Below are 72,089 nucleotides of genomic sequence, written 5' to 3' on the forward strand. Positions count from 1 at the left end.
CACTCCGCTCCCTTAACAGTGTCATCCACAGCGCCCTGCCCCTTTAAAGCTGACCTACAGCAGTGAAGAAAAATGGCTGGGTTGTTATGTAAACCTGATGTAAAACTGTGTGTATGTGGAGACTAAGGGCCTGTGAGCTTCTATTGGCTGAAAAGGGTCATGTGACTGTGTGTATGGCAGTTGGGATATGAGGAGAAAGACCTGCAGGCTTCTATTGGCTAATGTAGGTCATGTGATGTGCCATATTTGCTTTTTTTGGGAATATCTCAGGAACGGTATGTCCTAGAGAGCTGAGACCCGGTCTAAAACCTTCCAGACACCTGTGTGCCAAATTTCGTGATTGTAAATGCAACGTTGCAGATTCCTTAGCCGGATATACATACACTCAGTAATATATATATATATATATATATATATATATATATTACAGACCAAAAGTTTGGACACACCTTCTCATTCAAAGAGTTTTCTTTATTTTCATGACTATGAAGGCATCAAAACTATGAATTAACACATGTGGAATTATATACATAACAAACAAGTGTAAAACAACAGAAAATATGTCATATTCTAGGTTCTTCAAAGTAGCCACCTTTTGCTTTGATTACTGCTTTGCACACTCTTGGCATTCTCTTGATGAGCTTCAAGAGGTAGTCCCCTGAAATGGTCTTCCAACAGTCTTGAAGGAGTTCCCAGAGATGCTTAGCACTTGTTGGCCCTTTTGCCTTCACTCTGCGGTCCAGCTCACCCCAAACCATCTCGATTGGGTTCAGGTCCGGTGACTGTGGAGGCCAGGTCATCTGGCGCAGCACCCCATCACTCTCCTTCATGGTCAAATAGCCCTTACTTTCAAAGTTTTTCCAATTTTTCGGCTGACTGACTGACCTTAATTTCTTCAAGTAATGATGGCCACTCGTTTTTCTTTACTTAGCTGCTTTTTTCTTGCCATAATACAAATTCTAACAGTCTATTCAGTAGGACTATCAGCTGTGTATCCACCTGACTTCTCCTCAACGCAACTGATGGTCCCAACCCCATTTATAAGGCAAGAAATCCCACTTATTAAACCTGACAGGGCACACCTGTGAAGTGAAAACCATTTCAGGGGACTACCTCTTGAAGCTCATGAAGAGAATGCCAAGAGTGTGCAAAGCAGTAATCAAAGCAAAAGGTGGCTACTTTGAAGAACCTAGAATATGACATATGTTCAGTTGTTTCACACTTGTTTGTTATGTATATAATTCCACATGTGTTAATTCATAGTTTTGATGCCTTCAGTGTGAATCTACAATTTTCATAGTCATGAAAATAAAGAAAACTCTTTGAATGAGAAGGTGTGTTCAAACTTTTGGTCTGTACTGTGTATATATATATATATATATATATATATATATATATATATATATATATATATATATATATATATACACACACACACACAAAAATAAGTAGCGGCACACCACTAAATGCACTAAGGGTGGGTAAACAGGTGAATATGTGAGCAGGGTCAAATACATGACTACCATACTTACTATTAAGTGGAGTAGAAGCTCTTAGCACATATAATTGATCGAAAATATATCAGGCTCATCTACCAAATGTCAAGGTGGCTTCTCATCAGATGGGACCTATTCTAACACGGAGTGCCCAGCTCCATTGTAACTCTGATTAAATGCACCAGGCAGGAGGGCGGGGAGTGGTAAGTTCCACAGAAGATGCCTACTCCTCTACTATATATACATAATCAAAAAAAAGAACAGCACCTCCAGAGATAATCGCAGGTGCAAGCTACCATAGCAACTATGTAGAAAAACAAATAAGTAGCCGCACACCACTAAATGCACTAAGGGTGGATAAACAGGTAAATGTGTGAACAGGGTTTGGTAGATGGGCCCGACATATTTTTGATCAATTATATGCTACTACTCCGCTTAATAGTAAGTTTGGTAGTCATGTATTTGACCCTGTTCACACATTCACCTGTTTACCCACCTTTAGTGCATTTAGTGGTGTGCTGCTTCTGTATTGTCATGCATTGGCTGTAAGTTTATTACACACTGTAATACACTTACAGCCTTCCTGCCTGTGAGATCCAGGGGGCTGGATCTCACAGGTTTTCCCGGAAGGCAGCCACGATGCCTAAGGAAGGGGCTGCCTTCCATGCCATCGGGTCCCCGTCACAGCAGCTCGGGGACCCGATGGCTTCTTTCTCCCTGCACGGACATCGCACGTGCCGCGGTCAGCATTGACCGCGGCTGTGCAGGGGTTAATGCGGCGACATCAGTGATTTCACCGATGATGGCGCATGCAGCAGGGGTCCGGCTATCAGTGACTGCCGAGCGCCTGCCACTGATCGGGCGGGCGCAGCTCCTGCACCCGCCCGATCACCATGACGCACATGTACTTTTCTGGTCCTTAAGTCACGGCCAGAGATGATGTACCTGTACGTCATGGGTCCTTAAGGGGTTAAATCAATTACCTCTGGAGGTGCTGTTCCTATTTTTTGATTATGTATATTGTGAGGATTTGCTCTGGTAGGCAGGGTTAGCGGACACAGTACAGAGGCAAAAAAAGTTCGTAAATCAAAATGTCAGTGTTTATTCACACAAAAGGCAAAAGAAAAACTACTTATTACAGTCTTGGTGTTAATTCACACAATGAAAAGTTCATAGCATAGAACAGACACGTCACCTTTCTAGCAGTTCACAGCAGGCTTTAGGAGGCCTATTTCCCAGCGTGCAGCCCTCATGCGGCTCTCAGCCTTCCAGCACAGCACCATGCTTCAGATCCCAAAACAGAGACTCAGATTCTGAGCCCAACTGCCTATTTAAAAGACAGCCAGGTGCTGCTAAAACCTGGACCGGCACATAAACTCCAGTCCGGTATTTGATCTCACCTGGCTGGAAATCAGCCCAGCCGCCCATGTTGGGAGGAAAACACCTGCCTTCCCAAAGAAAACCCCTTGCTATGTCACAATATATAGTAGAGGAGTAGGCATCCTCTGTGGAACTTAGCACTCCCGCCTACCTGCCTGGTGCTTTTAATCAGAGTTACAATGGAGCAGTGTTAGAGTAGGTCCTGTCTGATGAGAAGCCACCTTGACGTTTGGTAGATGGGCCCGACATATTTTTGATCAATTGTATGCGCTAAGTGCTTCTACTCCGCTTAATAGTAAGTATGTTAGTCATGTATTTAACCCTGTTCTCACATTCACCTGTTTACCCACCCTTAGTGCATTTAGTGGTGTGCGGCTACTTATTTGTTTTTCTACATAGTTGCTATGGTAGCTTGCACCTGCGTTTAAATCAATTACCTCTGGAGGTGCTGATCCTTTTTTTGATTATGTGTGTGTATATATATATATATATATATATATATACAGTACAGACGAAAAGTTTGGACACACCTTCTCCTTCAAAGAGTTTTCTTTATTTTCATGACTATGAAGGCATCAAAACTATGAATTAACACATGTGGAATTATATACATAGCAAACAAGTGTGAAACAACTGAAAATATGTCATATTCTAGGTTCTTCAAAGTAGCCACCTTTTGCTTTGATTACTGCTTTGCACACTCTTGGCATTCTCTTGATGAGCTTCAAGAGGTAGTCCCCTGAAATGGTCTTCCAACAGTCTTGAAGGAGTTCCCAGAGATGCTTAGCACTTGTTGGCCCTTTTGCCTTCACTCTGCGGTCCAGCTCACCCCAAACCATCTCGATTGGGTTCAGGTCCGGTGACTGTGGAGGCCAGGTCATCTGGCGCAGCACCCCATCACTCTCCTTCATGGTCAAATAGCCCTTACTTTCAAAGTTTTCCCAATTTTTCGGCTGACTAACTGACCTTCATTTCTTAAAGTAATGATGGCCACTCGTTTTTCTTTACTTAGTTGCTTTTTTCTTGCCATAATACAAATTCTAACAGTCTATTCAGTAGGACTATCAGCTGTGTATCCACCTGACTTCTCCTCAACGCAACTGATGGTCCCAACCCCATTTATAAGGCAAGAAATCCCACTTATTAAACCTGACAGGGCACAGCTGTGAAGTGAAAACCATTTCAGGGGACTACCTCTTGAAGCTCATCAAGAGAATGCCAAGAGTGTGCAAAGCAGTAATCAAAGCTAAAGGTGGCTACTTTGAAGAATCTAGAATATGACATATTTTCAGTTGTTTCACACTTGTTTGCTATATATATAATTCCACATGTGTTAATTCATAGTTTTGATGCCTTCAGTGTGAATCTACAATTTTCATAGTCACGAAAATAAAGAAAACTCTTTGAATGAGAAGGTGTGTCCAAACTTTTGGTCTGTACTGTATGTTTCCATTTATTTAGAAGAAAGTAAAAATAGCCTCTATCACCCTAATATAGTAACCTCTCTCCACATATGTAGCTCAAAGATCACAAAGAAATACATCCCATTATAAGCAAACATTATACACACACCCATTTACCTCATATACAGAAACAGTTACAAGGACACATTAAAGCAGTTATCCGACCCCTGAAAGTCTCCCGCATATGCCCTGGGCCTCCAAACACAATGTACTCACCTTGCTCCCAGGCACCTGCGTCACTTCTGAAGCCCGCACGGTTGCTACTGCATCTCCTGTTGTGTGGATGAAAACATCCGGCGTTGGGGAGATGCATGTTTTCATCCGCGCGACGGGGAGATGCAGAGGAGGCCGCGTGGGCTTCAGAAGCGACGCAGGTGCCGGGGAGCGAGGTGAGTACATTGTGTTTGAGGGGCCCGGGCATATGCGGGGGCATACAGGGGTCAGATAAGCCCTTTAATGTGTCTTGTTTACATCACAAGTGGGTTTCAAGAAGGTACAGTAAGCTAGTGTGACATCACAACTGTGTTTCCATCAGGGAAGCTGCTGTGACATCACACAGGTTTTCAGTCATGTAGTCTACTGTGACATCACATCACAAGTAGGTTTCAGGCAGTGTAGTTGCTGTTACAATAATTCTCTTTTCTAAAGAAGTAAGACAGCACTTGTTCTTAGTTGCAAAAGTGAAATAAAGGCTTAATCCATAAAGGTGTCCAGCAATTTTCAAGCATACAAAGACAGACATGCAGGTATATATACGCACATATGGTATGTGACATGTTAACTGGTAAACAAAGGAAGTGGGTAATGTGTCAAAGATCTTAGATGAACAATATAAACTAACCACAGATAAAATCTCTTCTATCTACACATTCTAAGCAGGTGCCTCCTTTATCGATCAAGCAGCTCACGGTGCATGCATCTTTGCAGCTTCTGGGATGTGTAACGCCCCAGAGGTGCATTACTACTAGAGATGAGCGAATTTCATATTTTGAAATTCGTTCACACTTCGTTTGGTGGTAAAAGTTGAATTGCGTTATGGATTCCGTTACGATAGACCATAACGCAATTCTATGACGGAATGCCCTTAGAGGCATTCCGTTATTCATTCCGTCATAATAGAAGTCTATGGGCTTCAAAACGGATCCGTCCCATTTCCGTTATGCAGCATAAATGGCAGAGCTACAGGTACCTAGAGTGGAACCTTCCTTTCCATTCTAACCCCCCTCTGTGGTGTAGTGGGTGTTTCCCCACTTGCTGCAGGGAGGGAGGAGTACTAGTTAGTTAAGTCAGTCTAGCTTACTCCCAGCTAGGGAAAAAAAATCTAGCTTGCCCCCTGCTAGGGAAAGGCAGCAGGAGCCGGTCCCTGTTGGACGAGCCCTGTCTGGGCCAGCTTGAGCACCTTCAGCTCAGCTGGATAAGGAGGCCAAAGCCTGCAGCCTTGAAGACCAGGAGTGGAGTGTGGCCTGGACAGTTTAGAGACAGACCAGACTACAAGAAGGAAGTTGCAGCCTTCAGCTAAAGCTAAGTTATACAGCTATCCTGTTAGCACAGCAGAGCCATAGAGTAACAGACGTAGCAGAGAGGAGTTTGCCTACCACAGTTAATACCAAAGCCTGCTGGAAGCCAAGACAAAGCCTGTCGTTTGGAGAAACGTTTAATGAAAGTAAAGCTGTTTTCCACTTCATCACAAAGTCTGGACTCAATTTATTCTTCATCCCCTACTACTACTACCCACTTTTCTGCGCTTTGGAAGGCCACGCCTGGGGTTCCAGCGTATCCATGTAGGAGCTCCGTGACATGTGCAACACCATTAAGGGACATTTAGGCCACCCTATACCACTCTGGCATTCCTACACCTGGGTACCATCAACTACTACATCACTACAAGGAGCCCTGTGCCCTTGTTGCTTCACTTTAACTGGCGTCACAACAAATATGTACTTTAAGAAACCACAAGTAGTGCGCCCGACGGACGCTGCAGATGCGACATGGATATTACTGCACATGTTTTTGAAAAGAACTTCAATTTTTTCTTGTAAGCAATCAGATGCATTTATGTGACTTATTATAGTGTTTTTATATATGCTGAGATATGGCCAGTTTCTAATTGTCACCTTTTACACATTGCCTACTTTCTTTGTCTCACAATTATGATGTCATATACACTGACTGACCAAAAAAAAAAATATATAAAATCTAGAGAGACTGCTTCAAAACCTGGCATGCGGTTATGTCTCAGGCAGATATGTAAATGATTATAGGTATGGTCTGATTAGACACTGGGTCTTTCAACAAGAGAGCAGAAAAGTTCTTCTCCTGTTGTCCTATAAAAAGGCTCTCAGAGGCTACTTTTGGGTTTTGTACCTCTTGGTGAAAGATCATTGACTGCTAGACATGAATCTGTGATGCACTAAAATACATTTTGTTGACACAAGGTGAGCAGGTCACTGCTAAGCAATTGGCTGCAGCAGCGTCAATCCAGTTCACATTTACGGACCAGAGCGGAGCAGCGGAGGGCAGAAAGCATAGGATCCGGGAGCCAGCTGCAGGAAACAGGTAATTATGCTTCCCTTCACAGGTTTCTACAGAAGGAAGGGGGGGTTGTCAAGCCCTTAAAGTGCAAAACCCCTGACCGACTCCAGTGCACGACCTTGCAGATTCTGGGCCTTCTAGTTGTTGCTTCTCTCTGTCTGGAGTATTTTAATGTAGCAATGGCTTTCTTGCTGTAAATGTCTTAGAGATGATGGGTTTCTGTGGCTAAGGTCTAGTTTTCAGAGGAGTGGGCACATGTAGCTCCTCTGTTTTCTTCCGCTGGCGCACAGCACTCACACACTGAACTAGGCAGGACCTAAGTCTATCTCCTAGCCTCCTAAAGGCCCTTGGTCAGGATAGTTAACTCTGATGTGTTCAATACAGTAAACCAGAACATTACATTACCATGAGTACAAACTGTTTTGCAGTTACCCTGTTCCGGGGTATTTTCCACTTACTAATAATGCCCCCTTTTATGCCTTTGTAAATAATAATGCACCTCTGAGCCATTATGCCTCCTGTTACTAAAGTGACCCTTTTTATGCGCCCACTCAGTAATAGTGCCCCCTTTTCTACCAGTCTCAGTAGTGTTGCCCCTCTGTTTAATAATGCTCCTGTGTCCACTCAGTAATAGTGCCCACTTTTGTGCCTATTCAGTAATAATGCCCCTTTCAGCCCCTCTCTGTAATGTTGCCTCCTCTCTGTAATATCCCACTCAGGAAGGATACACCCAATTGTTACCCCTACTACAGTATAGTTCTCACCATTAATACTGACCTCTTTGCACCACTGAAAATAAAAAAAGTTTGGACTCATCTAACCTGGTTCCCATGACACCATGACAAGGGACATCTTCATCAGTATCAGTGGTCCAGCACATGTGGTGCTATGGTGTCACTGCATCCCATTGCTTGTGCCAGGCCAGTAGCATCATCAGCATGCATCTCGTGGGCCACGGGTCTAAAATAGCCTGCAGCCTATGAGACTGACAGGGAATGATGGGACAGGAAGCTTGCAGAGTGGGCCCCCAAATGCAATGTGGGATGCCCCCGGCCGGTATATCTTGCCACTACTACTCCAGTTCAATTCTCTTAGCAGGGGGCTTAATTTGCTGTTGTTATGTAGCATCAGACTTATCTTGCCCTGCTTCATCGCTGATTTAGGATGCCATAGGACAGTTAGTTCTTCAGTTAGAACAATCTTCTCATACGAAATTCTAAATAACAGGAATTCCGCTGTTCCATATCTGCAAAATTTCAGAAATTTTTTAATTAACACGGAGCTTTCACAGTGTCTCAGGTAAAAATTTGGACAACGTATTCCACTTTCTGCCTATAAACTGCCATACGTCAGAAGTTTCTATTGGAGGCATACCTTTGACATACACTGCCAACACAATCTCACAGATCTCAAGGAATTGGACAGGCAGAGGGTGCGGTAGGCACATCCCTGGTACGCTTTCATAGTTGCCAGTGTCACATAGCTGTAGAAGTAAATATGTTATATGGTTTCGAATCACATGAGCCGTACAGCATTACTTACTCGCTTATCAGGTTCCCCACCTACTGACTTTAACATCCTGTCTGACATACAAGAGAAGATCAGGACAGAGTCTAATACACATTACCACTATTCTAGCAGAATGAGAAGAATTAAGAAATCAAAAGGTAATAATCATCTCATTTACTCCTAGAATATCAGAAATATGAAACAAATTGTTTGGCTTAATAGAGTACTTGCATATAGATATATATGGATTTTTTTGCCTACTGATCACATCTGAATACTACATTTTTTATTGATGTATGCATTTTAAGTTGCAGTATATTTAGTGTACGTGTTGAATTTTTTTGGTTTTTGTTTTGTTTTAATAGTGAGATTGATGATGTGGCAAAAAGGAGACAAAAACACCATATACTGCATAGAAGGCACAATTCTTTTTTTTACCCTAATGAGAGTCAATTGGCAATATATGCGACTATAAGCCTGTACAGTGGTATATAACCAAGGATTCCACTACAGGGTTACGTCGAGAGCATTTTCTGATGTATACCTCAGAAATACACTGCAAATGCAGTGTACACAGACCCCAGTACGATCACTTTGATGTTCACTATAGCATAATGTTTGCACTCCGATGTACTAAAACCAATGTATCTTTGTAGACCTGTATACATACATTTGTTCTTAGGACTATAAGGCCAATTGGTAATGGACCTGCAAGAATACAAAGTCGATAATGGGCTCGTCAGTGCTATTTTTGCATGTATGTTTTCTTTCCATTGAGTGATTATGAAAAAAAAAAATTCATCCGGACCTGGGTTTAAGGATATGGCCTCATGGTCAGGTTTTGCATGCAGTTTTGGAAGCCAAAATAGGATAGGACAAATACAGCTTTCCTGTCTTGAATTCACTCCTGGTTTTTGGCTTCCAAAACTGCATGACTGTGGCTGTACCCTCACAGAAAACTATTTCAACAAATGCAACAGCTTCACTTTTATGCTATGGCTGAAAATAAGAAGTATTTCTATACTGCATCTTTTTATTTCTCTTTTGGTCCCTCAAGGATTCTGTCACACGGTCAGGTTTTCCTGAATAAAAAATAAATAAAAAAAGTAGTATATGTTTCTGTTACGAAGTTACATAGCTACTTCCACACCTGTGCTTTTCCTTTCCGCTATTGAGATCCATCATAGGAACGTTATTTGGGGACAATAATAGGAAAAGTTCTATATTTTAGCGGAACGGATATACGGAATCGGAATGCATACTGAGTACATTCCGTTTTTTTCCGGAACCATTGAAAATGGTTCCCCATACCGACCGCAAACGGAACCTGCAAAAAACGGAACGCCTGCTTCATTCACAAAGGAGGCGGTGCAGGCAAGTGACGTCAGTGAGTGACGCGCCGGCTGCCCGGCCTGCCTGCCGGCATTATACAGAAGCAATTAGGATATACGGTACTATTAGGAGTGAGGGGGGCATGTTTAATAACTTTTAATTCAATAATACATTTTATATTAGAATACCGGAGCGGTGGGGCGGGGCTATAGTACAGTGACCGCACCGCCCCACCGCTTTTGCCGGCCCCCAGCTCCTCCTCCCAGTCCCTCCCCCGGCCCCCGCTCCGTACATCGCATCGCATCCCCATTTTTGGGGAGGAAAAAGTGCGTCTTATGGGGCGAAAAATACGGTAATAGTGACATAATACTACTAATAATAAATCTAGTAAACTGTGAAAAACTAATATCTAATATAGCAACCCCCCCCCCATTTCCAAAGACCCAACCCTAATATAATTCCCTGATTGAGCATTGTTAGATATCAAAATTGGCTATACAGTGCACAAATGTAGGTTTTTCTTTATCTGAAAAAAGATTAGTTAGAACTTACAATATCTCAATTAGAGATGAGCGGACCATAACGCAATTTTATGACGGAATGCCTTTAGAGGCATTCCGTTATTCATTCCGTCATAATAGAAGTCTATGGGCTGCAAAACGGATCCGTCCCATTTCTGTTATGCAGGGGAGTCCTCTCCTACATAACAGAAATGGGACAGATCCGTTATGCAGCCCATAGACTTCTGTTAGGACGGAATGAATAACGGAATGCCTCTAAAGGCATTCCGTTATGCATTCTGTCATAGAATTGAGTTATGATCCGTGGTAACGGAATCTATAATGCAATTCTGCTTTTACCACCAAGCGAAGCGTGAACGAATTTCATAACATGAAATTCGCTCATCTCTAATCTCAATCTTTTTCTAATATTTTTTCACATACTAAACCCAATAACTGTAACTAAACCCCTAAATACTATGGAGGGAATTTTTCTTTGGATTCCAGTTTTCAAGCATGCAAACGTTACAGATTTTGAACAAAACTTTGAGACTTTTTGCAAATGTCTGCTGCCTCACCATTGGTCAATAGTGCATTCAATGTTTGCCTTCAGTAAAACCCTTTAAGACAGTCCTGCTGAATCTATAAATAGACCCATGCAACTGTATACAGTACCTATACAATTGTATATGTCTCCCATAGACTGCCATAAACAAAAAGGATATCATGTAGCATATATTTTTATTTTTATACCGTTGTATTGAAAGTGATTTCAACTACACTTTTCAATAAAGTTCGGACAGGGGGATCCTGATATTCCCTGTCCAACTCTATATCAAAAAGACACAGGGCTGTTTTGTTTATTGCTAACCTATTAAAGGGGTTGTCTCACCTGAGGTACTGGGGGCATATTGCTAGGATATGCCATCAATATCAGATAGGTGCGGGTTCCACCTCTGGGACCCACTGCTATCTCCTGTCACAGTCCCTCCTGTGAGAGAGGTGAGAAGATCGGATAGACTTGCTGCACGTGAGGCTATCTGACAGGTCTCTCTGTTTTCCTCTATGTATGTTGTTGTTTGGCAGGATCTCACCTCTCCTCGGGTGCCGCTCGTTATCAGTGATGAGGCTCTATTTAGATCCGCCTCACACTGATGACCATGCGGTTGATAGTTTCTGCTTGGAGTTGCTAGTGCTGGTTTGTCTTGAATCTCCTGCTTCTCCATACATCTCTTAGCTAAGTACTTGTTGCCTTCGCTGTTTCTTATTATCTGGTGTGTGTTGTTTCTAGGCCTCAGAGAGATGCAAGTTCCTTCATTCTGGAAGGAACCAGCTGTCTCGTCCCCTGCTACCTATCCTAGGGCTCGTCAGTTTTAGCAGGGCTTTAGGTATCCGGTGTATGAGTATTTCCACCATCAGGATCTGCCCATACTGGCAGGAGTTAGGGAAAGGCCTAGGGATTACTAGGAGGTCACCATCCCGCTTCCTTGGCTTTTGAGGCCTAGATTGTTGTCTATTCGTTGTGGTGTTTATTTGGTGTTTTCCCTTCCCCTTAACCTGTGACATCTCCAGAGTGGAGCTCCCAAATTGAAAGAAAGCACCATGCGCATACACAGCCGCCATTCATAGTGGGAGTGTCAAAAAAAAGGCCAGCGTTGCGCAAGAATGGGGTCCCCAAAATGAATAAGAACACACCACGCAAGCACGGCCATCACTCCATTTCCTTCCATGGAACTGCCAGAAATAGCCAAGCCAGCTCTCAACTATTTTTGGTGCTCCCATTGAAATGAACATAGGGTTGTCGTGCATGCGCGGTGCAATCTTACTCACTTTGGGAACTCTGTTCTAGAGATATGTGTGAGCCACCAATGACTCAGATGAGACAACCCCTTTAAGTATGGTCACATCAACTTCGCTTTTGAGGCTCCTTTAACAACGGTGTTCTATGCCTGCTGCTGTGCCTGCTACCCAGATAGAAAAAGTATATGGACAATAAGGTAAGCAGATAACGTTGGCTCAATGCTGGTAACTGTTGTTGTTTTGTTATTTCTTGTTTGATCCTCAACCTTTTTGTTTTGTCGTCATATAGCTTCAACAAAATACCTTCATATGGTTTTGGTGATTGTAGCCATTGTTCTTAAAGTGATGGAAGTATCTACAATATTATTCATAGGTAATGTGAATCATTTATTTACTACAAAGAAATTATCCCTACTCATAAATTTACATTTATGAACCTCATAAGATGGCGATACCTTATGCTCACTAGAGGAACTCTTTTATTTCATTATAAACCTTGTTGTTATCCTTGCATATTTAATATATGACTTATATTATATATATAAAGATTAAATGCTTTAGAAGAAAAAAAAACAGTACTGGCTCCACAGACATCTGTAAATGGAGAGTTGTCTTCTGCTGGACTTTTGGGGCCCCATTGTTGTATCAGGGTCTCAGCCTAGTAGCAGATCATCTGGTACACTAGTGCAGTGCACCCTGCTTACAGTGCCTTCAGAAAGTATTCTTCCCCTGGTGTTCTCCCTGTTTTGTTGCTGCTTCAGCTCCTTCAAGTTAGATAGGTTGGTGTACAGCAGTCTTCAAGTCATGCCCCAGATTCTCCATTGGATTGGGATCTTTGACTAGGCCATTCCAAGACATTTTTATGTTTTCCTTTAAACCACTCCAGTGTTGCTTTAGCAGTATATTTAGGGCCTGTAACGGAACGCATAGCACCCCGACCGGATACCTCCGTCGATAGATGCTCCTAGTGCTTCCAGAGGACTCCAAGCACTCCACTCGACACCGTCAGCACTGCAGACCCCACGAACCGCCGAAGCTTGGTGGAGGTCTCACCGTCTCCTACCCACCCTGGACCTACGACAAGGCTCCAGGCTCCAGTGGGTGAACCTCTCCTAAATCCAGAGACAGGAACCAGGAGCAAGCTCTTACAAGAGCTTATACTCAGGGGAGTATTATGATATAGCAATCCCCAAGAGTGTTGTTATCCCATCAGTCAAACATGAGCCAAGACTTCATGAAGGTATAAAACAGAAACTTGACTGTACTTCACGTACAGCCTCTTTTATTCACAAACCAAAAACATAGTACTGCCCACAGGGTTTTAAAATACAACCAATCAATATATTACAACACATCCCCACAATGCATCATGGTTTCCTCTTCTCTGTCCTGGAGACAACCGGGGAGTAATCCAATTATCTCTCAGGACAAAGGGAAATTGCCAATACACATGTGGAACAACAGGACAGGAATCCCCACCCAAACACACAAAATCCTCCCTTCTGTCTGTGATATAATTATGGATTAACATAACTATCACAGACAGTAAAAATACAGTTTTTAAACATACTCTATAACTTTAAAACCATACATTCCATCTCCATAAAAATTACATATTTAAACTCAGCATACATCAAATATAACCACTTCCAAAAATCACACAAATCCCTCCAGCGGATCAAAAGTTAAGTGGAAGTCCTTTATGACCGACCGCAAGCACAATTTCCTGCCCAAAACAGTTCCATAGATTTAGGCTGTGCGGTCGGTCAATTTCATGCAGAAAAACGAACGGGACTTAGTCTCTGGAGCTGAAAGTTCAGTATGGAAGAAGGTAAGAGTCAGCAGTGTTCGTGTATTTGCGCATCCGATTTTAGTTCCACAGAATCTTTAGTATACACCGCTGACTGCGTTTGGTCCTATTAACAGTCCAGACATGCGGCATAGTTCTGTTACACTGTTCTTGAAGGGTAATATGTCCCGGGGCCATAGTCGTAGGGCAAGAGGCTGGTAAACAGGCCTCTCCAAAACCCAGTGGCGAGGTTGGTTTCGCCACACATCTCCCCCTCCCAGGGAAGACTAACCAGATACCTGACCTCACGGTCAGTACCTGAGTTAGTCTGGCAGTCCAACCACAACCCAATACTGGACCTTTTGAATCTTGGGGCCTGGCTCTGTTCTGTATGTCCCCAGCTGTTGAGTGGGCATCTGCTACTCCTTGCTTCCTTGTGGTTCTCCAGCTTGGAGCTGTAGGTACTTGGTGGGCAGAGGCTGACTGGGCTCTGCCCAGATGCCAGCTCTTCCGCTGGGGTAGCCTGTGGGAAGTCCGGCTCGGGAGAAGAGGATAGGGGAGGGCAGAGGCCGACTGCGCTCTGCCCAGATGCCAGCTCTTCCGCTGGGGTAGACTTTGGGAAGTCCGGCTCTGGAGTAGAGGATAGGGGAGGGCAGAGGCCAGCGGCGCTCTGCCCTGATGCCAGCGCTTCAGCTGGGGTGCATGGTGCCAACTCCTGCTGGGTAGTAAATGAATGGTTAGGGCAGAGGCCAGCGGCGCTCTGCTCTGATGCCAGCTCTACTGCTGGAGAGGGGTCAGTGGGGTTTAAAGCCTTACCCACTACACTCAGTATTGGGCTGGGAAAGAGCTGTGGAGGGGGGCTATCACTTACCCCCTCCTCTGGATACCCCATCTGCCGCTGGGGAGAGAGACCAACTGTCTCCTCTCCCTGTAGAGTATACTGCCGCTGGGTAGCGAGACTGGCTGTCTCCACTACCAGTGATTCTGGTTGTCGCAGAGATGAGGGACAGACAATCTCCTCTCCCTGTACTCCCAGTGGCAGTTGGGGATCTGGGCCGCCTGCCCAGCCACCCTGTTGGGACGGTGGAGTGACTACGGTCCCATCTCCACCTGCCGACTGGGGTTCCTCCCAGTACCAGTCTATGAAGTCCCCTACTTCCACAGTTGGTGAGGAAGTAGGGGATACCTCAGCTGTGACTTGCCAGGGGTAGGGCTGCAGGTCTGGGCCTGGTATCCAACTGTCTTGTATCTTGCACTGGGCTTGAATGGAGCGAAACAACTGTTGATAATCTTGCTCCAGCTCCCACTCCCTTTGGGCCAGAAAGGTCAGATCTGCCCTCACCCCACTAGTTGTAGGCCAATTGTGCAAGTCCCACCTGTAGTCAGTAATGTCCCAAAATCTAGACTCTTCTGTGCTCCCAAAGTCAATGTCTTCAAAAGACTCCCACAATAACCCAGGGCAATTATATTCCTCACCTTCGGGCTTGGCGTACTCCTCCATCCATGGAGACTGTCGTACTGTGTCCCACCATAGTGCTTGGTAAGCGTCATCCAGCCAGGTTTCCTGCCATACCAGTGTCTCAAGCTCTGACACCCACTCCGTCAATGGTTGCTCTCCCAGTAGTGGTAGTCGCAGCGCCAATCGCATTCGCAATCTCTGCTCCTCACTGGGAAGACTCTCACCCCTCCGACGCTGCACGTCCTCCAGGGCCTGGTGCCATACGCCTTTCCGCTCTGCATCCCTGTAATCCGGGTGATCTTCCTCATGGAATGCTGTGCAGGAACCAACGGCATCCATATTGCTGTAGCCAGGGGCGCTGTACGGATACTAGCGTTGCCCTCAATATACTCCACGAACGATGTCTCCAAGCTGCTTCTCCTCACACTAGGACGGCCATCCCACTGCTTGCCACCAATGTAACGGAACGCCTAGCACCCCGTTCGGGTACCTCTGTCGATAGATGCTCCTAGTACTTCCAGAGGACTCCAAGCCCTCCACTCGACACCGTCAGCACTGCAGACCCCACGAACCGCCGAAGCTTGGTGGAGGTCTCGCCGTCTCCTACCCACCCTGGACCTACGACAAGGCTCCAGGCTCCAGTGGGTGAACCTCTCCTAAATCCAGAGACAGGAACCAGGAGCAAGCTCTTACAAGAGCTTATACTCAGGGGAGTATTATGATATAGAAATCCCCAAGAGTGTTGTTATCCCATGAGCCAAACATGAGCCAAGACTTCATGAAGGTATAAAACAGGAACTTGACTGTACTTCACGTACAGCCTCTTTTATTCACAAACCAAAAACATAGTACTGCCCACAGGGTTTTGAAATACAACCAATCAATATATTACAACACATCCCCACAATGCATCATGGTTTCCTCCTCTCTGTCCTGGAGACAACCGGGGAGTAATCCAATTATCTCTCAGGACAAAGGGAAATCGCCAATACACATGTGGAACAACAGGACAGGAATCCCCACCCAAACACACAAAATCCTCCCTTCTGTCTGTGATATAATTATGGATTAACATAACTATCACAGACAGTAAAAATACAGTTTTTAAACATACTCTATAACTTTAAAACCATACATTCCATCTCCATAAAAATTACATATTTAAACTCAGCATACATCAAATATAACCACTTCCAAAAATCACACAAATCCCTCCAGCGGATCAAAAGTTAAGTGGAAGTCCTTTATGACCGACCGTAAGCACAATTTCCTGCCCAAAACAGTTCCATAGATTTGGGCTGTGCGGTCGGTCAATTTCATGCAGAAAAACGACTAAGTCCCATCTTCGAACGGGACTTAGTCTCTGGAGCTGAAAGTTCAGTATGGAAGAAGGTAAGAGTCAGCAGTGTTCGTGTATTTGCGCATCCGATTTTAGTTCCACAGAATCTTTAGTATACACCGCTGACCGCGTTCGGTCCTATTAACAGTCCAGACATGCGGCATAGTTCTGTTACACTGTTCTTGAAGGGTAATATGTCCCGGGGCCATAGTCGTAGGGCAAGAGGCTGGTAAACAGGCCTCTCCAAAACCCAGTGGCGAGGTTGGTTTCGCCACAGGGCCATTGTCTCATTAACCTGAAGTTGGACCTCAATTCCAGTACAATCTCTGGCAGACTTGAGGTTTTCCTCAAGAACTGCCCTGTACTTACTGCCATCTATCATTCCTTCAACCCTGAACAGGTTTTTCAGTTCCTGCAGATGAAAAGCATCCCAACAGCTTCATGGTGGACAAGGGGTGAAAGGAAGTAATGGATTTGTGCCAAACACAGCGTTTCCCCACTATGGCCAAACATTTCAAATTTAGTCTCATGTAAACCATCTGTTTGGAGAATCTCTAACATAAAGGACCTATTCAAAAACACCACAAATATAATACAAAAGGCATTTTTATTATGTGTCTACAAAAGGACATACAAATCATAATAAGAAAAACAATTATAAAATACAGCAGGTAGATGCAATGACAGTGATATGCCCCATCCAGTTGCAATTATACACATGTGATACTATAATACAGTGCTATATAGTAGTACATTCCCAATATAGATCTGAAAATACTGTATGCAGAGCCGGAGGGGGCAAAGCAAAAAAACAACAACGTACGGTTCTGGGCACCCCAAGAAGAAGCGCGGAGAAACGTAATTTTTTTTTTTTTCGCTTTGCCCCCTCCGGCTCTGCATATGGTATGTTCAGATCTAGATTGTGCTTTATTTATTTCTTTGCCTAGGTATTATCATATGCCTAGGTTATTCCAACATTTTCTGTCACATTCAATTGTTCTGCTCTCTTTTTTGGCAATATTTGTACCCTGTAATAGTCCACCATTTTGCTAGGGTATCTGACCAGCAGTGTCTTGTGGACTCTTTGGCTTTGATCATTGATCCTATACTTACACTAAACAGTAGAGGGAGTATATATGAATGTTGGGAATGTACTACTATATAACACTGTATTATAGTATCACGTGTATAATTGCAGCTGGATGGGGGTTATCACTGTCATTGCATCTACCTGCTGTAATTTATAATTGTTTTTCTTATTATGATTTGTATGTCCTTTTGTAGACACATAATAAAAATGCCTTTTGTATTATATATGTGGTGTTTTTGAATAGGTAATATTTTTTTGGGGTATCTAACAGTCTCTAACATGCTGCTTAATGAATTCCAAACATTTCTTAAGTTTTTCTTTATGCAATGGCTTTGCTGCAGCTAGTAATGGACAAACATCGGCCAGGACGGTTCGCGAACGCGATCAAATTTTCGCGAACCGCAAGTTCGCGGGGGCCCCATTCACTTTAATGGCAGGCAAACCTGAAAAACCTTCAGGTCATATTTGCAGCCACCAAATACTTACTAGAAGTGCACAAATCATCCCACAACATGGACAGTGACATACCAGAGGGAGATCAATGGCAAAAATTCCCACAAAAAATATCTATTTTAATCAGGGGCCATTTTTATGTGTCTTAAAGGGAAGCTCTCAAAAATGTGTCCTGCTGAAGCCTAGAAAATTTTTATTTTAGGCCAGTAGACTACAGGCCCCAAACATTAGGCATTCACCGGACAGAAAACATCAAGTGATTATGTGGCTGGAGGTATATTAGATCGTCATTGGATATCAATTTTACTGCAGGCCAGTACTCTACCGGCCCCAAATATTATGCATTCACCATACAGAAAAGAACAATTGATAATGTGGCTGGAGGTATATTAGACGGTCACCGTATAACAAGTTTACTGTTGGCCAGTTAGATTACAGGCCCCAAAAATGATGCATTCACCGTACATAAAACATCAAGTGATTATGTGGCTGGAGGTATATTAGATGGTCATTGGATATTAATTTTACATCAGGCCAGTGGAGTACAGGCCCCAAAAAATATTAATTCAACGTACAGAAAAGAACAAGTAATTGTGTTGCTGGAGGTATATTAGACGGTCATTGGATGTCAATTTTACAGCAGAGAGTAGGGAGGGTGCTGAAGCGGAAGGCTGAGTGAGCCACTTAACCAACTCTGGTACGTCTTTTGACATAATCGCACGCACCTTCTCCAACTTCCCACTTAGGCCACGGCCTGGTGCACCTTCCGACCCCTACCACCCCTGCGGAATGGCCTGCCTCTTCCTCTGCCTGTCATTTTCAAGCTGACCCTGTGACAAAGTCCCTATAGAAGAGCAGTATTTGTAGAAGCAGGTATATAGAACCCCTTAATGAGTATTTGCTGGAAGCTGGTATATCAAACCCCTTGGTTTTCCCACTTTGCTAAATCAGCTTCACCTGCAGCCAGCTCTGCTGGTACTTCCTGGTTTTCTGCAGCTAAGGCTGGGCGGGCTTAGGCAGCTAGAGTGAAGGCCGGCCACACCTCCTTATGACATCACACTGAGCACTGCTCGTTCATGTGAAGAGTATGACTCATCAGTATGCAGTGTCTGTGAGGGGAATGGTCACTCAGAGCCATGTGAAGTGAGCTCAGTGTACAGTTTTACACATAAAATCTCTGTCTGATCTTTTACAAACCCATTCTGTGCATCAAAAACTATAATTCCATATTATACATTAGCCCAAAAGCTTGACCGACCCCCACCCCCCAGCACTGATGCAGATTTGTTTCCATTACAGCTGTACTCCAGTTGTGTATAAACCTCACACTATGTATCTTTATAGATGCATATACAGCTCTGCTACATCTGACTGTTTATCTCTTCAACCAGCACTGTATCAGAACAGCAGCATATTCAGCTCTACTACATCTGTTTCTCTCTTCAAACAGCACTGTGTCAGAACACCCGCATATTCAGCTCTGCTACATCTGTCCTTTTATCTCTTCAACCAGCACTGTGTCAGAACAGCAGCATATTCAGCTCTACTACATCTGTTTCTCTCTTCAAACAGCACTGTGTCAGAACACCCGCATATTCAGCTCTACTACATCTGTTTCTCTCTTCAAACAGCACTGTGTCAGAACAGCCGCATATTCAGCACTACTACATCTGTTTCTCTCTTCAAACAGCACTGTATCAGAACAGCCGCATATTCAGCTCTACTACATCTGTTTCTCTTTTGCCAGCATTGATGCTGACCTGCCACATATACAGAGCTGCTACATCTGTTTTTCTATTCAACCAGCACTGTGTCAGAACAGCCGCATATTCAGCTCTGCTTCATCTGTTTCTCTTTCACCAGCATTGATTCTAAACCGCCACATACACATCTCTGCTAAATCCGTCTATTTCCTTCACCATTAGTACTGTGACTGAACAGCGCTTATTCAGCTCTGCTACATCTGATTCTATATTTCACCCGCATTGATTCTAAACCGCCACATACACATCTCTGCATATCTGCCCCCATAAGTACCTCCTCCATCCGCCCCCATAAGTGCCTCCTCCATCCGCCCCCATAAGTGCCTCCTCCATCCGCCCCCATAATATAGTTGCCCCCAGTGTACATACATATAATATAGTTGCCCCCAGTGCCCATCGATATAATATAGTTGCCCCCATTGTACATAAAATAAATATAGTTGCCCCCAGTGTCCATAGTTATAATATAGTTGCCCCCAGTGACCATAGCTATAATATAGTTGCCCCCAGTGCCCATCGATATAATATAGTTGCCCCCATTGTACATAAAATAAATATAGTTGCCCCCAGTGTCCATAGTTATAATATAGTTGCCCCCAGTGACCATAGCTATAATATAGTTGCCCCCAGTGCCCATCGATATAATATAGTTGCCCCCATTGTGCATAAAATTGATATAGTTGCCCCCAGTGTGAATAGAGATAATATAGTTGCCCAAAGTTCTATATATAAATATGCCCCCATTGAATTCACTATGAACCCCCTCTATTGCAGAGTTCAATAATCGTTGGTCTATTAGTGGGCCATTAGATATTATACTTACAGTATCCTCCGACGTCCGTCCGCTCACTCCGCTGACTCGCCCGAACTGTTCGGATGGCCGCGCATGCGCAGCTCTATCTAAGACGCGGTGGATATACTGCGCATGCGCGGTTGTGCGCGTTCATGTAATGGAGAGGCCGGCCGAGTATTTCTTTGCCTGTAGTGTGCAGGCGCGGCGAAACGATGCGGCCGGCGAAAAGCCGGCCGTATCCATGGGACACCAGGGTAAACAACAGCTTCTAATAGAAGCTGTTTGCAGAAGATTGAAGCATTTTTTTTAATGACATAGATAGGAATAAATGTTCATTGGGGAAAGTAAATTGGGTTAAACAGATTTAATGAAGTGGGACAACCCCTTTAATCAGTTTTTGGGGCAATAGGTATATTACACCAGTTGCAATTAGTTATTCCAATTGAGTTTGTCCCTCTGTATAGCTGCGGTATCTCAGCAGAACCACACACAACTGCTGCACAATACTAATGCACTATATAGAAATTATATTATAGGTATATCACACCCCTGCCTCAATCAGATTTTTGGGGACAACTGGTATATCATATGCTGCACAATACAAATGCACTATAATATACTTTCTATGTTAGTATATCACACCCTTCAGTATGTCACACCTATCGATAGCACACCTATAACAGTCCTTAAAAGGACTTTTGTGGCCCTATTAGCTAGTATTTGGTGTCCCTAACAGTCTGTCCATGTTCCACACAGCAACCTCTCCCTACACTGGCAAAAGACTGACTGTAAAATGGCGGCCAGATCGGGTTTATTTATAAGGAAGGTTTATGTCCATGTGCTGAAACGTCTCAATTGGCTGTCCTGTCCCACCTGATGAATGTGTCATGGGTCAAAGTTCGGCGCTATGCATAAACTTTTGGCACGTGCGAATATCGCCATATGTTCGCATGTTTGGCAAATCGTGAACGAGCAAAGGTCTCCGCGAAACAACCGCCGGGCGAACCGCAAGGCCATCTTTAGCTGCAGCCACTCTTCAATGGAGTATATGGATTATACTGGTCCTATGGACAGATATTTCCATGTACATTGTGGATCTTTGCAGCTTCTGCAGTATTATCGTTGGTGTTGAATCTCTGACTAATTTCCTCCTTGTCCGGTCTGTGAGCTTTTCTGGGTGGCCTTCTCTTGTCAGGATTGTAGTTTTGCCGGTCTTTCCATTTTGTTTTAGTGGATGTAATGGTGCTCCAAAGGATGTTCAAACTTTGGGTATTTTTTTTATAACTCAACCCTGTTCTATACCTTTCCACAACCTTATCTCAGGTGCCTGCAGACTCAGGGGACTTTCAGAACAGGTGTATTTTTACTCACATCATGGGACATCAAGTGACCGTTTGTTTGCACACAGGACATTATTCTACTAATTATGTGACTTCTGCTGTATATAAAATTTAAGTTAAAATCAATTTTAATTCCAGGTAGTAATTTAGGGGTGTGAATACTTTCTCAAAGCACTGTATCTAATGTTTATAGAGGGATCTGTTATAAGAATTTTTGGTAAAAATATTTCACTGTTTTGAATTTATTGGCTGGTTTTATTGTTTCCCTAGGTGAGGCTAAATTTATACTGTAACAAGTTCAAACTATATTTTCATTAGTTCTCACTAAGGCTATATTAGTAGATTGACAGATGTGCCAGAAGGAAGCTCCCCTGATGACCAGCTCACTGTCAGTGAAACCTTCCAAAAAAGGGCTTTTTCTGATGTTTCCACACCTGTATGTAAATGTGTGGTAAGATGTGCTGGGCATAGTCTACAGATACTCCACACTTCATTTTTTTGCTTCATGGGGTTAGTTGGCCTGTATACAGGGCCGGCGCCACCAGTAAGGCGAACTAGGCAGTCGCCTAGGGCGCCACTTAGCAGGGGGCGCCCGCCGCGGTTTAAAAAAAATAAAAATAAGTTATAACTAACATAACAGTGGCGGCTGGCCGGCGGCGCCCCTCATGCTGCGTCGCCTGAGCGCTCTAAAGAATCCCGGTGGGCCGCGGCGGCGGGCGGCACATGTCAGAGACAGGCAGCGCACACACAGACACAGGCAGCAGGCTGCGCAGCACTGAGCTGAGCCGGCGCCTGCTGACTCCTGACTGAGCGCCGCTGCTTCAGTGAAGCCGTGGGGGTGGGGCGGAGGGGGGTGCATCAGCGCAGCAGACCAGAGAGACAGTCTGTCACTGACAGTGACAGTCTGACACGGTCACCGCTGTCTGTCTCTCTGGTGGTCTGACGTCCTCCTGACTGAGTGACTATTATTCTAAATGCTGCTAGTTTACGCTGGCTTACCTGGCTGCAGTGCAGAGGGTGGGGAGGAGGCGGAGCTCTGCTGACTTTGGAGCTAATGAGTAAGTTGAACTCCCTGACCCCTCCCACCCTTGAGCATGTGATGCAGAGTCAGAGAGAGGGGTGGAGCGAAGGAGGAAGAAGAGAAGGCAGCAAGGCCGCACACTGAGCAGCCCAGCAGCCAAGCAGCCAGCCACGGCCACGGTGGCCACCAGTGGCCCACCACCAGCAATTTGCCTCCCCCGACCCCCAGTGCGGCAGTGCAGTGCCTGTGCCTTCTCCTTCTGGGACAGAACTAGAAGTGGGCTCCTAGCCTCCTACCTGCCTGGATTGGAGTGCAGCCTGCAGGTGCAGCTGCTTTCTTCTTCCCCAGGACCCCAGGGCGACATTGGTGAATGGTGTTTGTCTCCAGTCGCCAGAGACCAGCTCATCTTATTGTCCTGGTGGTAAGTAGTCAGTAGACAATGCAACATGTTTATTATTTACTGTATTTTTTGCCTTTATAAGACGCACTTTTTCCCCCCAAAAGTGGGGTGGAAAATGGCCGTGCGTCTTATAAAGCGGATTAGGGATACTTCGCTGGCCGCTATGCTGCACAGCGCGGCCAGCGAAGTATCAGTGTGGAGGGAGGAGGCGGGGACACTCATGGCGGGGCACGGTGCAGTGACTCTACTCTAATACACCGGGCCCCGCAGCTGTTAAGTACATTCAATCCGAATGGGTCCGCAATTACTGTACTGTACATGCTGTACTAGTACCTTATGTATAGCATTAAGATGGCGCAGACCGGCAGCTCCCTTGGTCATGCGCCGCCCGCCCCAGCTCCCTCCTCATGCGCTGCCTGCCCGTCTGCCTGTTCATTCATAAAGTGAGATAAGCAGGCAGGCGGCGCATGAGGAGGGAGCTGCGGCAGGCGGCGCATGACCGAGGGAGCTGCCGGTCTGCGCCGTCTTAATGCTATACATAAGGTACTACAGTAAGTACAGTACAGTAATTGCGGACCCATTCGGATTGAATGTACTTAACAGCTGCGGGGCCCGGTGTATTAGAGTAGAATCACTGCACCGGGTCCCACCATGAGTGTCTCCGCCTCCTCCCTCCACACTGATGCATCTGATGGGGGATCTGTAGATGACACTTATGGGGATCTGTGGATGACATAAGTGTCATCCACAGACCCCCCCGTAACAGTGCGTCATCCACAGACTTCCCCCCCATAACAGTGCGTCATCCACAGACCCCCCCATAACAGTGCGTCATCCACAGACCCCCCCATAACAGTGCGTCATCCACAGACCCCCCCATAACAGTGCGTCATCCACAGACCCCCCCATAACAGTGCGTCATCCACAGACCCCCTCCATAACAGCGCGTCATCCACAGACCTCCCCCATAACAGTGCGTCATCCACAGACCCCCCCCATAACAGTGCGTCATCCACAGACCCCCCCATAACAGTGCGTCATCCACAGATCCCCCCCATAACAGTGCGTCATCCACAGATCCCCCCATAACAGTGCGTCATCCACAGATCATCTGATAAGGGGGGGCGGCAATTTTTATCTTGCCTAGGGCGGCAAAAATCCTTGCACCGGCCCTGCCTGTATAATTATGTGTGCAGTAAGTGGCTGAAAGACTTCTGTGGGAAGTGAAGACCTTGTAAATGCATGTTAAAGGTAAGTCTACTTTCACACTGGCGTTTTGGTTTCCATTTGTGACATCGGTTCAGGGCTCTCACAAGCGGTCTAAAACGGATCAGTTTTGCCCTAATGCATTCTGAATGGAAAAGGATCCGCTCAGAATGCATCAGTTTGCCTCTGTTCAGTCTCCATTCCGCTTTGGAAGCAGACACGTGCAGCGTACTCAAGTTGTGTGTAATAGGTGTTTCTGGGTGATGTAGTGCAATATACACTAACCTGGTACAGCTGACTCTCTGCAAGGGCAGGTATAGGTAAGGATAGTTCGTGACGCCAGTGCCAAGTAAACGGTGGCACGCCGTTTGCGGATGCAGGAATAAATTGAGGAAACGTAGTCTTAAAACAGAACTCCAACTTTAGTAGTTTTCCAAGCAGAGACAATATAGGAAATGCAGTTCCTAAGCATACAGTTGATTTTGCAATTCGGTCGATGCAGGCAATTCAGTTATAGCAGGGTAATTACAGAGTGTTGAACACAGGACTTGCAGCACAGGAGCTTGCACTCTAATTCTGTCTGATCCTGGAATATAGCATATCTTCACCAAGGCCCATTAACCTAGTTCTGGCTTTATATCCTTGGCTATAGCTTTAATCAGTACCTCCTCTGTCTTTCTGAGTACCTCTTGCTTTCCTGATCTTTGCCTCTGTCTCTCTCAGCTTCTGGAAACTTCCTCAGGTTCTTGATCTAACATATTCCTGTTTCTGCATATGGGAATTCAGGAGGGAATCTTCTCCTGGACAGCAGGCTTCAGGCCTGGACTTGTCTCAGACATTGTCTAATCTCCAACTGTAGATTACAGACACTAGACTCCGTCTGCTTTGCACTTCCCTGTCTGGCCTTATATAAACTAGGGCTCTCTAGCTCCCTCTAGCGACTAGAAGCTGGAATGACACCCCTGCAGGCCTGTACATGCAAGTTTCACAGTAACAGGGAAATACATAACATTAAATTACATGACATTTTATAAAACTGACATATAACAACTTCTCCATAGTTAAGGAGGGACGACAGCACACCAAGTGACACTTTGGTAGTGACGGGTATTACAGTTCCCGTACACTACATACCCCACTGCTTTAAGCTGAGTACGACCTCGTACTCCATCATGGGTCGCCCAACTGGAATCTCTACCTGAAATAGAAAATAGAGACATGCAGGCATACATACATGTAATTCATCTGCATTTACATTTACATCAGGTCCAATTGGCAAAAGTGAAGGGTAGTGACAAGGGGCGTCGTTCTCTTCTCTCAGGATAGTGAATGGAACGGGGGCGCTGACCTGGCACAGCGTAACATTATAACCAGGATAGTCCATGACAATGAATAAGTCCATGATAAAACAGTAGAAAACGGTATAAAAGTTCTTGGAGGCTCAAATAACAAACATGAGTCCGTACCCAGGTTATTTCTCATTAAATCACAGAGGCTCTCATTCGGTGGAGTCCATCTCTGGGCACATTACTTTTAAAAGAGTAAGAATCTCAGAGGCTCAGGTACTTTTGAGTCTGTCTCCGGGCACGGTTCCTTAGTATGAAGTTGCACAACAAACGGACAGCAAAGACAAGTGCTGTAATACCCCTGATCAACCTGAAAAGGGGGTGAAGGGTAAAAGGTGCAACAAAGGAACAGGCACAACTTGGCGTGGGGTAACAAAAGCAGGCAGGAGGTCCTGGAAACAAACGTGGCCTTGCTGACTTTGTAATTTCAGTGGTCAACACTAGGGATCGACCGATTATCGGTTTGGCCGATATTATCGGCCGATATTGAGGATTTTGAACGTTATCGGTATCGGCATCTATTTTGCCGATATACCGATAACGTATGGGGAACACAGAACGCGCTGCTGACAGCGCTCTCTGTGTTCCCTCCGCAGCACAGGGGAGAAGGAAGCAGTGTCTCCTCCCCCTGTGCTGCTGCTGCCGCTGCCGCCAATGAGGGGATAGAACATAAGAGGAGGGGAGGGGCTGTGGCCGCTGTGCCACCAATGAAGATAAGCCTTTCATTCATTCATATATACAGGAGGCGGGAGCTGGCTGCAGAATCACATAGCCGGCTCCCGACCTCTATGAGCAATAGCTGCGGTCCGCGGTAGTTAACTCCTCAGGTGCCGCGGATCGCAGCTACCGCTGATAGAGGTCGGGAGCCGGCTATGTGATTCTGCAGCCAGCTCCCGCCTCCTGTATATGAATGATCGATAGACTTATCTTCATTGGTGGCGCAGTGCGCCCCCCCCAAGCCCCCCAGTATTAATCATTGGTGGCGCAGTGCGCCCCCCACCCCCATCCCAATCCCGGCCAATAGTAAAAACATTGGTGGCGCGGTGGTGCGCCCCCCCCCCCCCACCCAGTATTAATCATTGGTGGCAGTGGCCACAGGATCCCCTCTCCCCTGCTCCTCCGATCGGAGCCCCAGCTGTGTAAGCCTGGGGCTCCGATCGGTTACCATGGCAGCCAGGACACTATTGAAGCCCTGGCTGCCATGATAAGCTCCATGCTGCTGTGTGCACTATGCACAGAGCAGCAGGGACAGTGTGAGATCCTATTCACCCTGATAGAGATCTATCAGGGTGAATAGGACAAAGGTTCTAGTCCCTAAGGGGGTTAAAAGTTAGTAAAAAAAAAACACAAAAATATTAAGTATAAATGAAAAAGATTTATAAAAAAAAAATACACATTAACAATAAACAAAAAAAATACACATTAACAATAAACATATTAATTTTCAGCAGATTTGTGTAGGAATTTTTTTTTTTTTCTCAAAAATGAAAATTCCCAGAATATCGGTATAAATAATCGGCTATCGGCCTGAAAGTTCACAAATTATCGGTATCGGTATCGGCCCTAAAAAATCAATATCGGTCGATCCCTAGTCAACACCTACCACTGAGCCGTGGACAAACTGGCAGCCGCAACAAAGGACCAGAAACATAGGACTCCTGTCCTGAAAGGGTTAACATCACTTCTGATGAAATCAATCAAAGGCCTAGCAGGCTGATTCACAGTGAAATATTGTAATCACTTGGCTCCGCTGGCAAGTATCGTCTGTAGTAGTCCTCTACAGGAGGATGGGCCCACATAACAGTGTCAGGGGGCAGCTGTAGAGTAAAGGGGCCCCTAATAGGTATTGGCCCCATAGGCCTAGGGGTGAACCCTCTGATGGACCGTGCCGGCCCTGGCATGATCACTGCAGGGTGTGACGTGCTTGGCACCGCCGCAGCAAGCGGTCCGGTGCTCTGGGTGCAGCAGTTTACGGCAATCGCGGGTCCGGTCTGGGGCACTGACGGAGCGGTGGCTACAGAAGGCGGTCGGCGGGTGGTGACAGGCACCCTTACCTCATCCTTCCTCGGCGGTGTCTGGATCCTGGCGGTGTATGTCTTGCGCAACTCCCGCAACTTCTCCTCCAGCCGGACGATCTGCTCACCGATGCTGTCTGTGTCGGAGTCGCTGTCCTCTGCTGGCGCCGCCGGCGCAGGTACAGTCACCGATGACTCGGACTCGGCCTCTGCAGGTTCTGGCGATGCGTCTGGTCTCCGTCCCATCCGGATGTTCTGGAAGGTAGCACTAAGTCCTTTTAACTGCTCCAGCTCAGATATTGTCTTCTCCCGACGAGGCAGCTCGGGGGAAGGGTAAGGGCTCACCCATTTTTCCAACACGGTTGGCTGCCAGAAGACGTTTGGCCCAATGAAGGAGCTCCGCTCCTGAAAGGCGTGATGGGCCGGCTCTGGAGAGCGTTCCGGTTCTCGCTCGCAGCCAGAGTAGTCTTCTCTTTCTTCTGCCTCCCAGTCCTCAGGTGCTCGCTTGGGACGGGTCACAGCAGTCGCATAAGGGCCTCGTAGGCTCTCGGCAGGGGTGTACTCCACTTCCTCTCCCTCGCGGAGGCTGTGTTGGTACGAAGGGAGGTAGTCTCTTTTGACAGACCTTCGATTAACATAGAGGTCTCTGCCAGTTAGATAGTCCTGAATAAACCCGTAGCCACGGGGTTTGTCAAACGATAGCACCACTCCCTTTCTCCTTTCCAGGCGGGGTTGGGTGTGCGTATGTTTCTCATGTATGGTCTTGGTTAGTTCCTCATAGACAATTTTAGCCTTTGTATTCCGCTTTATAGCGGCCTCTCGGATCTCCGCCATCAGGGAGGACCATTTAAAAGATGGTTGGAAAAAGTCCCTCCACGAGCCATAGTAGGGCTCGGGTTCTTTCTCCCTTGGGCGGCAGGCGGGTTGCTCCGGTCCCGGAACGTAGGCCGGTGGAGCCTCCTCTAGCTCTACACCGATGTCAGTAATCTTTTCAATTTCAGGTGCGGACGCTGCAGCAAAACTCTGCTCACAATCCAACATGCTCGATCCTTCTGAGGAGAGCGATAGGGTCGCGTCAATTAGAGTAGCCAGCTCCTCCCATTGCACTGGGAGGCCGCCCCCCAGGTATTCTAGTATAGGGAAGGCGGTGTCCATGCTGGCAGACATGCAAATGTCCAGATAAGCCGTGGCGCCTGCCCTTGACCTTCTTCCCGCTTTTTCCTCAGAAAGGCGCCAATTTTTCCCGCCTTTTCGGGATGAAGGTGACGCAGCAGTAAATTCAGCAAGCTCAGCGGCCATCTTTAGGTACAAACGCTGTCCATTCACTGACAGCAAGCAGGATTGCAAAAAGTCCACAAAACCACATTCCAATGCGGCGGTTTTCTTCCTCTGTGCAGCGCAATACTGCACAGCGCTTTTTAGAGGTTTTTGGGACACTTTGGGTATGATTTTCAGTCCACAAAGTCCACTTTAAATAAACAGGCAAATTGTCACTTTGGTCACAGGGCAACTGTATAAGGCACAAAGTTCACGCTTCTTGCACTGGAAAGCGTGCGTATCCTGTTCGTGACGCCAAAAGAGAGGTGCAGCGTACTCAAGTTGTGTGTAATAGGTGTTTCTGGGTGATGTAGTGCAATATACACTAACCTGGTACAGCTGACTCTCTGCAAGGGCAGGTATAGGTAAGGATAGTTCGTGACGCCAGTGCCAAGTAAACGGTGGCACGCCGTTTGCGGATGCAGGAATAAATTGAGGAAACGTAGTCTTAAAACAGAACTCCAACTTTAGTAGTTTTCCAAGCAGAGACAATATAGGAAATGCAGTTCCTAAGCATACAGTTGATTTTGCAATTCGGTCGATGCAGGCAATTCAGTTATAGCAGGGTAATTACAGAGTGTTGAACACAGGACTTGCAGCACAGGAGCTTGCACTCTAATTCTGTCTGATCCTGGAATATAGCATATCTTCACCAAGGCCCATTAACCTAGTTCTGGCTTTATATCCTTGGCTATAGCTTTAATCAGTACCTCCTCTGTCTTTCTGAGTACCTCTTGCTTTCCTGATCTTTGCCTCTGTCTCTCTCAGCTTCTGGAAACTTCCTCAGGTTCTTGATCTAACATATTCCTGTTTCTGCATATGGGAATTCAGGAGGGAATCTTCTCCTGGACAGCAGGCTTCAGGCCTGGACTTGTCTCAGACATTGTCTAATCTCCAACTGTAGATTACAGACACTAGACTCCGTCTGCCTTGCACTTCCCTGTCTGGCCTTATATAAACTAGGGCTCTCTAGCTCCCTCTAGCGACTAGAAGCTGGAATGACACCCCTGCAGGCCTGTACATGCAAGTTTCACAGTAACAGGGAAATACATAACATTAAATTACATGACATTTTATAAAACTGACATATAACAACTTCTCCATAGTTAAGGAGGGACGACAGCACACCAAGTGACACTTTGGTAGTGACGGGTATTACAATTCCCGTACACTACACACGCTTGCAGTGTTTTGGTGTCCATCTGACGAAACTGAGCCAAACAGTTTTGACACACAATGTAAGTCAATGGGGACGGATCCGTTTTCACTGACACAATTTGGCTCAATAGAAAACAGATCCGTCCTCCACTGACTTTCATTGGTGTTCAAGACGGATCCGTCTGGGCTATGTTAAAGATAATACAAAGGGATCCGTTCTGAACAGATGCAGATGGTTATATTATCTGAACAAATCCGTCTGTGCAGATCCATGACTGATCTGCACCAAACGTGAGTGTGAAAGTAGCCTAACTCCTATTCTTCTTTAGCAAAAAGTTTTCTCACTTTCACATCCACCAGAAGTGGGTTGAAATTATTCATCACACAAAACCAGTTCCTCCTGCCATATTAAAACAACTTGACGTGTAATATTTTGTGGCTTTAAGTGGTTGTGCAATAATGGGGGTTTTTGGCAACCCAACCCACCACACACATCCACATGGCCGGACCTGTAAAGGGAAGCTTACTTACCTTCTTCCTGACACTGGCTCCCTGCTCCTTCTCCTCCTGTCTGCGATGGTCCACTGGGCTCTCTCACTGAAAACATTTGGTTTGACCTCGCTTGCAGTCAATCACTGGCCATGGTAGTGACCAGCTCTCCTTAAGTCATGACAAATGGTCACATGATGCAAGGGGATCTGGTCACCTCCATGGCCAGTGATTGATTACAGGCAGCGTCAATCTGGATGTTTTCAGCATGGGAGCCCAGCGGATCTTCGCAGGACAAGAGGAGAAGGAGCAGGGAGTCAGCGTTAGGAAGCAGGTAAGTGAACAACTCCTTTAAGTCATCACTTTGTAAAGCAGAGTGGTTACAGTACATACTGTACTGTACAGCATAGTTTGCAAGAATCTGTGATCTGCACATGGTTTTTGTTCTGGGGTAAGGAAAGACGCCCAGCAACAGCTGATGGATAGAGTGGGTTATTAAGTGGCTTTCCTTTCCCCTAGGAAAAAAATAATAATTTGTAGGTCATCAATTCCTGCAAACTGCACTTTGTTCTTCGGAGAGGCAATCACCTAACACATGCTGATTAGAGATGAGTGAAGTTTAGAAAAATTCGATTCCGCTGCTTCGACAAATTTTACAAAAAAATTTGCTTTGTGACAAATTACTTCGTCATTAAGCGCATTTTTTGGAAGTAGCGGGTGAGCTGTGATAGCGCCGTTCCCCATCATTGGACCCCTCAGATGCCCCATTCATACATGATCGCTGCATCTGAGAGTAAAAACAGTGTAAAATGAACAGAAAAAAATGAAATCATAGTTACCACCTCCATTTGTTCGCAACGGGCCGGCCGCCACCATCTTGCTTGAAGATCTGGTGCAAAATCTCGCTAAGCCCGTTGTCACGCTGGCCGGCGTGGTGACGTCATACATCACCACACACAGAATTCTTCAATCAAAATGGAGGCAGCCGGTCAGTCGCGAGCAAATGGAGGAGGTAACTGTGATTTTTCTTAGTTTTTTTTTACACTATTTCAGGTTAAATCCATTTGCTACCACGTAGCACGAGGAAATTTGGCTTTGCGGCAAATCGAATTTATCCTGAAATTCAGATTGAATTCAACTTCGTTGGTTTCGATTCACTCATCTCTAATGCTAATGGGTAGAAGAGCACACGCTTGTTTGCAGTCCTCATGAACCCAAGGAATTTGGCCTCAGAAGGACACCAATAGAACTTAATGAAGGTCCTATTAACCCTTTCAGAATACAGCCTATTATTATTTTTTTCATTCCCCCCATAGGGGGGTCTGGCATGTTGTACCAAATTGTTTGCCCTATTCTGATATAATTGGTGCAGTTTGAGGCTGTCTAGTCTAATCTTATGTAATCTAGCTTTATGACAGTATTAATAAATACGCCACAATGGTCTGGGACTCTGGCTGCTTGCAGGATCCACTATAGGGCACCTACTGCATAATACATTATAATAATAACAACATATACACAGTAAGCATATAGTGCTAGCTAGAACATTGGCTCACATTTACTAAGCTCTGGTGTAAGTTGCGTCTTCTTCAGTTTAGAAAAATTGGTGTAAAAAAAAAAATTATATATATACACTCACTGGATGTTTTTCCCTTTTCACACCATTCTTTGTAAACACTAGAAATGGTTGTGCGTGAAAATCCCAGTAACTGAGCAGATTGTGAAATACTCAGACCGGCCCGTCTGGCACCAACAACCATGCCACGCTCAAAATTGCTTAAAGAGGACCTTTCACAGATTCTTACCCTATGAACTAACTATACAGATAGGTAGAGCGGCACCCGGGGATCTCTCTGCACTTACTATTATCCCCGGGCGCCGCTCCGTTCTCCTGCTATGCCCTCCGGTATCTCCGTTCCCTAAGTTATGGTAGGCGGAGTCTGCCCTAGCGCTGGCCAATCGCACTGCAGAGCTCACAGCCTGGGAGAAAATAACCTCCCAGGCTGTGAGCTCTGCGCTGCGATTGGCCAGCGCTAGGGCAGACTCCGCCTACCATAACTTAGGGACTGGTATCTCCGCCTACTATAACTTAGTGAGCGGAGATACCGGAGGGCATAGCGGCAGAACGGAGCGGCGCCCGGGGATAATAGTAAGTGCAGTGAGATCCCCGGGTGCCGCTCTACCTATCTGTATAGTTAGTTCATAGGGTAAGAATCGGTGAAAGGTCCTCTTTAAATCACTTTTCTTTCCCATTCTGACATTCAGTTTGGAGTTCAGGAGATTGTCTTGACCAGGACCACCCCCCTAAATGCATTGAAGCAACTGCCATGTGATTGGTTGACTAGATAATTGCATTAATGAGAAATAGAACAGGTGTTCCTAATAATTCTTTAGGTGAGTGTATATATAGATGGTTGCATATTTCTAAACACTATTTAAAGGTGTCTAGAAAAAGTGTTTTGTCAAGTCTCAATGAGTCAGATTTATTACTTGGATACAACATTTCTCTGGTGCTAAATAATGGTTTAAAGTAAGTCAGCTAAAAGTTGGCTTAAAATAAGAAATGTGTCTACTTCATCTGCCACTATGGGAAATTGTGTGACTATTTGGCCTAAGTCTATTAAGTCTATGCTATTAGACAGCCTTAGTAAGTATTTGGCCAATATGTTCTAGATTTACTCCTATGCTGGGGATGGAGAACTATCTGGAACTCGGCACTATAAAAGTGTCAACAGAAAAATAGTACAAAATTTCAGATCAATTAAGATTAAAAAAAAAGAACCAAAATGGTGTTCGGAGGTGGACACTCACTTTAAGGGATTTGTAAACTTGTAAAGTATGGCATTCTCTTTAAAATTGTCTGTAAAAGAATTGTCTGTATTTTTCAGGACTTTCTCATATATTCTAACCAAGTATTATCTATTCCTAGTCCAAAAACTTCCATGCAATACAACTACTGAGGATTATGTTCAAAATTTCCAGGAAGAAACCAATGATTTTGATTTAAATATTCCCCAAAAATACATAGATGCATATTATGCAATCATAGATCTGTGTGCTGCAACAGGTAAGGGATATTCAATTAGCCAGACTTCTAGATGTTTCCTAATTTTCATAAAATTCTTGATATAGACCTACAAATATGTTGGTTTACACGTAAAGCTTTTGTCCCGAATAAGATTATTAAGACATGAACTTGAGTTAAAGTGGTTGTCCGTACTAGAGATATTGATGACCTACTGTATCCTTTAGGATAGGTCATTATATAAGATCAGCAGGGATCTGACTCCCAGCACCCCTCACTGATCAGCCATTTTAAGGTGGTGTGAATGCTGCATCCTCTTCAGTATTTACCTAAATGCCATCTACTTTGCAATGGCGGCGCAGTGTATCTACAGCTATTCAATGCATTTGAGTGAATATTAATATGGTGGATACATACAGTATATCTCGAAAACAAGAAACCAACAAGGTTTTGGCAGTGGAGTGTGCATCTCAATTTTTTTTTTAACATTTGCAGTGGAATATCGGGCTGTGTAAACCCGCCTTTACAGGCTTCTTGTACATGGCCGTAATATAGTTTTCAAATTAAGCACCCATAGAAATCTCGCTTTTCTTCTTATGTAGTTATTTATTTAGGCGGACGGGGAGGGCCTTTGAGGCTGGGGGTGGTAGAGGGGAAAGGAGCCCTTATGCTAGGTTATGGAGTCGCCCCAACTGCTGTTCAGCAGAGGGGGAGACTATTTAGGGGGGGAGGTATCTATGTATTTATTAAAGGGATTATCCAGCGATTGATAATGATGGCCTATCCTCACATCCTAACATCAGCAGGGTTCAAGTCCCTGCATCCCGCCGATCAGCTGTTTCAGGGAGCCGCTGCACTCACCGGAGCTCTAGTGGAGGGATGGCCAACCTGAGGCTCTCCAGCTGTTGCAAAACTACAACTCCCAGCATGCCCACACTGCCTACAGCTATCAGCCTACAGCAGGTCATGGTGGGAGTTGTAGTTTTGCAACAACTGGAGAGCCGCAGGTTGACCATCCCTGCTCTAGTAAGTGATACAGGCTCCCGGAAGATTTCCAAGGACAGCGCCGTACATCGTATAGTGGCAGTGCTTGGTATTGCGGCTCAGCCCTTTGACTTGAATGGGGCTGAGCTGCAACTAGGCCATGTGACCGATGTACGGTGATGTCACTACCCCTTGGAAGAGGCTGCGGCGCCCAAGGCCTCTTCTAACATCTGATACTCACACATCTAATACTGATGACCTATCCTAAATATCTTTTAATGGATAACCCCTTTTAATACAAAGTCATTTTTCCTGTACATGCCATTTGTAATCTCTGTATAGAATTACATAGCGATAGATGATAAGCCACGGCTTATTTCTTTCATTCATTCACAGGAAATGTTTGTGAGCTTTGTCCATTGGATTGGGATGCTTTCAATGGCAAATGTTACTTCTTTTCTGAAGACAGAAGTAATTGGCTTACGGGTTCCAAGAACTGTCTGCTGAGGAAAGCAGAGCTTATTTCCATTGAAGATTCGAAAGAACGGGTCTGGTATACTTATTATACAGTATTTAAATCATGCTAATCTAGTCCACAGAGTTCAGAAGGTACTCGCCATCTGTCTGGTCACACACATGAGATGGCTGTAGACTGAGCGTTCATTTTTATTTCAGTGGGGAGAAGGAAAGGAGTTTCTTCCAGACTCTTCTCTGGCAGTGGCATATCTCCATTAGAATGAAGGATCATGCTTGATGAAATCCAACATCTTTGAGAACCCTGACATCTGCTGTTGATAAATCCACATATACTGTATATAAGATGGACAGCCAACCTCATGTGTATGCTGCGTTTGTGGAAAAAAGCTTTGCCAACATGTATAAAAACTACATGAAAGTGTCCGGCCATAAATGACCCCATTTCTGCAAACAGTGTTATCTGTTGCTCTAGGATTACATAACAAGTGTGACACATTAGGAACTGAGAGTTTAGTATTTCAGTGATTTCCATTTTTTACAGGCAATCCAAACAAATCTGACAAACCGTCATTCCAAGGAATTGTTCATCTCACACCTATAAGACTCATTAGTAGCCATCATTACGAGAGTCTTATATTGCCTACTATTGGACCGGCATTACACACCACTTTTTTTTTTTATATTTTATGTTTTTGTCAATTTATGTTCGTTTTATGGATATTTTAGATTTATGTTTATATGCACATTTAAATTAATATTAACATGTGCAATCTCCTACTATTATATGCGCTGACACATCAGTCAGATAGTTTATATTTTTTGTGGCTTGGGTCCAGTTCCTGTACCACTCTTAATAATATACTAGGGATGGTACAAGACACTTTTCTCCATTAATGCCTGAAAGCGTCTAGTAAAAACGTTAATTAAATTTTTTTTTTATCAGTTTATTTTGTTCTCTGCTTATTTGGGTATTGGGCAGACTGAGCTCTCTTAATTGGCCCCCAGATCTTGACTAAAGTCGGCTGCTCTAATGTTTTTCTACATGACCACAGCTATCTCTAAGCCCAATAGCAATCAGTTTAGATCTCAAGGGATACAACAGGGTAATACAGTGTAAATAAATTGTATTTTACTGATATATACGGTATACACAGCCTATAATGTGACTGGAGATGGATGTATGGAGTTTTTTTTTATTTTTACCATTTAATAATTTAATATCAGTTGATGAGTAATTGTCTCTTCCTTGTTTTTTTCCCCACCTTTTTCCTTCCACTCGGGAATAGGAGATGGCATTGGGTATGGGGATGTATATAAGAAGAAATACAAAATTTTTTAAATAAAATAAATGACACAGTTATATACATTGCATTTTCAGCTGTCACTCTGATACGTGGCAGCAGCTGCAGTAGAAATATAGTATTATATGGCATCCATTCATGACTGTCTAGAGCCCCCCACAGCAGTTGTGTATTCTGGTTCATAGAGATGTATAATGTATGCTTACATGAGACAGTGCCTTTAAACGGACATTGAGGTTTCAAAAACTTTGCATAAATAAGTAGTACAAGAGAATATAAGTAACTTTGTAATATATGTTATTAGAGAAAATTTTCTCCACATATCAGCCACTTATTCTTTTTTCCCCATCTCCCATACTTATTATTAACTCTCAGTTCACTGCTAAAATCCAATCTGAGAGACAAGGTGTATTATCAGGTGACTGAGGGGTCAGATTACATGGTGCCAATAGATGTCTGTGCAGATGGAAAAAGGAGGGGGTGGGGGGGGGGGGTGGGCTGCAGATTGAGAGACACACATGCAGAGACTGCTGAAAGCTTTCCTATCTCATCCCAGCTACATAGCTCATTACTGTGGTGCAGTTTCCTCCATTCTGCTGCAACTTCTGAGGGTTTGGCACAGTCTATGGGAGACATCATAGCACCTGTTCTCTGCTCTCTAGCTCAGGGTTAATTGCAGTCTAGAGACAGAGCCTTCAGTGGGGAAAACTGGGGGAAAATGCAGAATACTGGTCATATAATGGGCAGATGTAGTGTTATTCCTCATACACATGTGACAGTTTATTCTGAAAAGTCACATGAAATGACAGCTAGTCAAGTTACTGGCTTTCTTTATTAGAATGTCTCTGATTTATATTTCTCAGGATTTCATTTTAAGGCATGTTTCTTCGAAGAATGGACATTTTTGGATTGGACTTACGAGAAATGGTTCAGATTGGTATTGGAAAAAAGGTGGAAAGTTTCAAGGAAACATGTAAGTTCATTTTATAAAGGCTTTATTTGCATGCTGACAGCTCTTGGGGATTGACAGCCTCCTTCCTACATTTCCGAGCCCTATTAGGGTAAATTCACACACAGCAGATTTGTTTTAGCAATGTCTGCATCGGTCTCATTCATCTGAATAGGGCTTGCAGAAATCCATGTGCTTTCCACCAAAACAACCCCATTCAGATCAATGAAGCTGATTTTCAGAAATAGATATTTCTGTATACATTTTCTAATATACGTGTATTTCAATACTCTAATGCCTTTCTTATGAGTCCAATAGGCCCTGTGTAGAAAAAAAGTGGTATGACTCGCAGATTAGCCCATTGTAATGCATCCCATTTCTACAGGCAAATCTAATCATGTTGTCAATAAGGTTAACTGTTCAAAACACACAGAAGGGCTCACGCACACAAACTTATTTTCTTTCCGTGTCTGTTCCGATTTTATTATTTTTTTTGCGGACTGTATGCGGAACCATTCGCTTCAATGGGTCTGCAAAAAAAACAGAAGTTACTCCGTGTGCATTCCGTTTCCGTATGTTCGTATTTCCGTTCCGCAAAAAAATAGAACATGTCCTATTATTGTCCGGATTACGGACAAGGATAGTACTGTTCTATGAAGGGCCAGCTGTTCCGTTCTGCAAAATACGGAATGCACACGGATGTCATCCGTATTTTTTGCAGATCTTTTTTTTACAGACCGCAAAATACATACGGTCGTGTGCATGAGCCCTAAGGCTGAATTCACACTTCAGTTATTTGGTCGGTGATTTTCCTCAGTGTTTGGCCAAAACCAGTAATGAAGCCTACTAAGAGATAAGTTATAATGAAAAGATTTGCTCCTGTTCTATGTTTTTGACCCAAACCTGGTTTTGGCTCACAATCACTAATGGAAATAACTGACCAAATAACTGAAGTGCGAACTTGGCCTTACACACGCACACACACACAACTAGGTGATGACATGTTGTTAATAAAGAAAGAGACAAGATGATGTGTGAAAAATGCATTATATGCAGGGGCGTAGCTAGAAATGCATGGGCCCCATAGCAAAAAAATGTATGGGCCCCCCCCCGTGCCATCCACAGATCCCCCTCCCCTAAACAGTGCCATCCACAGATCCCCCCTCCCCTAAACAGTGCCATCCACAGATCTCCCCCCTAAACAGTGCCATCCACAGATCCCCCCTCCCCTAAACAGTGCCATCCACATATCCCCCCCCTCCCCTAAACAGTGCCATCCACAGAACTCCCCCCTAAACAGTGCCATCCACAGATCCCCCCTAAACAGTGCCATCCACAGATCCCCCCCCTAAACAGTGCCATCCACAGATCCCCCCTAAACAGTGCCATCCACAGATCCCCCCTAAACAGTGCCATCCACAGATCCCCCTCCCCTAAACAGTGCCATCCACAGATCCCCCTTCCCTAAACAGTGCCATCCACAGATCTCCCCCCTAAACAGTGCCATCCACAGATCCCTCCTCCCCTAAACAGTGCCATTCACAGATCTCCCCCCCCCTAAACAGTGCCATCCACAGATCCCCCCCTAAACAGTGCCATCCACAGATCCCCCTAAACAGTGCCATCCACAGATCTCCCCCTAAACAGTGCCATCCACAGATCCCTCCTCCCCTAAACAGTGACATCCACAGATCCCCCCTAAACAGTGCCATCCACAGATCCCCCTAAACAGTGCCATCCACAGATCCCCCTCCCCGACGCTCACAGCAGTATATTTATAAACTAATCAGTAACTAATTTAACTTTAATCATTGCTCATTGCTGAGCTCTTTACTTGGATTATCTTACTCTCTTAGCTCCGGTAACAGCAGGCAGTGCGGGGGGCGGCGCTCACTCACTGACGTCACGTGCCTTCACCGCCTAGTGGGAGGAGCAGGCGCATGACGTCAGTGAGTGAGCGCCGCCCCCCGCACTGCCTGCTATTACTGGACCTAAGACAGAGTAAGATATCCAAATAATCCAAGTAAAGAGCTCAGCAGTGAGCAATGATTAAAGTTAAAGTAGTTACTGATTAGTTTATAAATATACTGCTGTGAGCGGCGTGGCCCTGTATATTCTAACCCCCAGGCAAGCGTCCCTGTCACCATGGGAACGCCTGGGGGTTAGAATATACCATCGGATTTGAGTTTTTACGATCTCACTGAGCTTGTGAAAACTCAGATCCGATGGTATATTCTAACCCCCAGGCAAGCGTCCCCGTCACCATGGGAACGCCTGGGGGTTAGAATATACCATCGGATCTTCTGAGTTACTCAGTGGCCTGGCTGGAGCCTCCGCAGCCACTGTGTCGGCCCTGCCCTGCGTGCGCCCTGCTCCAGTCCTGACTCCTCCCCAGCCAGGCCCGAGCCTCGGACCGCCCGCGTCCCGCCCACTACACTAGTCTAGTGTAGTGGGCGAGCGGTCCGCGGCTCGGGCCTGGCTGCCTGTGTGTAGTGTGTGTGTAAATTTAAAAAAAATTTAAAAATCAACAGAAGGCGGCACGGACGGGCCCCCAGTGGCGTAGGGCCCTATAGCCACTGCTATGGTTGCTATGGCGATCCCTACGCCACTGATTATATGCATTCAGATACATGTAATACGCAAAATAACCAGTGGAGAAGTTCCTAAGGAAGGAAGGAGGAGCATCCTTTGGGCTTATTCAGACGGCCATATGCTGTCCGCAAAAATGTGGATCAGTTTTTTTTTAGGATTAGATGCGCACCCATTCACTTCTATGGGGCCCTTTTCTTACGTTGTATGGCTCCACAAAACTAATAAAACATGTCCTATACTAGTGAAAATCAGGAGGTGGCCCCATTGAAGTCTATGGGTCCGCAAAAATGCGGAATGCAATCCGTTTTTTGCAGACATACTGAACTGTCCGCAAAAAATGGATCAGTTTTTGTGGACAGCATACGGCCGTCTGAATAAGCCCTTAGGGATTATGCACACGACTGTATGTATTTTGCGGTCTGCAAAAAACAGATCCGCAAAGAATACGGATTAGGCTACTTTCACACTAGAGTTCGGGGCTCCGCTTGTGAGCTCCGTTTGAAGGGTCTCACAAGCGGCCCCGAACGCATCCGTACTGCCCTAATGCATTCTGAGTGGATGCGGATCCGCTCAGAATGCATCAGTCTGGCAGCGTTCAGCCTCCGCTCCGCACAGCAAGTGGACACCTGAACGCTGCTTGCAGCGTTCGGGTGTCCGCCTGGCCGTGCGGAATCAAACGGATCCGTCCAGACTTACAATGTAAGTTGACACAGTATGGCTCAATTATCAAACGGATCCGTCCCCCATTGACTTTCAATGTAAAGTGTGGACGGATCCGTCTGACCTACTTTCACATTTTTTTTAAACTATAATGCAGACGGATCCGTTCTGAACGGATCCAAACGTCTGCATTATAGCAGCGGATCCGTCAGACATCAGACGGACCCGCTCTGAACGCTAGTGTGAAAATAGCCTTACGTCCACGTGCATTCCGTATTTTGCGGAACGGAACAGCTGACCCCTAATAGAACAGTACTATCCTTGTCCGTAATGCGGACAATTATAGGACATGGTTTATTTTTTTGCGGAATGGAAATACGGACATACGGAAATGGAATGCAACTATGTCAGAGGATCAGACAGAAAAAGAGCTAAATTATATCACTTAGGCCTCATGCACACAAACGTATTTTATTTCCGTGTCCGTTCCGTTTTTTTTTGCGGACCCATTGAAATGAATGGTTCCGCATACGGTCCCCCAAAAAAACGGAACGGACATGGAAATAAAATGCGTTCATGTGCATGAGCCCTAAGGCTCCATTCACACGTCCGTAGTGTATAACGGATCCGCAATACACCCAGCCAGCACCCCCATAGAACTGCCTATTCTTGTCTACAATTGCGGACAAGAATAGGACATGTTCTATTTTTTTCCGGAGCCGCAGACCGAAAGATCGGAGGTGCGTTCCGGAAATGCGGATGCGGACAGCACACTGTGTGCTGTCCGCATCCATTCCTGCCCTATAGAGAATGAAAGGGTCCGTACCCGTTCCGCGCAATTGCGTAACGATTGCGGACCACACTTGCGGACGTGTGAATGGAGCCTAAGGGTCCATTCACACGTCCGCAATTTCGTTCCGCATTTTGCGGAACAGAATTGCGGACCCATTCATTTCTATGGGGCAGCACTATGTACTGCCCGCATCGGGAATTGCGGATCCGCACTTCCAGGTCCGCAATTCCGTTCCCAAAAAAAATAGAACATGTCCTATTCTTGTCCGCAATTGCGGACAAGAATAGGCATTTTCTATTAAGTGCCGGCGATGTGCGGTCCGCAAAATGCAGAATGCACATCGCTGATGTCCGTGTTTTGCAGATCCATGGATCTGTGGATCCGCAAAACACACACGGATGTGTGAATAGACCCTAAGGCCTCTTTCACAAGACCATTTTTTTTTTCCGTTTACGGGCTGTTTTTTGCGTTCCGTATACAGTCCATTCATTTCAATGGTTCCGCAAAAAAATCTGAATGTACTCCGTATGCATTCCATTTCCGTATTTCAGTTTTTCCGTTGAAAGATAGAACATGTCCTATTATTGCCTGCAAATCACGTTCCGTGGCTCCATTCAAGTCAATGGGTCCGCAAAAAAACGGAACACATACGGAAATGCATCCCTATGTCTTCCGTATCCGTTCCGTTTTTGCGGAAACATCGATTGAAAATGTTATGCCAACCTATTATTTTCTATGTAATTACTGTATACTGTATATGCCATACGGAAAAACGGAACGGAAAAACGGAACGGAAAAACGGAACGGAAACAAAAAAAAGGAACAACGGATCCATGAAAAACAGACCGCAAAACACTGAAAAAGCCATACGGTCGTGTGAATAGAGCCTAAGTGATATCATTTTGCTTTTTTTCTGTCTGATCCTCTGACATAGTTGTCGTTAATTTCTAACGATAATTTGTTTTCCCTTAGTCCTAACAGCAGCACGGATGGGTTTAACCACCCCCTGTGGACTGGTAGGAGCAGCGGAATGTTTAATGAGCCGAAGTAATAAAAACAATCAAACAATTAAGTATCCCCAATAAAGGAGGGAATCACCCCAGCCCACTGTTATAGCAAGAAGAGAACTAGCCTTACTAGGGTGGGATATTTGTGTGCTGCTGTTAGGACTAAGGGAAAACAAATTATCGTTAGAAATTAACGATTCCCTTACATCCTACCAGCAGTACAGATGGGGAGATAGCAAGAACCACTGCTAGGGAGGGCCCTCATGCTTGGCAGAATCAAGTATAGTCTGCCCAAAGGCTGAGTTTTCAGTTAATCTGGCATCCAATCTATAATGGGAGATGAATGTTGATTCAGAGCTCCAGGAGGCAGACTTGCAAATCATGTCAAGAAGTAGCTACGGCCCTAGTAGAATGGGCCTTCACAAACCCCGGAGGGTCTAGAGATTGGGAAACAAAAGATTCCCTAATAGCCTTCTTAATCCAACGACTGATGCTTTACGGCCTTTAAACTTACCGGCAAACAGGATTAGAAGATTTTCATCTTTCCTGAACTCTTTTGATCTATCCACATAGATCCGGAGGCATCTCGAGACGTCCAGAGGATGTCTAACAGGTTCCTCGAAGGAGGTAGGTGTAGAAAGAATCGGGAGGGATATCACCTGGTTGATATTCTAGAACAAAGGAACTTTAGGCCTAAAGTACCTTAGAAATCTTAGAAGGACCCGGTCTTGCAAAAAGATGGTATAGGGCTCATGTGCTGAGAGAGCTTGAAGCTCAGAGACCTTCTTGGCCGAAGTCACTGCAAGGAGTAAAACAAGTTTCCATGTGACAAACTTGAAATACACCTCCTCCAAAGGCTCAAAGGGGGGAGATGCTAACCCCCTGAGAACTACTGATAAATCCCATTGAGGAATGGGTCTCAGTACTATAGGCTTTATTTCTTTCAACTCCTTTAAGGAACCGTTTGATGAGCGGGTCCTGAGAAAAAGACCTGTTGAGGCAAGCTGAGATGGCTGAAACTTGAACCCTCAGGGTAGATGGAGCAAGGCCCTTGTCAAGGCCGTCTTGCAGGAACTGAAGGATGGCGGAGAGGGGCGGATCTGCAGACACCACCTCCTTTGATGTACACCAGGATGAGAATATCCTCATAATCCGTGAGTAGGCTCTCTTGTTAGAGTCCACTCTTGAATGAGACAGCGTTATCAGGACCGACTCTGAAAGCCCTTCTATTCTGGGAAGGGACTGATCAACCTCTAGGCTGTCAGGTTAAACCTGTGCAGATCTGAGCAGAGGTGAATGTCCCATGACACCAGGGTCTGCTGAGGGGGGAGCCTCAAATATTGCCCTCGACTGATTTGGGTGAGCTGGGTAAACCAGGATCTCTTCGGCCAAAACGGTGTGATGGCTATCACCAAGGCCTGATCCTGACGGATTTTCATCAATACCCTCAGAATCATGGAAAGCGGAGGGAAGATGTAAGCCAGCCTGAACCTCCAGGATATTGACAGAGCATCTATTTCCAGGGGGTTTTCAAGGGAGTAAAGGGAGCAAAACCTCTCCACCTTGGAGTTGAACCTTGTTGACATAAGATCCACCTCTGGCATCCCCCACTTGAGGACTATCTGCTTGAATATCTCTGGATGTAGAGACCACTCCACTGTTGGAAGACCACGCCTCAGCCGATCCGCTATCATATTAAGGGAGCCTCGAATGTGGATCGCAGATAAGTGGGAAAGGTTCGACTCTGCCCAATCCAGAATCACCCCGATCTCTGATAGGAGGGGAAGTGATCTTGTGCCTCCCTGCTTGTTGATGTAAAGTACCGCAGTCATATTGTCTGACTGGACTTTCACAGCTTTGCCCTGGATCTGAGGGGCGAAGTGAAGGAGGGCTAGCTGGATAGCTCGAATCTCGCGGAGATTGGATGAGAGTAGCCGCTCCTGAGGAGACCAGGTTCCGTGAACTGGAGAGTCGTCTAGGTGAGCGCCCCAGCCTACTTGGGATGCATCTCTTGTCAATATGATCCAGGTTGGCTGAGTCATAGACTTCCCGTCTAAAAGATGGAACCACCATCTGAGGGAATGCCGAGTTCGCCAAGACAGGGAGCACAGGGAGTTTAGCCCGGCGGGGCTGCCATTCCATTTGGAGAGGACCTCTGACTGTAGCGGGCGGAGGTGCCATAGAGCCCAAGGGACTGCTTCCGCAGACGCTGACATAAGCCCCAACATCTTCATGAGGGTCCGAATTGGGACTCGCCAAGGAACAGATAGGAACTCTGCCGTGTTCTGTATTCGAGATCTTCTTTCTGGACTCAACTGGAGAGACATCCCGACGGAGTCGATTATGAAGCCTAGATATCTTACTGAAGTCGACGGGCTCACGTTCGACTTCTGCCAGTTGATAATCCAACCCAGGCGGAACAGAAAGGAGATTGCTACATGAAGATGGTGGTTTAGGACCGCTAGAGAGGAGGCTTTTAAAAGCCAATTGTCCAGATAAGGAATGATGGTCAGTCCTTGAAGTCTTAAAGCCACCACACAGACACCACCACTTTGGTAAAAGTGTGAGGGGCAGAAGAAATGCCAAAAGGAAGGGAAACAAACTGAAGGTGTCTGACACCCGAAACCTGGACCGCTATTCTGAGATATCTCCTGGAAGCAGGATGAATCGGGATGTACAGCTATTCTACTAGAAGTGTCTGACTGCAGCCAAACACCAGCCAAACACCTCTCTCCGAGATAGTATATTAATGTTAATAGTAATTTTGCAGCAACTTACCTGCATGAGAACCACTTGTGATGTTACAATAGCTTATGAGACTAAACCCACAGTGATGTCACAGCAGCTATCTGACACAAATATGATATTACAACAGATAACTTCACAGAAGGATGTTTGTGATGTCACAGCAACTTTACTCCCTGACACCCACTTGTAATGTCAGAGTAAGGCCTCTTGCACACGACCGTGGTTTGGTTCCGCATCCGAGCCGCAAAAGCGGACTCATTCACTTCAATGACTCAGCAAAAGATGCGGACAGCACTGTCCGCATCCGTTGCTCCATTCTGTGGCCCCACAAAAATTATAGATCATGTCCTATTCTTGTCCATTTTGTGGACAAGAATAGTCATTTCTATAATGGGTAAAATCCTTAGTATGAAAGGGCTCACACTACAAAAGAATAGATAGCGGAGGGTTCTCTGCTTTCTGGATCACCCTCAATCCAGCAAATATGGAGTACAACAATTATAGATAGATCAGGCACACCTCCTTCTGGTATAGAAGAGATAAAATCTGTATAAAATAAATAAAGATGTATTTAGTCAAATACATATTAAATACATAAATGATAAAAGAACTAAAAGTAAAAAAATTTGATAAAAAAAACATGGTTAAAGAAATCCCCCTCCCACAAAACTAGAAGTATATATGAATGATCTATGAGATATGCAAAAAATGATCAAACTGCTGCCGATTAGAAAAAACGATGAATCTCCGTTTTAACCTATAAAGAAAAGCAACCTATGGAAAAAAGGCATAAAAATGAATATCCACAAAAAAACTTGATGTCTTTCTCCCTCATGGAGTAAGGTTCAATTGAGTGCTCCAAAGGAGTGATACTGTTTATCAGGTTAAGGACCGGTGTGTTCAATTATCAGACACCCTTGCAGATTCATAGAACACAGTTGTCAGTAATGCTGCATAGACAAAGCTGATAGATGAAGATTTAACAATGCTCAAAGCAGCATATATCGTGGTCTGTGTGATATACACATAGATGATATGGATCTCCGTATTAGCAGACTTAGTATAGATTGCAAGCTAGTCTATGTCTATTGTATATAAAGTGCCTCACTGAGGCTCTTACCGCCGACCATTAGTTTTCTTGCGGTTTGGAGTATGCTCCGTGGTGTGTGGAGGAGCTTCTTCCTCGCTGTAAGCCGTGTGGGTAGTCACGTTTGCGAGTCACATGCATTGGTCATGTGATGCAGGTCCTGGAAGGCTTTACTCCGTGCACGGAGGATATATAATGATGATTATACCTGTTACGCCTCACTAGATTTCAATAGATGTGGTTTAAAAAGAACAGTTTGGTGGTCTTTGACACAGGACTATAATGGGCTGTCTGTTCCGTTCCGCAAATTGCGAAAGACACACGGGTGGCATCCGTGTTTTGCGTATCCGCAATTTGGGGACCGCAAAACGCGGCACGTTCGTGTGCAAGAGGCCTAAGGCTACTTTCACAATACCGTTTTTTTGCGGATCCATCATGGATCTGCAAAAACGCTTCCGTTACAATAATACAACCGCATGCATCCGTCATGAACGGATCCAGTTGTATTACGGTATGTCTTCTATAGCCATGACGGATCATGAACACCATTGAAAGTCAATGGGGGACGGATCCGTTTTCTATTGTGCCAGATTGTGTCAGAGAAAACAGATCCATCCCCATTGACTTACATTGTGTGCCAGGACGGATCCGTCTTGCTCTGCACCACATGGCGGACAGAAAAACGCTGCAAGCAGCATTTTGGTTTCCGCCTGCAGAGCAGAATGGTGACTAAACGGAGGCAAACTGATGCATTCTGAGAGGATCCTTTTCCATTCAGAATGCATTAGGGCAAAGCTGATCCGTTTTTGACCGCTTCTGAGAGCCCATAACGGATCTCAGTAATGGAAAGCGAAAACGCTAGTGTGAAAGTAGCCTAACCTTAGATGACTGAAACCCATTGTGATGTCGCAGTAAGATACCTAATGAAACCCTGTGTGATGTGACAGCAGACTACCTGACAGAAAGACATGTGTGATGTCATCTCAGCTTACATGACGGAAATCCAGTGTGATGTCACAGCAGTCTACTTGACTGAAAACCATTGTAATGTCATAATTACCTTACCTGACAGGAACCCAGTTTTGATGTTACAGTAGCATACTGTACCTGATGAAGTCAGCATCTAATACCAGACACTACATCATGTAGGCATGGGCAGAAGATGGCTCAACAAAGTGTTAGGTAGATGGTCAGAATAAGGCTATTTTCACACCAGCGTTTTCCCCTTCCGCTATTGAGATCCGTCATTGCGTTCCCATGGCGCACACAAAAGTGCTGCAAGCAGCGTTTTTGAATGCGTCCTGGGATGTGGAGCAAGACGGACCTGTCATGACTCACAATGTAAGTCAATGGAGACGGATCCGTTTTCTCTGACACAAAAGAAAACGGATCCGTCACCCATTGACTTAAAATGTTTTAGACATGGATCCGTCATTGCTATGTCAAAGATAATACAACTGGATCCGTTCAGAACGGAAGCAGACGGTTGTATTATCATGACGGAAGAGTTTTTGCTGATCCATGACGGTTCCAGCAAAAACGCTGGTGTGAAAATAGCCTAACCTGGACAAATACAAAGTAAAACCTTCCTTTAAAAATTTCTGTTAGGTGTCAGTAAATAGTCACAAAGCACTTCCACCTTACTTTGATATTCACATGGTTGTAGACATGATAACATGGTATAACCTGTTGCTTTATCAACAGATCTGGTTCATCAGAAGAGCATCAGTGTGCCAGCTACGGAAAAGATTTATCAGCAGAGAACTGCTTTAACCCAAACAAATGGATATGTAAGAAGAATATGTCCCGGTATTGAATACATTTTCTAGATTTATTTTCAATCTAAATTATGTTTTATGGAAAATTGTCTTCGTTGGATTTGCAGCGTTAAAAGGACTGTATCGCTTTTATTTTGTAACTAAATAAAAGTATTTCTTAACAAATTCTACAGGTTTGTTAATCCCTTTTTCCATGTCTGAGGGCACTGACATATGGCCCTTGCAGCTGTGTAGACACTACACCATATGTACCAATGCTCAGTACACACTTTTGGTGAAGGAGGACTTTAAAATTACCTAGTAGTACTTGGGCAGATGCAGGCACTCACTGTCCTACGTTTACTAAGCCAGACTTGGACTAAACTACGGGGCTCAGTAAAACTTTGCCTCCCTAAGGGCTCACATATTACTTCAGCCAGTCCAAGTCTTTGGAATCATCCATTCTCTGTTGACGAATTCAAATGGAGGAAACTTGGGGACAGGGTGGCCAAATGTGTGTAAATTCCTAAAGAGTTCATAAAAAATATATTAAACAGCTCACTCTGAAAGTACTAAATAGTCAATGCCGAGTGCTTAAAGAGGTTCTCCGGGAATTAAGAAAATTAAAATACTTAAATATTACTTTATTACAAATATATTCCCATATACCTTTCATTAGTTATAATGGCTTGTTTTGTCTGGGGAGCAATCATCAGGGGAAATAAAATGGCAGCCGTCTTATTAGTACAAACAAAACCTGTCCTATTCACATAGCAGGACAAATTACTGCAGAGCAGTGAGCTAAAGTGCTGCCTCATCCTCCTCTCCTACTTGTCAGGGATTATGATCCTGAATACAGTTTAATATGATCTTCAGCTGAATCTCTGTAGAAATGGAGTTCATGAGAAGACATGAAGTACAAGGAGGATGGACAGGACAGGCTGTGGTGATGTGGGGCTGTGGTAATGGAGACTGCATACAAGAGCTGCTGCTCGTTAGCCACATCACCAACTTCTCTCTGTACTTCATGTCTCCTCATGAACTCCATTCCTACAGAGATTCAGCTGAAAATCATATTAAACTATTAGGAGAGGAGGAGGAGGCAGCTATTTACCTCAGTGTTGTGAACTTGTCCTCTGTGTGATTAGGACAGGTTTTGTGTGTATTAATAGGACAGCGGCCATTTTATTTCTCCTAATGATTGCTCCCCAGACAAAACGAGCCATTATAACTAATGAAAGGCATATTTATAATAAAGTAATATTTAAGTATTTTCATTTTCTTAACTCCCAGAGAACCCCTTTAAACCAATCTGGTGCCCTCAGATACAACACTAAAGTAATTAGCTAATAGAAATGAGGGATCTCCAGGCATATACAGTAAATGAACCAAATTTAATAATACTGATAACATAGTAATATAGTTTATAAGGCTGAAAAAATACATATGTCCATCTAGTTCAGCCTGTTATCCTGCAAGTTGATCCGGAGGAAAGAAAAAAAACAAACAAACAGTGAGGTAGAAGCCAATTCTCCCCACTTTAGGATAACTGGGGCAAAAAAAGCAATAATAAAATAGTAACATACTATAACGAATTTAAAAATACAAAGTCAATTGAGAAATAGAAATGAGTTAAAATCCAGTCCAATAGGGTATTGGCGTAAAATAGATAATATATAAGATATCTGAAAAATAATGACACAATATATTATCCGCCCTATAGGAAATTAATGCCACCTTTATATTTCAGTGACAAAAAATAATCCTATAAGATAATAATGTCTAATTGAGGAAAATAAATAGCCAATTAGATTCATACAATAATGTCCCAACACTGTATTTGATACTCTTGTGCTGAATCAATGGTGTTGTACAATGCTAGAGATGGAATGATATTGCTTCTGTTTTGGAGTCAGACATTGGTAACTTCAATGGATGAAAATGAAATACAGCATTAATGTAATTAGTTGCACAGTGTACACTGCGTTCAATCACCGCACCTCATACAGGCAGCCCAGTGATGTTGAATAGAGATGAGCAAAGTTTAGAAAACTTTGATTCGACCGATTTGCCAAAGTTCGACAAGAAATTCATTTAGTTACAAATTAATTAGTCACATAAATCAGGGAGAGTGGTGTCAGCAGCATCAGTGGCAGTAACTGTGAGAGTATCTAACCCCTTCAACCACCATGACGTAACCGTATGTCACGATTGCTGAGGGAATGTATGGAACGGGCTGTTGCAGTGAGCCTGTTCAATATGTGGCGGGTGTTGGCTGTATCATACAGCAGGCACCCTGCGACAATGGCGAGAAATGCCGATCCTGCAGAACCCCGTCATTTACCCCTCAGATATTATATTTTTATGCTATGGGTGTTTTTGCACATGGTGATACCCATGATATGTATTTTTTTAGTTCTTTTATTTTTATTTTGGGAAAAGGGGGGTGATTTGAATTTTTATGTTTTTTATTTTTAAAAACATTATTTATTTATTTTTACACTTTTTTTTTTATCGTTCCCATGGGGAACTACAGGTTCTTCTCAAAAAATTTGCATATTGTGATAAAGTTAATTATTTTCTGTAATGTACTGATAAACATTAGAGTTTCATATATTTTAGATTCATTACACACAACTGAAGTAGTTCAAGCCTTTTCTTGTTTTAATATTGATGATTTTGGCATACAGCTCATGAAAACCCAAAATTCCTATCCGACCAATAAAAGAAAAGTGTTTTTAATACAAAAAAAGTCAACCTTTAAATAATTAAGTTCAGTTATGCACTCAATACTTGGTCGAGAATCCTTTTGCAGAAATGACTGCTTCAATGTGGCGTGGTATGGAGGCAATCAGCCTGTGGCACTGCTGAGGTGTTATGGAGGCCCAGGATGCTTCGATAGCGGCCTTAAGCTCATCTAGAGTGTTGGGTCTTGCGTCTCTCAACTTTCTCTTCCCAATATCCCACAGATTCTCTATGGGGTTCAGGTCAGGAGAGTTGGCAGGCCAATTGAGCACAGTAATACCATGGTCAGTAAACAATTTACCAGTGGTTTTGGCACTGTGAGCAGGTGCCAGGTCGTGCTGAAAAATGAAATCTTCATCTCCATAAAGCTTTTCAGTAGATGGAAGCATGAAGTGCTCCAAAATCTCCTGATAGCTGCATTAACCCTGCCCTTGATAAAACACAGTGGACCAACACCAGCAGCTGACATGGCACCCCAGACCATCACTGACTGTGGGTACTTGACACTGGACTTCAGGCATTTTGGCATTTCCCTCTCCCCAGTCTTCCTCCAGACTCTGGCACCTTGATTTCCGAATGACATGCAAAATTTGCTTTCATCCAAAAAAAGTACTTTGGACCACTGAGCAACAGTCCAGTGCTGCTTCTCTGTAGCCCAGGTCAGGCGCTTCTGCCGCTGTTTCTGGTTCAAAAGTGGCTTGACCTGGGGAATGCGGCACCTGTAGCCCATTTCCTGCACACGCCTGTACACGGTGGCTTTGGATGTTTCTACTCCAGACTCAGTCCACTGCTTCCGCAGGTCCCCCAAGGTCTGGAATCGGTCCTTCTCCACAATCTTCCTCAGGGTCCGGTCACCTCTTCTCGTTGTGCAGCGTTTTCTGACACACTTTTTCCTTCCCACAGACTTCCCACTGAGGTGCCTTGATACAGCACTCTGGGAACAGCCTATTCGTTCAGAAATTTCTTTCTGTGTCTTACCCTCTTGCTTGAGGGTGTCAATGATGGCCTTCTGGACAGCAGTCAGGTCGGCAGTCTTACCCATGATTGCGGTTTTGAGCAATGAACCAGGCTGGGAGTTTTTAAAAGCCTCAGGAATCTTTTGCAGGTGTTTAGAGTTAATTAGTTGATTCAGATGATTAGGTTAATAGCTCGTTTAGAGAACCTTTTCATGATATGCTAATTTTTTGAGATAGGAATTTGGGGTTTTCATGAGCTGTATGCTAAAATCATCAATATTAAAACAAGAAAAGGCTTGAACTACTTCAGTTGTGTGTAATGAATCTAAAATATATGAAAGTCTAATGTTTATCAGTACATTACAGAAAATAATGAACTTTATCACAATATGCAAATTTTTTGAGAAGAACCTATATAACAAGCAGTCATTAGATTGCTATTCTCATAGAACCCAATGCATTAGCATTGGAGTTTATGAGAACATTATTAGTTTCCTATGGAGTCCTATTATAGGCAAGGGTTCCATAGGAAACACTGTGTGACAGCCTGCTGTCATTCAGTAAGAGTACTTTCACACTTGCGGTAGACTGATCCGGCAAGCAGTTCCAAAACGCACATCGCCGCACATTTTTAACGCAATGGATCCGTCGCTCCGTCGACGACCATAAAAGCCGGATCCGTCGTTCAGTTTCATTCCGTCGACACTTTTTGTGGATCCGTCTATTCTGTTTTCTTCCGTTTTTAAACGGAAAGACGGATCCGGTATTCAAATTTTGGAGATAAAAGATGCAATCTGTTAAAGCAAATACTACAACTGGCTATAAAAGAAAACCGAAGGTCACTTACCACTCGGAAGTTCCTTCTAAAGATTGCAAAGATGATGCTGGACCATATTAGTTTTGGATTTCAGGCTGTAATTCTGGTTTCACGCTGGAGAAGACGTCTTTGAGCCAGACAGCGTAGAAATCGTCGCTATTGGGTGCATCCAATAACCTCTGCAAGAGTAAGAAGGGGAGTTTTTGAAACTCTGTTTCCTGAATTGAGGGATTATCCTGAAAAATTCTTTAACTACTTACGGATGACGGTAGAAAGTTTTGATGATCTTTTACAACGTGTTTTAATCAATATACTCGTCATTAAAGATGTAGAATGAACTGTGATGAATATTGTTAACCATGGAGAACAAGCATTTATCGTTGAATTTTAATAAAAATTATATCGGCCACAGAAAAAATCTGTACCAAACTAATATATGTAGGGGTGCCATACAATTGCGTCAGATTGATATACCTTGTATATTATGTTGTTTGAAAATCTTTTTAATACCATAATTTCTTTTTATTTTTTAGGTTTCTGGCAAGTGGAGAAAGTTTCAGCTCACTCCATTTTTAATTTCGCCTTGGGAAATCAACTGTCTCCATAATTGTCAAGGAGACATGCCGTGTTTTGTGTGAACAACTGCATGATGAATTTTTTACCACATCCAACTAGACAGCATTGGACAGAAATAGCTGAAAGATTTTTGGACGTTTGTCAGTTTCCCAACTGCATAGGTGCGGTAGACGGGAAACATATTCGGATTATCAAGCCCCAAGGAACAGGATCAGAGTTTTTCAATTACAATAAATATTTTTCGATAATCCTAATGGCCATCGCAGATGCACAATATTGTTTTGTTGCCGTCGACGTAGGGGCCTATGGACGCACCAACGATTCTATGGTATTTAAAAATTCTAATATGGGCCGTAGTCTGTTGCAAAACTACAACTCCCAGCATGCCCGCACAGCCAAAGGCTGTCAAGGCATAATGGGAGTTGTAGTTTTGCAACAGCTGGAGGCACACTGGTTGGGAAACACTGGTCTATATAACAGACAATTCGATTTTCCTCTCCCTCAACCACTGCCAGGTACTGATGGCCCACCCATGCCGTTTGTATTGGTTGGTGATGAGGCCTTCCAAATGTGTGGAAATCTGATTAAACCGTATTAAATCTGCGGTTAAATCTGCCCACACTAGAGGAGCGACACATAAATGTGTCGCTCCACTGGCACCGGTAGATTTAATCAGGCCTGTTATGGAGACTGAGGTTAATTCTGCCCACGCTAGAGGAGCGAATAGTTGTGTTGCTCCGCCAGTGCTGGGAGATTATGTCTGGCCTATTATACACCTAGCTTTTCCACAATCTCCCAACGCTTGAGGAGCGACAATTAGTTGTGTCGCTCCGCCAGTGCTGGGAGATTTACATTTTATTAAAAATATCTATCTTTTAAAAAAAAATTAAACAGTCATTGGATTTTTTAAATAACAAATAAGATTTATTATAAATAACAATTAAATAAATAAAATAAATAATTACAAATTAAGGAAGGTATGGTGGGAGGTGGAGGGAAGTGATTGGTTTGGGTCCACTCTGTCCTGTTGTTCTTCTGCCACTGTGGACAACAAAGTGCGTGTTGGTGCAAGTGGCACAGAGGGAGTATGAAGAGTGGATTGGGCAGGAGAAGGAGTTTCTCGAGCAACAGTAGACGAAGTGGTGAAAGAGGTAGGAGCATAGTAAGAAGGAGGAGAAGAAAAGTGTTGAGAAAAGAGTTTGGGGGTTTGGGATGGGGGAGGGTTGTGGGAAGGGGGAGGGGGAGGGTGGGAATGCTGAGCCTGTGGAGGCTGTAAAGATGGATAGGTACGGGATGGGGGATAGGTGAAGGATGGGGGATAAGTGAAGGATGGGGGATAGGTGTAGGATGGGGGATAGGGCAGGGGTGGGGGAATGGTTGTGGGGCGGTGTGCCAGTTGCCACAAAACTCTGTCCATTTGTCTTCTGGCCTCATACTGCTGGTCGGGTGATAATCGTTCCAGCGCAGGTAACAACGATACAATATAGTGATGCATCGGACTCATTTGTGTCGTCAACACCGCCCCCTCCTGAAGACGACGCAAATGATCCTCCACAGATGCAACCCTATTTGTGATCCCCACCAAGGACTCATACATGAGCCTTGTGAGGTCTTCGTAGTCAGCCTGGCGGCTCCTACCTGACCTCTGGCGAAGCATGAGGGCCTCAAAAAGTGGAGCCATCGTTGACATTGTTGCGTCGCCAGAGGGCACAGGTAGGGGAACAGGTTGGGAAACCTGGTGTTCCTGACCAGCAGTAGGAGCAGGACGAGAGGGACCCGCGGTGGCTTGCTCTTCAGGGACCGCCTCCTGAGGAACTTCGGGCTCCAGAGTGCTGCTGGCTGTTCTGTGAAGCAAAGAAAAAAAATAAATAGCATTTTTTTGGGATGGGAGAAACTGTGGAATAGAGTTGAGCAGAGAGCCTTCAGAAGCTACATAGGAGGTAACATTCCAAAAAATAGAGAAACATACTGTACATAGATAGAGGCCATGAATTAAATGAATTTTCAAGGAAGTGTCAATGTACAGTATAGCCTTTTTTTTTGGGAAAGCAACTTCGAATGAAAAATCGGAAGCACACATCGCTCCTCTCTACTCCACTAAATACAATGTGGATGTCCAAGACAAAGTGCCAAATGACAGTCTGCCTGGACCATACACCTAGTTGGAAAAGTAATTTTTTATAGAAACCATATATCTTACCTTCGCCTCTCTAGGGTTCTTCGTAGGAACCCCAAGGCGGCAGAATAGCAGTATTCACGCCTCAAGGTTCCTCCCGACCCACTTGGGCGCCGAAGTTCCTCATTAAAGGCCTTCTTGTAGCGGTCCCTGATTGAGCGCCACTGAACCATGATCGTATCCCCTATAAAGAAATAAATAAAAAAAGGATGTATATTATAAAAATCTGTGGTTTAATCAAAGTTGGTTTACAATTTAATTGAAACAGCCACAAGAAGAAAAAAAATATTTTTTCAAAAATTTAAGTGGCGGTGATAAAAAAAATAAACAGTAAACCACTTTTGATTAAAAAATTTTTTACGTTTCTGCTCTCTACATATTAAATACTTTATACTTACGGCATTGGCCCTGTTGCCTTTCTCTGAGGTCATCCCGGTTGGGCAGAATGGCCGCACATATCTCGTTCCAGAGGAGCCGTGTTAGATGATGGTCTGCATGGCGGCGGTCGGTGTGGTCCCACAACGGTGTACGCTCCTCCACCATATGGATGAGGAGGTCATTGTCGATATAAAATCGTTCAACGTCCTCCTCATGTCTTCTGGTGGAGATTTGGGAACCCTAAAAGAAAAAAAAAAAATTGAAAATAAATTACCTTTTATATTTGATAAATTTCTTTTTAATAAAAACCTGTTCCTCTGGGTCTGGGTTGACCGGGGCAACTCTCCTCCATAGAGTCTGACTGATTAAACAAAAAAATAATTATTTTAGAATAACAACACCATATACAGTTTGGAATGCTAAGGAACTTTACATACCACATCCTGGTGGCGTCGTGATCGGGGAGGAGAGCTCCCGGCCTCGCTTGAAGACGAAGATATGCCTATAAGTAAAAAAAGTATTGAATATTTGAACTTTAAATAAAATAACAGACCGACGAAAAAAATACTTACTGGTCATTTTAATTTTAATAATTTGCTGCCTGGCTGGGTTTCGTTAGGAGTGGCTAGCTGGCTGGCTGAATTTTTTTTTGTTGGTCTAAAAAAAAAAATTAAATTTTGACAGGTGGTTATATTGTTGAACGAAAACATACTCATGCACTTTGTGGTTATATTACCTGCAACCCCTATGGTACAGTACATAGGGATTTGCAGTTAATCTAAGTACATAGTGGATGCTAGGAGTAGCAGTAGACAGGACTACTACTCCTAACATGCACTGTGTAGTTATATCACCTGCAACCCCTATAGTACAGTACATAGGGATTTGCAGTTAATCTAAGTACATAGTGGATGCTAGGAGTAGCAGTAGACAGGACTACTACTCCTAACATGCACTGTGTGGTTATATTACCTGCAACCCCTATAGTACAGTACATAGGGATTTGCAGTTAATCTAAGTACATAGTGGATGCTAGGAGTAGCAGTAGACAGGACTACTACTCCTAACATGCACTGTGTGGTTATATTACCTGCAACCCCTATGGTACAGTACATAGGGATTTGCAGTTAATCTAAGTACATAGTGGATTCTAGGAGTAGCAGTAGACAGGACTACTACTCCTAACATGCACTGTGTAGTTGTATCCCCTGCAATCCCTATGGTACAGTACATAGGGATTTGCAGTTAATATAAGTACATAGTGGATGCTAGGAGTAGCAGTAGACAGGACTACTACGCCTAACATGCACTGTGTACTAACAGCTACTATGTACTTATAGCTCCTATGTATAAGTACATAGGAGCTGTTTATATGACTTTTTTCTGTCAAAAAATAAGAAAAAAAACACATATACTCACCTTCTCTGGCTTGCACCCGACTCCCTCGTCGGCAGGATCCAGACAGGATGGCGCGAAACTTGCTCCTCCTCTACCCGACGCAGGCACAGAGAGGATATCCGGATCAGTCGTTGCGTCGTTCACCCGAACTTTTTAAGCCGGATCCGTCCTTAATACAATTCAATGGGAATTAAGGACGGATCCGGCGTTACGGCAAATGCTACGGCTTTTGAGACGGAGAAGAAAATTATGCATGCTACGGTTTTTCATTTTCGACGGAAACGTCGAAAAGACTGAAGCGGAGCAATCCTGATGCATCCTGAAGGACGGACTTTCCATTCAGAATGCATGGGGATAAAACTGATCAGTTCTTTTCCGGATTTGAGACCCTAGGACGGAACTCAACGCCGGAATACACTTACAAAATCCTACTCTGCTGTATGTGTGACATACTTTCAAGCATATATAACATTTAATATGAAGTAGGCGAGCAGTAAGGGACAGGGAAGTGGCCGTGATGCTGATGGTGCACGCAGAGGCCGTGGCCCAGGGCGCGTTGAACTGTCATCCACGATACCTAGCTTCATGTCGAAGTTTGCAGGGCGGCACAGGACAATGCTCTCGAAGTCAGACCAGTGCGACCAGGTTGTCGGTTGGATTGCAGCAAATAGTGCTTCCAGTCGGTTAAGCACCACCCTGTCTTCCACCAAGTTCAGTCTCAGTAGCCAAGAGTCTGGTCAACACAATCCTCACCCTGATCCTCCTTCCTCCCACCATGGAGAGTCTTGCCAATCAACGGATCCCACACTCGGATATTCCGAGGAGCTCTTTTCAGTGCCATTCCTTCATTTGAGCCTCTCGACAAGCCCGCTTGAAGAGGGACATGAGATCTTGTGCCCTGATTCCCAAACTCTTGAGCATCCACAGTCACAAGAAGATGACGGTGGGGAACGGCAATTAGTGTTTCATGAGGTGGATGATGATGATTAGACAGAGTTGCCAATAAGTCAACGGCAATTAGTGTCTCAAGAGGTTGATGATGAGGATGAGACACAGTTGCCAATAACTGAGGTTGTTGTTAGGTCGTCAAGTCAGGAGGATGAGCAGAGTGAGGAAGTGGAAGAGGAGGTGGTGGAAGATGAAGTCACTGACCCAACCTGGGAAGGTGGCAAGTCGAGCGAGGACAGCAGTACAGAGGGGGAGGGATCCGCAGCACCATAACAGGCTGAAAGAGGCAGTGGGGTGGCAAAGGGGAAAAGGCGGGCGACACCAAACAGGCAACTGTTCTCCTAAGAACACCCCTGCAGCAATCTCCCTTGCCAAGGGGTAGGTGTTCCGCAGTCTGGCGCTTTTTTGATGAAAGTGCGGACGACAAAAGAATTATAATTTGCAACCTGTGCCATACAAAAATGAGCAGAGGCGTGAACACTAGCAACCTCACCACCACCAGCATGATACACCACATGGCATCAAAGCACCGTAATAAGTGGGACGAACACCTGGGTCCACAATCTGTGTCTGCGGGTGACACCACTGCCTCCTCTTCCCCTGTGTTACATGCATGCCAATCCCCTGTCGAAGGCGCAAGCCCAGATGCCTCCTGCCCTGCACCTGGACCTTCGCAAGCACCATCAGCGACCAAATCCACTTCCGTGTCCCAGCGCAGCGTACAAATGTCCTTAACCCAGGCATTTGAACGCAAGTGCAAATACCCAGCCACCCAACCACAGGCCATAGCACTAAATGCGCAACTTTCCAAATTACTGGCCCAGGAAATGTTGCCATTTAGACTTGTGGATACTGAGGCCTGATGTCAGCGGCCGTCCCTTGTTAAGCAGTCCCCAGCCGCCACTATTTTTCATGGTGTGCCGTGCCCGCCTTACACCAGCATGTGTCCCGTAACATCACCCGTGCCCTGACCAACGCAGTTACTTGTAAGGTCCACTTAACCATTGGCACATGGACAAGTGCTTTCGGCCAGGGAAGCTACATTTCCTTGACGACACACTGGGTAAACGTTGTAGAGGCTGGGAGCGAGTCGTAACCTGGGATGGCACAGGTGCTACCGACGCCAAGGATTGCGGACCCTAATTCCATCAGGGTTTACTCCAACACCTACGTTAGTGGCTCCAACCCCCACTTCTCCTCCTCCTCCTTCTCCTCCACTTCCACCTTAGAATTATCCTCTTGCAACACCAGTTAGCCATCAGTCGGTAGCTGGAAGCAGTGTAGCACTGCAGTGAAGAAGCGTCAACAGGCTGTGCTTAAGCTGATCTGCTTAGGTGACAAACAGCACACTGCTGCAGAGCTGTGGCAGGGAATAAGAGACCAGACTGAGCTGGGGCTCTTGCCACTCAACCTAGAACCAGGCATGGTTGTGTCTGATAATGGCCGTAACTTAGTGGTGGCTTTGGAGCTCGGCAAGCTCACACACATCCCATGCCTAGCCCACGTCTTCAACTTAGTGGTTCAGCGGTTTCTCTCAATTTGCCTGAGCTACTGGTGAAGGTGCGCTGTGTGTGTGCCCATTTCTGCAAATCGACAGCTTCCGCCGGTCTATCAAAGCTGCAGCAGCGCTTACAATTGCCAGCTCACAGAGTGTTGTGCAACGTGAGCACGCGCTGGAACTCAACGTTCCACATGTTGGCCAGGCTTTGTGAGCAGCAGAGGGCAGTAGTGGAATCCCAGCTGCAACATGGTCATTGCCTTTCCAGTCAGCTTCCGCTCTTCACAAGCCAGGAGCGGGCATGGATGTCTGACCTCTGTGAGGTTTTAAGAAACTTTGAGGAATAAACACAGATGGTGAGTGGCGATAACGCTATTATTAGCGTCACCATCCCACTTCTGTGTCTACTCCAACGCTCGCTGCTCACAATTAAGGCCGACACTTTGCATGCGAAAGAGGTGTAAATCGTGAAAGACATTACACAGGGTGATAGCCAGACCACCCTCAGTTCGTCTTCTCAGCGCAAATTGGATGATGATTATGATGAGGAGGAGCAGGAGACAGTTGCCTCTGCTACAGAGGATAGTACCCATGGAATTTTAATTCCCTCTGTTCAGCGTGGATGGGCAGAAGAGGATGAGGAGATTGAGAGTCATCCTCCTGATGACGACAGCGAAGTCTTGCCTGTTGGGACTCTGGCACACATGGCTGACTTTATGTTAGGCTGCCTTTCCCGTGAACCATGCGTTTTACGCATTTTGGACAACACCGATTACTGGTTGTTCACCCTTCTCGACCCCCGCTACAAAGAGAACTTCTCATCTCTCATTCCTGTGGTGGAGAGGACGAGCAAAATGGTGCAATACCAGAAGGTCCTTGTGGAAAAATTCCTCCAAAAATTCCCAGCTGACAAAGCTGGCGCCAGAGTACGTAGTTCCTTGGGCAACTGAGGAGGGGAGACGAGGGGAACAGACAGCAGTTCCAACAGAGGCAGCGCAACACTCTCCAAAGCCTGGGACAGTTTCATGACACTCCGCCAGCCCCCTCACCCTGATGCGCGGCCTAGTGTCACAAGGAGGGAAACATTTTGGAAGATGGTGAAGGAGTACGTAGCAGACCGTGTCAGCGTCCTCAATGATCCCTCTGTGCCTTACAACAACTGGGTGGCCAAGCTGGACACATGGCATGAACTGGTGCTTTACGCCTTGGAGGTGCTGGCCTGCCCTGCCGCCAGCGTTTTGTCAGATCGGGTATTTTGTGCTGCTGGGGGCATAATAACTGATAAGCGTATCCGCCTGTCAACTAAAAATACTGCCAGGTTGACTCTTATAAAAGTGAACAAGGCCTGGATTGCCCCTGACTTCTCTAGTTCACCAGAGGAAAGCGGCTGAACATAAAGGCACTTTAAATGTGTTTTTTATAATGTACTGAATACACTGTATTCCCATGCTCCACAAAAAAGGGTATATGGTTCAATCTTCCTTTTCTCATCCTTCTCCTCCTCCTCTTCCATCATATCAACATGCCTATTAGTTAGCCCTTGCTCCTAATGTTGTAGAGGGTCAGCTCGCCTGCAGGCCCTCGCATATAATGTTTTAGAGGGTCAGCTCACCAGCAGGCCCTCATCTACAATCTTTTAGAGGGTCAGCTCACCTCCAGGCCCTCACATATAATGTTTTTGAGGGTCATCTCACCAGCAGGCCCTCAACCATAATGTTTTATAGGATCAGCTCACAAGCAGGCCCTTGCCCATAATTTTTTCAATGGTCAGCTCAGCACCAGGAACTCGCTTATAATTTTTTCGATGCTCAGATCAGCAGCAGGCAATCGCCGCTAATGTTTTAGAGAGTCAGCTCTGCAACAGACCCTCACCCCTAATGTTTTAGATGGTCAGCTCAGCAGCAGGCCCTCGCCCCTAATGTTTTAGAGGGTCACCAGCTGGCCCTTGCTCCTAATGTTTTGGAGGGTCACCAGCAGGCCATCAATCATTATTTTTCAAGGGTGTATGATGACCTCCTTTATGTGTAATAAAGGTTGTATTGGAGTGTCGGTTCCTTGTAATTTTTGGAAGCCCTTTCCCTTAGTGCATAGGCATTATGAGTGTAGGAGTCCCACTACCTGAACAATTGTACCACAATGTGAATGAGTCTCTCCATTATGTGATATACAGGTTGTATCGGAGTGCCTCTTCCTTGTAATTTTTGGCAGCACTTGTAGCTTAAGGCTGACTGGTCAGCCTGCATTTGTGGGAGGGGCGTAGGCGCGCTTAAAAGGAGGCACGCCCTCTCCTCACGTGCGCGCGTTTCCAGTGCCCCCTGTCCTGCCGTGCTGCTGTGCAGGTAAGTTGGTGGGAGTTCCCCCTCCAACGCTCATCGCTCGGTCAAGCCGTCTGGGTAAGTCACCAACTGTCCTCCCGTACCCCTCTCCGGCGTGCTTCTCCCCCTCGGCCCGGTACGCTTGCTACCCACCTTCCACTCCAGGTGGTGCGGCCGGCACGTCCTCACTCCAGGCGCCGGCCTGGGCAGGTCACGTGGGATGCCGGGCAGCGCCTCCGTTGCCTCGGCGACGGAGCCTGCGTCCCGGCCTGCCTCTGATGTCGGGCTCCAGCTCCGGCCGCCGCAGCAGCTTGCCCCTTTCTTTTCCTGGTCCAGGCCCTGTCACCACGGGTGGGTCCGTCCAGACCCAGGGCCGGAACAGGGGTGCCGCTTCTCACTTTGCCGCAGCTGCTGGCTGACGGCCGGCTGCTGTTAATTTTCAATAAAGTAAAAAAAAAAAAAAAAAAAAAAGTCTCTCTACGAATGCGCGGTGCACACGGGAGCGGCGCAATTCTAATCCACACTCTTCTCAAACACATACAGGAGCAATCCAGCTCATAGCAACTGCTACAGGGTCCCCACGTGCCCTCCTCTGTCATCCGGAGCCACTGTCAGCTGGCGCAGGGAACCTTCCCCGCCCCCTTCCTCCCCTCATTCACTCCTTTGCTTCTGTCCACTCCAAAAAAAAAAATAAAAATGTGTATATATGTGTCTGTGTGTGTGTACGCATGCACGTATATATATATATATACATATGTATGTGCATATGAATAAATACGTTTCAACACTTTCACGCTCCAGAGACAAGTCACCCCACAGGTCATCCCTTCACACCGCACGTTCAGCAATTCCCGCGACCCTCCACGTCAGGTCCCACACCGCAGGGCATCCGCAGCCCGCCAGAGCATTTTGTTAGATCACAGGGACGTATAGGGATCCCTGGGTCATGGGTCGGTAAATGGCGCAGTCTTTGGACTACTCCAGGCCCCCCCCCCCCCCCATACCTGACTGTTGTTGCAGACCCTGGGTTTTCGGCCGTGCTAGCCATTTTTCGTCTGCCAAGGGTTTTCAGACAAATTCCGCCCGTGTCGACCACCGCCTGCTCCACTCTGCCACATCTGCGGACGTTTCGGTAAATGCTTATTTTCAGTCACCGTTCTGTCACCAGTCACACGGCAGGTTTGCTTCCATGTCATCCCACCATGTTCATTGCCGGGTTTTCTGCATGTTTCACGTATGTCATTTCATGCTTCACATGTCTGTGGCCTGTTCCGTGTCAGGCTTACGCATTATTCTTTACCATTTGTTGCCCATGTCGCCACGGGCTTACGTTTTCCCAGACCATCTCGGTTGCCAGTCACGCTTCAGGCTTACGTATCATTTGCCGTCAGTGCCGGTTCCAGGGTTACGTTTCTATTATATCATGTCTGTTGCCTGTTACGTTTCAGGCTTGCATTTTTCTTTTCTGTTGCCAGTTACGTTTCTGGCTTACGTTTCTCATCTATCATGTCTGCTGCCTGTTACGTTTCAGGCTTACGTTTTTCTTTCTGTTGCCAGTTACGTTTCTGGCCTACGTTTCTTATCTATCATGTCTGCTGCCTGCTACGTCTCAGGCTTACCTCTTTCTTTTCTGTTGCCAGTTACGTTTCTGGCTTACGTTTCTACATGTATCATGTTGCCTGTCACGCTTCAGGCTTACGTTTTTCTTTTATTTTTGTCGCCTGTTACGCTTCAGGCTTACGTATCCACTGTACCACGTCTGTTGCCTGTCACGTTTGTCAGGCTTACGTTTCTCTTATGTTTTTATTCCCCGTTACGCTTCAGGTTTACGTTTTTCATCCATTACCGGTTACAGGCCAGGTTCAGGCCAGGTGCTGGTTTTTTGTCCTTCTCACTCCGGTCACACCCAAAGTCTTATTCTCTCCACACAGTCAGCAGCAGCGTCGAAGTTTTTAAAAAAAAAAAAAAAAAAAAAAGATGGTTCCCTATGTCACGGTTGGGACGCATTGGCGCGTTCCGGTCTGCGTAGTCTCCCCCTCACGTTACCAATTATGTTGCAGTCCCCGGGTGCTGCGCCACTCTGGCCGCGCTCGTCAGCCAGGTTGCGCTCATTTGTCCCGTTTGTGCCGACCATCGCTTTCCACTCTCTACATCCACGGACATGTCCGGCAACCGCTTCATTTTCCACCACACATTTGCGGTCTTCCAGGCTACGCCGCCATGTCACTTCCTATTCCTTTGTCACCCGCGTCAGGGTCACGTCATAGTCACCAGGTTGTCTCCAGTCACGTCTCAGGTCACTTCTTGTTCATGTCACCATGTTTTGTTTCTGTCATACCTGTCCACCACAGGCTGTTGCTGTCACGTGTCAGGCTCATGTATCAGTTGGCGGTCCCGCCAGGCTCACGCCTCTTGCCTTCCACGGCCTGTTCTGTCCAGGCGTCCGTTCCTTCCCAATCATGGGCCTGTCACGTGTCAGACTCACGCTTTATTACCATTTCCACTTTTGCGCTTCAGGCTCACGTGCACATCTCACCATGTCGGGTGCCTGCCACGGTTCAAGCTCACGTTTGTCAATTCATCTCTGTTGCCTGTTACGCTTCAGGCTTACGTTGTAATTCATCTCAGGTTGCCTGTCACGATTCAGGCTCACGTGTTAGTTTCGTTATCTATTGCCTGGTACGTTCAGGCTCACGTTTCTAAATTCATCTCAGGTTGCCTATTACGTTTCAGGCTTACGTGTTATTTTCATTATCTTTTGCCTGTTACGTTTCAGGCTTACGTTTTCAATTTGTCTAGGTTTGGCTGCTACGCTTCAGACTTACGTCTCAATCAATCATCTGCTGCCTGTTGCGCTTTAGGCTCACGTGTTTTTTATTTTTCAGGTGTTGCCTGTCACGCTTCAGGCTTACGTTCATGTCACGCCGTGTCTGCCACCGGCTGCGCATCGATGTACGTTTCCAGTTTCCGTTGCCTCTTTCGTTTAGGGTCCACGTTCGTCACTTCTCATGCCATGGTTATCGCGCTCAGGCGTACACAAGTGTCCGGATCACTCAAAGTCTTACGCGGTATCATTTATTTTCTGTTACCTGTCACTTCAGGTTCACACTGTTAAATTACTGTTTCTGTCGCCTGTCATGTTTCAGACTCGATTCGGTAGTCCTTTCTCCGGTACGATTTCAGGTCTGAGGTTTGTTTTCTCTTCAGTTCTTCTTTTCCTGTCTGGGGCCAAGTACGGTTAGCCTCCTCACGTCATTGCACGCTTAGTCCATGGTCCCGCCGTTCAGAGCACTAGACCCTCGCCAGTCCTCCTTTAACCACCATTCACGTCTCGGGTGTCGCTTGCAAGGTACGGGGCTTCCTGGTCAAAATGTTATTTTCTATTTGTCACTTCGCAGCTGCAGTAGGTCGCATTTCCAACATCGAAGAAGGCCTATCCGTACCAAAACACCCGCACCCAAGCGGCCCTAAGGAGTTGGTCAATTCCGAAGTTGGTCACGGAGCTCAACCGGAGAGGGTTCCTACCCTGCTTCCACCGTAAAGCAGAGCCAGGCTACTGATGGCTGAACCAGCAGCCCCGGACTTGGAGCAAGTCTCCATGTCCACCCTTCAGGTGTCCCTGGCGCAGCTACATGCCGGGATGTACTCCGTCGCCTCCTTGGTTTCGGACGTCCAGTCCAGCCTCCTGGCCGTCAAGTCCTACTGGGGGCTGCCACCTGTCCAGTCCACTCTAGCCTTGCCAACAACCTCCACCCTAGGGCCCGTTCCCCCAGGTAGGGTTCCGTACGCTACCGAGACTGCTCCCTCGCTTTTCATTCCCTGCCGCAGCCAAACTGCTTGTCATTACTACGAATGTAGGGCCCCTTCATGCAGGTTTCAGGGCTCACCCCCAGCTGATGTGTCCTCAAGATCCAGGCCATCCTGTTCCACAACTATCCTTCAACATCTTCAACAATATTTGGCCAAAGTCCAACTTTCTCCATGTTGGAAGACCCCGAAAGTAGGTCGGTTTTTCTGTTTCAAACGGTTAAGGGGTGTTCAGAAGAGTAGTCCCGCGGCCGTCCCGAGCAGGCTGGCTGTGTCAGGGGATCATTTAGAAGCTTTCCACCTCCCTAGTTGGTCTTTTTTTTGGGCTCCTTTCCAGCACTGTCTTAAGGCTGCCATGTACCTTTGTTCTGCGGGTTCTTAGGACACAGCGTATACACCCTCAGTTCAGCCAGGTCCAAGGGTTTAACCGGGGGTCAGCTGGTATGGCACGACGACCATTCCTCCTCACATCTCCTCACTTCCAACCTCACAGGTGGGTCCACCAGGGGAGGTGAAGTCATTCCAGTCCACGCACGCATGGTGCGGGTCCAGGTGCTTAGGAGCTGGCTGGCGGCTCTGGGGGACTTCGCCCTGGCCGCCCATTGCTCCCGTTCCAGGCCTCGGCCCTCACGGCCTCGCAGTGCATCTCCCATGTTCGCACTCTGACGGCGGGCTTGGGTTTCAACCTCCAGACCATGTCAGGACACTCCTTCCGTTTTGGAGCTGCATCCGCGGCTTCATTGCACACGTCCCCGGCCACGTCATCCGCAAATGGGTCACTGACGCTCCTCAGGTTCTCACGTTACATTCCACTCGCAGGCCGTGCTATCCCAGGCCTTCCACGGTTTGGTATCGTGACTTGGTCGGCTGCTCAAAGGTTTTTCTCTCCCTACTCTCATGTATTTTTGCCCCCTTTTAGGCTTACCCGCGGCATGGCTAAGGGCACCTCTCCAGCCATATTAGTTTAGGCAGATTGGTTCCTCTCTCAGGTCTTGGCACGTTCGGGGCACTCGCTCTCTGCCGTAGCCATGACCACAAGTAGCTTAAGGCTGACTGGTCAGCCTGCATTTGTGGGAGGGGCGTAGGCGCGCTTAAAAGGAGGCACGCCCTCTCCTCACGTGCGCGCGTTTCCAGTGCCCCACCCTCTCTCCCCTTTTCTTCCATACTCCCCAGGGTATGCCCCCTTTTAGGCTTACCCGCGGCATGGCTAAGGGCACCTCTCCAGCCATATTAGTTTAGGCAGATTGGTTCCTCTCTCAGGTCTTGGCACGTTCGGGGCACTCGCTCTCTGCCGTAGCCATGACCACAAGCACTTTATATACGAGTAAATATACAGGAAAGAATGTTTCCTAACAATTTTTCCTCTAAAATCGATTTTATCTTCGGTTTTGTGCGTATTATTGTCAGTCTGTAAAAGTGGCGTACTACTCGGTCAACATCCTTCCCAGCAGCGACCTGGGAGTCCAAGATGCATCCAGACATCCTCCCCATGCTGTTCCCGAACCATTTTGGTGGTGTTTCCATCAATTTCTGACCTTTTCCTATGAACCAGACACCCTTCCCTCTTCAGAGCAGGGGGTGCCTGGTTTAATGCTCGGGTTCTCCCATTGACTTCCATTGTGCTCGGGTGCTCGGTAGAGCACCTGAGCATCCCGAGGTGTTCAACCCGAGCACCCGAACATCCGAGCACTTTGGTGCTCGATCAGCACTACAGGCAATCATTTTCTGTGAATGGACTAAAGGAGTTGTCTCACTTCAGCAAATGGTATCTATTAGAGATCATCAAAGTCATCAAAAATTCAATGTGGCTACTTTGCCCAATTTCACAAAGAAATTAGATTTGTTATGAATTACTTCCTCATGAAACGCATTCCATTGTATGTAGTGGGCGCAAAGCGAGGAACGCCCATCATTGAGCTGCTCAGATGCCGGGTTCATTGCTGATCATAGTATCTGACATTAAAATTGAGGCCTTTTAGGGGTTAATCAGGGTTAAAAAAATATACTCACCGTATCCAATTGCCATTACGGCCATCTTGTTTGAAGAAACCGCAAACAATCTCATGCAGTGATGTGATGACGCCATCATGCTGGCAGTTCATCACTGATGACATCACCGCGCCTGGCCAGTGTGCTGGCGTGGTGATGTAACATGTCATGGCCTGCAAGATTTCGCGTTGTTTCTTCAATCAAGTTGGCCGCAGTTGCCTCTCCGCAGTGAAATGAATGAGGTGAGTATGTTTTTTTTTTTTTTTCGTTTTTACTGCCATTTTAGGAAAAATAGATTCATTACCACAAAGAGTGAGGAAATTTGGCTTTGTGGCGATATTGCCTCCTTTCCTGGCTTGTTTCCTTTTTTCCATCACATTATACACTGCTCATTTCCGGGGGTTATTGCCAAAGCTGCAGCACAGATACGAGGTGACTGGGACGGGAGCTGCTGCGCATGCGCCCCTATGTGCACTCCTATGGTCAGTATGCAGCAAACCCAAGGAAGTCAACATGAAAATGATTCCAGCAGGCGCATGTCAGCGGAATAACATGTTGACTTGTACTGAAACCACTCCACCTGAAGCCATACCAAGCGTCAGTTTGCAAGAGTTAAAGGAAGGGGATAAAAAGAAGCATGTGGCATTTTGAAATTGGCTATAAAATAGTATCATGGAAGGACATTTGGACCTGTTGCAATAAATCATGTATGATGACGTTTGGTTCCATCTAACTGGGTGTGTAAATTGGAAAAACAATAGGTACTGACATTAAGAAAACTCACACAAGCTAAATCTGCAGCCACTTCATGATACCAAAATCAGCGTTTGATGAGCGGTTATGGGTACACAGATTGTAGGTCCAATATTCTTTGATGTATTTGAACGTCTTTGAGCAATGACAGGCAGGGCCGGTGCAAGGATTTTTGCCGCCCTAGGCAAGATAAAAATTGCCGCCCCCCCTTTATCAGATGATCTGCCCATATCATGTTCCACCCCTTTCTCAGCATTTAAATTAAAAGAACTGCTATGTTTCCCTTAGGGTTAATCAAGCTTCTTGTAGCTGTCTCCCTGACAGCCGCTAGAGGTGCTTCCGCGATTCTCACTGTGAAAATTACAGTGGGAAGACGCGGAACATAGTTTTGAATGCGTGCGCATGCGCATTCGCAGCGGAGAGGAGGATCGAGGAGAAGAGTTCCCAGTGAGGGGTTTTAACCCCTTCAGCCCAGTGGGAGGGGGACACGAGGGTACCGCACTCCTAACAACTATATAAAGCCAGGAAAATTAGTTTGTTTTCCTGGCACTATAGTGCTCCTTTACCACCAGTACTGCACAGTGTCTGTTCTCTGGAGGAACAGGCTATCGACACCAGTACCACTACATTAACTGTACTGGTTCTGGGACTATAGTGTCCTCTTAGGCTCCATTCACACGTCGGCAATTTAGTTCTGCATTTTGCGGAACGGAATTCCGGACCCATTCATTCCTATGGGGCAGCATGATGTGCTGTCCGGACACGGAATTGCGGATCCGCACTTCCGGGTCCGCACTTCCGGGTCCGCACTTCCGGGTCCGCACTTCCGTCCCGCAAAAAAATAGAACATGTCCTATTCTTGTCCGCAATTGCGGACAAGAACAGGTATATTCTATTAGTGCCGGCAATGTGCGGTCCGCAAAATGCGGAACGCACATTGCCGCTTTCCGTGTTTTGCGGATCCGCGGCTCCGTGTATCCGTGTATCCGCTTGTCACTCTCATAATTTCCCCCCCCCCCTCTCTTGTCACTCTCACCCCCCTCCCTTGTCACTCTCATTCTTCCCCCCCACTCCCTTGTCACTCTCATCATTTCCTCCCCCCACTCCCTTGTCACTCTCATCATTCCCCCCACCCCCTCCCTTGTCACTCTCATTCCCCCCTCCCTTGTCACTCTCATTTCCCCCCTCCCCTGTCACTCTCATTCCCCCCCCTCCCTTGTCACTCTCATTCTCCCCCCTCCTTTGTCACTCTCACCCCCCCTCTCTTGTCACTCTCATCATTCCCCCCCCTTGTCACTCTCATTTCCCCCCACTCCCTTGTCACTCTTATCCCCCCCACTCCCTTGTCACTCTCATTCCATTCCCCCCTCCCTTGTCACTCTCATTCCCCCCCCACTCCCTTGTCGCTCTCATTCCATTTCCCCCCCTCCCTTGTCACTCTCATCCCCCCCCCACTCCCTTGTCACTCTCACCCCCCCCCCCCTCTCTTGTCACTCTCATTCCCCCCCCACTCCCTTGTCACTCTCATTCCATTCCCCCCCCCTCTAGTGTACCGTGGCCGAGCTCTGTTCGGTCCGCGGTACAGGAGCATTTGTTTCCTGTACCCGGCCGGACTGAAAGGAAGTGCACACTAAGTGAGCACTTCCTGTCAGTCCGGCCGGGTACAGAAAACAAATGCTCCTGTACCGCGGACCGAACAGAGCTCGGCCACGCTACACTAGAGGCGCTTCCCTCCTGTCAGTCCCTCTCTCTGGGCAGAGCGGCAGCCGCCCGGTGCGGGGGAGGGCCCGTCGCTGCCTGCCGTACTTAAAAAAAAATAATCTTGCGGCAACGCTTTTTTTTAAACCGCAGGGGCCGGCGCCCCCTGCTAAACTGCGCCCTAGGCGGCTGCAGGTGGCGCTGGCCCTGATTACAGGTATACACGTTAACTTCTTACTGTGAGGGTTGTTTCTTTCAGCAAGATGTGGTTACTTGTCATATGTTGCACACCTTCCTGTGCCAAGTTCATGCAGCATTCACAGAAGAACATATGATGAGCAAAGCATTGTGGCCTCCAGAGTTATGGCTTTCCTGTGGCCAGACTTAACAATGTGCGGCTTATGGGGATGAAATTAATCTGCAGACACTGGCCAAACTGAAACGGCAAATTGAAATTCATGTATGGCATTTTAGATGCGTGGTGTTGCACAAGGTGTTCCTGAACATGACGGGCACTACTTTGCGTAGCTGCCGCCAGAAACCACTTCCATTATCTCCTGTAACGATTAAGTGCATCACTCTTCCACTATCCTGTACAAAACATACAAGGGAAACAGGGTTCTATTTTCATTTCCGACCCTGTATGATTTAAACTATTTATCTAGAGGGCTGTTAGACGGAGACCTGTTTTATTGGAGGAGAATAAGGAGGTAGATACTGTACAAATCAATGTTTGATAGATTGCCAGAGAGAACTGATGCATCAGGCAAAAGACTTAAAGGATAACTGTCACATTTAGACTCTAATTTCAATTTTCATATATGTAGTTACTAATAACATGATATTCCAGAATCAGTTACTATTAGACTGACTTACCCCATATTTCATAAGATTCAGCCCTTAGCAACCAGTCTGCATAAAACTGCAATTTCACTATTCAGTTAAGATGGCCACCACTGCCCTCACCCTGAGGCTAATCCCACCTGCCCTCACTACCCACAATGCATTGAGCTCCTCACATGCACTAGCCAGTAACAATAGCCCCCCAAAAGTGTCAGTAACCAGAGCCCTCCCCCCTAAAGGGTAAATCTCCTGCAGCACAAAGGGTTCCTCTTACCACATGTTGCCTTAATTTATACACTGAGCAGATGACAGATCTCCCTTCCCTGTTGTGCGCTGCTCCAACTCTGCATTCTCCAGCTCTGCTGAGTGAGGGAGCGTCTGCTAAGCGCAGGGACAGGGAGAAGTGCACACAGCCCAGGCACTGTTATCAGCTGCTGGGGAGGACCTGGCTTTAATCATTTACAGTCCCTGGCTGTCAGTAATGTGAGCCTGCACGCTGCGCTATCAACAGATAGACGGACCATGCCTAGCAACCCTATTTTAAGCACAGGTAAAAATAGGCAGTACAGGAAACAAAAATGTGGAATTAAGGGGTAATTGAATACACAGTGAAAAGTTGAAATAGGGCCACCAAGGTGATATTAATCACCACAATCCAATACTCCAAAAAATATATATACGACAGTTATCCTTTAAGGAATGTTCCCCTGGTGCATAGTGCATAAAAAAATGCAAGAAGATGGTCATGGGTCGGCCTGGTTACATATTTTTTTTTTTCTAAATGCGTTTTTATTAAGTTTGGTCTCTATCGCTCCTGAACTA

General features: G+C 45.7%; 1 protein-coding gene across 2 annotated transcripts; it reads left to right on the forward strand.

Moving 5' to 3' along the window:
* The first annotated feature begins 8,436 nt into the window (after positions 1–8,436).
* LOC121004063 (C-type lectin domain family 2 member B-like) lies at positions 8,437–48,553 on the forward strand. 2 transcript variants are annotated; one of them, XM_040436134.1, is made up of 6 exons: positions 8,437–8,538; positions 12,302–12,385; positions 33,920–34,057; positions 35,396–35,547; positions 37,641–37,750; positions 48,318–48,553. In XM_040436134.1, exons 1-6 carry the CDS (start codon positions 8,514–8,516, stop codon positions 48,427–48,429), a joined length of 621 nt encoding a protein of 206 aa, XP_040292068.1. In that variant the 5' UTR covers positions 8,437–8,513; the 3' UTR covers positions 48,430–48,553. The 2 variants fall into 2 exon arrangements, with proteins under 2 accessions (XP_040292068.1, XP_040292069.1); XM_040436135.1 differs by lacking the exon at positions 12,302–12,385 and having other exon boundaries at positions 8,489–8,538.
* The last annotated feature ends 23,536 nt before the right edge of the window (positions 48,554–72,089 follow it).

Source organism: Bufo bufo, chromosome 6 (genome assembly GCF_905171765.1).
Source record: "Bufo bufo chromosome 6, aBufBuf1.1, whole genome shotgun sequence".
NCBI lineage: Eukaryota > Metazoa > Chordata > Amphibia > Anura > Bufonidae > Bufo > Bufo bufo.

What these genes read in the sequence shown, in the direction of transcription:
- LOC121004063 (XM_040436134.1), top strand. Translation starts at nt 8,514, where the DNA reads ATGAGAAGAATTAAGAAATCAAAAG. An exon ending in AAGAATTAAGAAATCAAAAG is followed by an intron (nt 8,539 to 12,301) that starts GTAATAATCATC and finishes GTCGTCATATAG; the next exon opens with CTTCAACAAAATACCTTCAT. An exon ending in TTGAAGATTCGAAAGAACGG is followed by an intron (nt 35,548 to 37,640) that starts GTCTGGTATACT and finishes TATATTTCTCAG; the next exon opens with GATTTCATTTTAAGGCATGT.